This window comes from Physcomitrium patens, chromosome 6, assembly GCF_059467195.1.
Source record: "Physcomitrium patens ecotype Gransden chromosome 6, ASM5946719v1, whole genome shotgun sequence".
Classification (NCBI taxonomy): domain Eukaryota; kingdom Viridiplantae; phylum Streptophyta; class Bryopsida; order Funariales; family Funariaceae; genus Physcomitrium; species Physcomitrium patens.
Window position 1 is genome coordinate 10831864 of NC_143415.1, and position 72089 is coordinate 10903952.

Consider the following 72089-nt stretch of genomic DNA (forward strand, 5'->3'; position numbering starts at 1 on the left):
TGTGTACAAGATTACAGAAAAAATCCTTAGCTTTTGCAAACCAAGATGCAGTGTTGGCTTAAAATAGAGCACAATATTAAGGTTAGTGAGCCAGCAACCTCATCAATCTTGAAGCGCTCAATTGAGATGTTGTGATTGGATGAAGACAATACTTTCAACCACAAACAACAACAAATTTTTAAATATTCAAAGATGGAAAGAGTCCTTGCAAAATGGTTTTAAGAAAACCAAAATTGTGTCACAATTATCAGAGATTTCATTAAGAGAATGCAAGGAAGATCTTGGACCTCCTGTAATTTATTCATCTATTGTTTGAGTTGTTTAATAGAGAATTGGTGTTGTTTGAGCTCCACCATTGTCTTTGTCATGCATTCCTAAAATTATTGCTCAATCGATTTTAATTTTTTAAAAGCTACAACCAATAATCTCTTGAATATAAGTTTTTTAAATTTTAATTAACTTACATCAAAATAATTAATACTAACTTGATTTCATTTGAATTAGCAAATGCATCATCATCATCATCATCAATATTAATTCAACATTAATACTAGATTGAATCTTGGTCACAGTATTTTTAATCTAGCACCGTATTAACACCCCTTTATTTATTATGGGTGGGTGTTACAGAACTCCTACTAAAGCTAAGATAGATGAAATTTTACTACAAATAGAATAAGGCATTCAACAAGCAATTAGACAACTTGTTTAGCTACATAAATGAGAATTGAGAATCCACATTACGATAGAGTTGGAGAACCGTCAGCAGGAACAAAGTGGATGAATGAAAAAATGTCTGACTGACTCTGCATGGGGTACTGAACAGGGTTGTCGTGGAGTGATGGAAGACCGGGCCCGTTCCGCCGAACCTGCGAGGCCTTGTGACCGGGCACTGATGTTCAACCCACGCAAAGGGAGAATCTGACGTGGCATGGATCGGATCGAGAGCCGCATTCCCGACAAGAGCCTCTCTCCCCAGGTGGAAAGGGCCAGGTCAGGCCCACGGGTGGAACCTGTGCACCGCCTTCGCCCGGCTCGCGACCTGGCCCGCGACCTGGCCTGGACCTCCATTGCCGTCCTACATTGCTTTGTCTACCTGGCTGGCTTTACTAGCGAACATTCCATATTCTTAATTATATTTCTTGAGAATAATACCTTGATTTGGATGCAGATTTTTTCATATAATTCTTTTGAATTATTTATGATAATATCTTAAAAAATAATATATTTTATAATTGATAATTACATGGTAAAAATGAGTTTTTAGAGCAGAAATTGATATCTTAATCACTAAAATTATTCATGCACAAAAAAATTTGAAGTTGCAACAAACACAGTTTTTTTAAAAGCAGAACACTGAACCAAATAATCATGTTAATAGAAGTAGAATTGCTATCCAAACTAAAAGAAGGATTAAAGAAAAAGTGTAATAAGGCCAAATATAATTTTAAGCTTGTAGATATTTATATACGAGTGTGTTCATACGTACATACATACACACGTACTTACATCTGTATATCTACATGTTACTTAAACTTATAAAGATTTTTTTTATAAGTTTCTAATAACTTCTTATTTAAGCTAATGAATAATATTTTTTTGAAAACATGAATAAATTAGTTTGGCAATCCATTAATAGAATTAATTCTGAAATTTGTAATAAGCACTTTGAATTAAATTGATTTATTTGAAAATTTAAAAAATATTCATATTAAAATTTATTTTTAAAGTGATGTATTTAATTTTAAAGAAAAATAAATAATTATTTAAGGTTCTAAATCAATTTATATATTAGTGTTAATACATATATCTATATCTATATGCACATATACATATTTTATTTTTTAAGTATTTCTTAAATATTTAATGCCAAAAAAATTGTCTAATATCAAAATGTAATTATATTAAAGTAAGTACAATTTTTCCTTGTTTTCTTGTGTTCAAGAAATAATATAGGCTGTAATATTATAAGCTTATAATTCATATCTAATTTATTATCTATTACAAAAAGTTACTTCTTGATAATTCTTTATATATTTAAATATTTATAAATATATTATAGTTATATTATGACTTTAAAACTACATTGTATATAGAATTAATAACTTCTTTTTATTTCTACTTTGATTTTAAATATTAAATGATATACTTGATATTAGACTAGTGAACACACATTCTAAAATATTTTTGGATTAATTTGTACAATTGATCGGTTTCTTACATAATTGACTTAGTACATAAAAAATAAAAATCTAAACATTCAATAATTTTGATCTATTTGAATATTATATCATAAGAATTCTCAAAGATTCAATAGTATTCATTGCATCAAACTTCTATTAGTCAAGGAATATTTCTTTTTAGATAAATATTTTAAAATACAAAATTTTAATGTATGATTTTATTCTTCATATATAAATATATTTAATCAAAAAATAATTAGATAGATTTTATATAAATATGTATTTATATTTAATTCTAATTTTTCTTATAAAATATCATAGAATATTTAAAATAAATCTAAATTTGGGTTAGAATATCTTAATTTAATTTTAGAAAAAAACTTGATAGACAATAGGTTGTGAGGGATTTTGACTCTCTTTTAACTCTCTTATGGATTGATATATAAACCTCACATCCTAAGATCTTTGGCCATATTTTAATTAATTAGAAGGATTTTGATTTTGATTTTGGCTCAGATTAGGATTAAGTAGGATATATCAAAAATTCATTTGAAGTTTACTAGATACAATCTAATTCTATCTAATATTTTCATAGTCATAATATAAATTTGGGAGCTTCAAGTTAATATCTCTTGAAGGTTCTTTTGCTTCACTATGATTGTCTTAAGATTGTTGAATATAATTATTAAGTGGAGGTTGTAAAGGAATTATTCTATCATATTTTCTATAGAACTATGCAAAATAGTTATTACCATAATTTCCATACTTTACTTGATTTTCAATCCAACATTAGCCAAGTGGGAGGTTTTTCTTGTAAAATGCTTGAAAATCCACTTATTCTCTTACTTGATTCCTAAAATCACAGTTTTTAGAATTAAATCTTTATTGCCCTAAATTATGCCTTAAGAAAAGTTGATTTTTATGTAGAGGCATATATGGTTGAAAATTTCGTTTTTTCTGTGAGCATAGGATTTCAAAATTAGGCCAAGTATCTTGGTTGTGTATAATGAGTGCACTATATGCCTGTGATATGTTTTCTTGATTCAATGGAAGGTAAAAGAGAATTAAGATTAGTATAACATGGCCTTAGCTAATCCTATTTAAAAGTTTTTAGAATTGGGGCTAGGGTCTATGTAGGATCCACCATAGAATATTCTAAAAAATATTTAAGATAGTTATCTAACTAGAGTCTATAATTATAAACATTCTAAAAAGTTACAAGATGGTTAAAAAAAGTATAAATATGACTAGCTAAGGCCATTTGAGTATCCAATTAGGTATGGCTTTGGTTCCTTTCTTTTAGTAAAGTTTGATTTTATACTTTTTTGTTCAATTTTATTTTGCTCTATTTTATCTTTTATACTCCATTTTATTTAGTTCTATTTAGTTTTATTTTTGTGTACATTATTCTACATTGTGATGGTATTTATATTACTATAGATTGAAAGGGTTTTAGATCTTAGAGATAATTCAATCTTATTTCATTGGTATCAAAGCAAGTATTAATATATTCTTTGGTAGTGTATTGATATTCACCATTTAGTTAAAGATCACTTATTGAAATCACATTAGGTACTATTTTGGAGCTATCATGAGCTACTTTTAAGAAATTAGCTAGAAAGAGAGAAGGTATTATAGAAAAAAAGTTTAGTAAGAAAATTACAGCATGAAAGATATAACAAAGCAATCCAAGATAGAGATTCAAATACAACACCTCCTAGGCCAGATAGCTACTCTGCAAGGATAAATAGAAGCCTCTAGGATAAGAGAATCAACATCTTCTACGCTATAATTAAGTAAGACTGATACATACTTAGAAACTTCAAGACAAGAAGATATATTCCAATAGCTCTTTAACATACAACAATACTTCCAACTATTTGGAGCAAAGACCGCTAAAGAAATTATATATGCCGCTAGCTATTTGATAGATATGGCAACCATTTGAAGGCGACATAGAAAGCAAAGCTATGGAGCTGAAGGTGGATATTGTGATTGAGAGGAATTTAAGACCAAGTTTAGGAGTCAATTTTGGCCCATCAATGTAAAGAAGATAGTAGATAATCAGTTGGCTAACTTTACACAATCTAGGTCAATACATGATTATGTTTATTAATTCAAGTCCCTATATCACCAAATTGATAATATTTTAAAAACAAAGATGATGGATTAGTTTATATAAGACTTGAAACTTGTGGTCCAACAAGAGGTAGAATTAAGAGATCCACAAATATTTAAGGAGGTAATTAAGATAGCATAGAGGGTCGATACTATAGATTTTAAAAATCATGGAGCACAACCTATAATACAAAGTTTTATGCTCCTATCTAATATTATGGCATAACAACAACTATTGATAAAGATTGATGTCATGCAAGGATTATTGAAATTACAAAGATAACAAATATTGGTACATAAAGGATTTTGTTTCTATTGACAAGAGCTAGGCCACGAAATTAGAGGTTGTTGAAAACATCAAAATTTAGGTATCAATAAATCAACATAGATTTATAATTTTGAGACTCACTAAGTCAATAATAAAATGAAACAAAAAATGGGGCTTTTCAATAAAGACATTGAGGGTTGGTATTCAAAATACTTGTTGTTTTTTAAAGACAAACAACATGGCCTTAGGCAACTATTAAAAAGATTAACTAATATGTTTAACATGTCGACTAAAAGGACAACTATGTTGAGTGCTTATGGATTACATCTTGACTGGGATTATCAACCAACTTGGAATTAAAATGAAGGTGATCAAAGGATGAAATATATACCTACTAGATGACCAAAAGAATGTATTGAATGAGACATGTAAAAAAAAAATCTTGAGGTTGAATAACACGTATGCCTTAAGAAAGAAGTTGATGATAAAAAAGCTTAGATATGATATTATTCTTGATATGTCATAGCTAGAGGTTGAAAATAAGCAAGTTGATTGACTAATAAAGACAATCTCTTTCAAAGATGGTAGAGGTAAGATGATTTTTTGTATTTCCGCATTGAATGAGATTAGAAAACAATCTACAATAAAGACTTACTTGTAGAAATGACTTTTATGAAGAAGCAAATATAATATAAGTAATCAATATAAATGGTGGTTCCAAATCTTGCCTTAGTGGTAGGAACGACAATCAAATGAGTAGAATAAGCAGAGCAACTCATATATGAATATTGGGATGTCTTTCCAACCGACTAACCTAATGGCATGCCACTTGATCAAGATGCTTTCTTCCAAATAAAACTATTTTTTGGGGCCAAATCAACAAGTTAACTAATTTATTACCTAACACCAAATGAACTTGAAGAGCTACAGAAGATGTCAGAAAAATTCTTAAAATACAGACTTATTTGAGAAAGTATATTACCATAAAAAATACATGTACTCCTTATATCCAAAAATGATAGTGGATTTTTGCTTTGCATCGACTATCAAGGATTCAATAAGTAGACTCTGAAAAAAATCATATCCACTTCCATGTATGAATAATCTTTTTGACCAACTTCAAGGTGGAATCATCTTTAGTAAATTAGACTTTAAAGTGGCTATTAACAAGCACCTATTATAAAAGAGGATATAAAAAAGATGACTTTTGTATGTACTATGGACATTTTAAATAACTTGTTTTATGTTTTGGCCTTATTAATGCTACAATCTCTTTCATAGATTACATGAACAGATTATTTTGGAACCTTTCAGATAAGTATGTAATTATCTTCATTGATGATATCCTAGTCTATAATAAAACCTCTAAGAAGTATGAGTAGTATCTATGAAAAGTATTATTTTGGCCATTAGATATTTGCTTCTATTGCAAGCAATCAAAGTGTGAACTTTAGAAGTTAGAGGTTACCTTTTTGCAACATGTTGTGCCCCCCGAGGACCTGCGCATGAAGTAAGATAAGATAAAAGCAATTGATGATTGATCAACTTCCAAGGATGTTTCTGAAGTCTACTCATTTTTAGGCCTTGCTAGATATTATTGTTATTTTGTTTCATAATTTGCATACATTTTTGCCTTATTAACAAGCCTAATAGAGAAAGGTATCCCATTTGAGTAGAAACTGGAATAAAAAAGGGCCTTTGATAAGTTGAAAGAGGCACTCATTACTATTCTAATATTCCAATTATATGATCTCAACCTTCTCTACATATTTGGCATTGATGCTTCCAACTTTACTATTGGTAAAGTCTTTCAATAAGACTTTGGTAGGAGCCTTCAATTTATGGCATATAAATCACACAAGCTTAGAAGGGCATAGCATAATTACTTTGTACATAAATGAGAGCAACTAGCAATTATAAATACTACAAAGAAGTGGTGACACTATCTATTAGAGAAACTAGTGACTATACAGAATGACTATTGGTATTTACTATACAATTGACATCTAAAAAATATGAAATCATGAAATCATTATTAAAAAGAAAAATTATAGCTCTTCAACAATCAAAACTTAAATATAAGCAAATGTCACAATATATTGTGCCAGACATCTTATTGCACAGACCAAACTTAAAGTCCAAATTAGAAGACTATGCAAAAGTCACTACTATTAGTAGTATCATTTGAAATCTAACTAGAAAAATAAAAATAGAAAGAAGTTATGCATTAAGATTCTTATTTTAAAATAATTACTAATTAGTTAAAGGTGGGAAATATGCAATATCAAGATTACCATCTTAATAATGGCTTACTCTATTTCAAAAAGAAGATTTATGTACGTGATGATACTATACTTCAGATACACATTCTTCAAGAATGACGTGACATTCGAATATTTAGACATCTACAATGTGAAAAGATTGTAGAATGGATCTTAAGGACATGATTTTAGGCAAGTCTAGATTATGATGTAGTTATTATTTTACTTATTCTACAAATTTCTTTCAAAATAAACCTGTAGAAGGAGATTCGAATACAAGAAAAAACTATTACATGAGCTTACATGTTAGGATTATATAATTAACTGTAATTTGAACCACTAAAATACCAAGAAATACTACAATGCTTTCTCCCAGTAATAATACTCCTTCATAAACTGATAACAATAATATGCAATCCTGCATTGTCAAAAGATTGCTTAAAATACAAAAATTCCATTCAATACCAGAAATAATAGACTTCACTTCAACTAATCTAAATTCTTATAATTTCTGTAATCACAAACTTTTTCTATCAAAATACACACAACTCTCAATAAACAACAATTATAATCTTTCATCCATTATCAATCTTCCAATAACTTCTCATATAATTCAATCACACAATACTCCAATTACATAATCAATAATTCATAAATCAATCTTTGATTTATTCCACAAATTTACTTTTCAATATTTAGAAACTATCTATTATTCTTTAACAACAAAGAAATAAAAGAAGTAGCACCAAGCTTACTTCGACTCATGACTATCACAATCTGGCCCTTACAATATCTTCTTCAACTTACTTATGCTTTACTTTTGAAATTCTAGCTTTTAACCGTCATTTCCTACTTAACTATTTTTTATAGCTAAATCAATCACCCATCTTATTAAATTGACTATCTTAGGAATGATTAATCTATTTTATCAATATCTTACAAAAATAAATTTCTATCCCTTCTACATAGCTCCAATCCTAACTGTGTAGCGACCTTGCAAATACAAAATTGATACATATCTAAAAAAAACTAAAAAAAACTCTATCAAATTGCTTTCTCTCTGGTCCATCCAGTTGATCAACTACCGCATTATTTGTTGTTGGTTCTACCAATTTTGATTCCATATGTAAACTTTCATCCTCTTCTAATCCTTCCATCGGCTCCTTCCTTAACTAGACTGAAAGGTCTTTATTGTATACATAGACTTGAGCCTCTAATTTTAGGATTTTGACATCTTTCAATTCTAATTGGTACTGATGCTGAATCATTCATTTTGAAACTTCAAAAACTGGCATCATCGATACTTATGACTGACCAATATTGACTAATTCATTTGCCAATTTTGTCACCTTAGTGTTCAATGCCTCCATTCCACATCTGTATTGGTCCCTTAATATTGCTTTCTTTTGTGCCAAGAACTCTACCTTTTTTTATTTTGCTTGCAACTGATACTTAACTTTCTTCCATTCCAAATTCTATGTATGGTGATTCTAAAGCAATTCGTCTTATTGATCTTCCACAATCTTTAAGATGTATTTTTTTTCTTTTGTCTAAGCTTCCTATTTCTCTAAAAACCTCATTTCTAATATCAACTTGGACTCTACATTCACTTGGATGATCCGTTCTTTCTCTGCAATTCTTTCGTTCTACTCTGATATCACTTTTTTGCTTGCTTCCAATTCCTATTTAATACTGTCGTCTACATCCAATACTCATATCATATAATATATTTGTGAAATATACTTCGATAAAGCATTCTTAAGATGTATACCTTCCAGTACTCGGCTCTATGGAAATGCCAATCGATTGATATCTAACAAAATTGGGACTTCATTTTCTTCTTCCACTATCAAACTAATTGGAATTAGTTCTGGTGTAACTTTTGGAAGTGCCTCTTGTACCAATGTACAACTGGATTCTTCAATTTTGTATACTACATCCCCTGAATTGGCAATCAGTGCCAATAAATTTTGTTCACCTTATTGAGGCACTACCAAGGGTACATTTCTCTCTGCTATTAGCATTGCTTGACTCAATGTAAATGCAATCATGGCATACGCATTGTTGGAATAGAGCAATGTTGTAAATTTCTCTATTTTTTACTTAGATCCCATTTTTGCATGAATACGGGTTGCTACATAAGCTGCTCAATTAAATACCATCTCGTCAAGCATTCCTACTATTGCAAACATTAACTGTCTTCACATATACATGTCGTATTGATACAATCCTAAATGCCTCAGCACGAAGTGCATCTATTCCATGAGCTCTGGTGTAATTGCTTCAGTTGTTCGCCAACCTTGATTCTTCTCAAATGATGACATTCCACCTTTGAAAAATGCTCTTGGGCTGAAATCGCTTGAGTCCATTGCCTCCACCGCAAGCTCTCCAATTGGAAGATACAACACCTTTTCTAGGATCTTCTCATCAATATTGATAATGTGTCCTTGTACGATACTCGATCCATGCTTTGGGTCATAGTTTGCAATGTATTCTTCTACTAATGCCATATTAATTAATGGTAAGCTATCTGACCTTCACAAAAATTGAAACATTTTTGCATTTCAAAAATCTCATATTCTTCTTAGTGTCTAGCAAATCTCTAATTTCATAGGCTCCATATTGGTAACGATTGCTATGGATGGTGGTCCCAAATTACGTTTAGCTTTCACATTTTGGCTACTTTTCTCTTTATTCATAGCTCTCTTTGCACTCTCAATCGCCATGACACACACTCTTTCAAGCTCTAACCGTCAATGCTACTCTCCAATACTTCCAAAACATAAGAAATTGTAACACAGAAAAATAACAATAGAATGCGATACCACAGAATCACCTTGAATGGGTGCCCCACTTCTATTCTTTTACCTAGTAGTGATAACAACAATATGTTATCTATATTGTCCATTTCTTCCGGAGATCCATCTGACCTACGACTAATTACATCTCTAACTATCCTTTCAACCACCTCTATATCCTAGTCTACCTATATCAATAAGTATAGCCCTTAAAAAAAAAATTGAAACTCGTCTCGGATTTTAAGTATAATACACCCATAATCGGTGCTTGTTAATATATGTACTAAATTGATGGTCCATAAAATCTTCTAATTGGACTGACCTATTAGAAAATCCTTCAACCGCATGATACGGACCATGCTATCGAACTTAAAATCATCATAAAAAAGTATTAAAATGACTATCATAAAGCAAGACCAAATCATTGGGCATAAAATTCTTAAGTCGTAGTTTACTATCGTAGTGACTCTTCTATTTTTTTTCAGTAGCTTCCATCATTAAAAGAGCAATAGCCCAAATTTCATCCAATTCTTTCAATTTTGCCAACTCGTAGTGCACGGGCTCTTTATCACTCAATCATTCATGCAATGCGATCCATGAACTCTGTACTTCCAGTTTGATAGGTAAGAGTACTTCTTGTCCATAAACCAATTTGAACGAAGTGGAATTGGTTGTCACTTTATATGTTGTACGATATATCCATAAGGCTACAAATAATTTGGTATCCCAATATGTGCTTGCTTCCAAAATAGTCTTAGTTAATATCTTGCATAAAATATTGTTGGTCTTTTCTATTTTTCCATTGGCTATAGGATGAGATAGAGTTATTTTCCTCTACTTGATTTTGTAAATATCCATTAAAGCTATAATTGTAGAATTAATGAAATAGAATTCTAGATCACTAACCAATTCTTTAGGACATCCAAACTGAGTGATAATATTCTTGTATAGAAAAGGGGCCATAGTATTTGCATTATCATGTCATGTTGCAACAACCTCTGTCCATTTGGTTATATAGTCAGTGGCAACTAAAATATACCACTTTTGTCCATATCATGACGCTGGTATAATTAGTCCAACAAAATCAATTTCTCATTATTTAAACAATGCTTGGACCAAAATTGATACTAACGGCATGGCAAAAATGCTAGCTGATCGACCAATTCTTTGTTATAGATCACAGTGGCGAGCATATTGGTGTGCATCTGAAAACATTGTTGACTACCAATATCTAGCTATTAAACCTTTTCGAGCAATACTATCACCTATAAAATGTCCACCACAACTATTTAAGTGGCAACCATCCAATATCTACTATACTTCACTTTGAAAGGCACAACATCGTAAAATGCCATCTTTTCCTTGTTTATATAAAGCATCACCAATCATTGTATATGGTGCACTTTTCAAAATTAAGTATTTCTAAAGCTTCTCCCTAAATGTAAGTAGAAATATTTGGAATGTCAAAAATTGAATTATTTTACTATATTCCGATGAAATCACATCCAGAGCAAATAAATTAGTATCAAAAAGTATATCAAGAATATGTTCATTGCCCAGGATATTGGACAACCAGGATAAATGGTCATCATTCACATGGTTCTTCCCAAGTCTTATGATAATAGTAAAATTAAATTCTTGTAGTAGTAATACTCATTTGGTAATACGTCCACTCAATTGAGGCTTATTTATCATGTATTTTAGGGCATCATGATCTATATAAAATATGAATGGATAATCCAATAAATAATGTCAAAATTTTTGAACCGAATATATCATGCCCAAAGCTTCCCATGCAATAATAGTGTAATTTCGTTCGGTAGCCACCAATTATCAATTGACATAATATATTGGACGATTTATTCTATTTTTATCCTTCTAATTTAACTCAGATCTAATAGTAACATTGGATGCATCAACATACATATGAAATGGCTTTGTTCAACAAAGAACAACTAATAATAGTACAAATACCAATTTTTGCTTCAACTCTTCAAATGCCATTGTACACTCTTTGATCCAAATTGGACAGGTCCCATCTGACATGGGTTTTTTGAAAAGATTAGTCGGAGGTTGACAGAGGAGTACAAATGAATGAATAAATTTTCAATAATAACTAACATGGCCAACAAAACAACGAACATCCGATATTGTCTTTGATCTTGGTAGGTTTATTATGTACTAAACTTTATCTAGATCAGTGGCAATACTACGTCAGGAGACTATGTGTTCCAAGAGTTTTCCTAATAAAACACCAAATTAGCATTCATCAAAGTTCAATGATATCCCGTATATAGCACATTGATCCAAACATTTACTTAGGCATTTCAAATGATCTTGTTTAGTATTGAAAGTACAAAAGTCATTATAAGTCATTAAATTGTCTCACTAGTTGTTTTAGGTCAAAAGAGTGTAAAAATTACAATTTTTAAGTGAAGATGTGCTTAAAAGATGTTGAAGGAAGCAGAATACTATTAGTGAAAAAAAAAATGGAGTCTTAGTAAGTCATGGAGGTAATTATTTTAGTAGGTTTCATATTATTATTTATTATTAAGTAATAAATTATCATAGACATATTCATGTAAGCCAATAATTACATATATAAATAGATAGAAGTAAATAAAAATAAATAAAAATAAGTTAATTCTATAGTATTTAATATGGAAGTTTCTTAGAAGCTTCATAGATGTTGCTTTGACTTCATAGATGTCTTTAATTGACTTTTTGGATTAGAAATGTGGTCAACAAGTTGGCCATGTGCCACACATGTTGTTAGCTTGAAGACCAAGCTAACTATATGGCCCACACGTAGAAAAACTTGCCTTGTAAGTCAAGGCATGTGTCCTACAAAGTCAACACATATTAGAGGTCCTATAGAACATTACCATGTAGTCCCTAGTTAGATAGTATATATAGAGACAAGAGTGAAGCCTTCTTCACTCTTGTCAATTCTTTTCTTGCTTCTAGTCTAATTTTAGGAGTCTTCATGTTTTCTAGTCTTTGGCATTAGCCATTCCAGTTTCTCTTTCAATATACATATTTGTTTATTTATATTTTGTTACCTTTCTTTGAGTAAAGATTCACTTGTCTGAATTACTTTTCATCGAGTTCTTGTCCTTGACAAATTGACAAGAGTACACTTACAATATCAGAGCTTTGTCTTATCTTGATTAAGAATGGATTATCCCTTTTTTTGATAAGATACAAGCATATTAGAAGTTGTGGATTACCTTCTTCTAAATTGATATTGTCTTTAGTATTTTCTTTATTCTCAAGCCATCTCTTCTATTTGTCTTGAGTGATATTAGACATCTTCTCTTTTCTAAGTGTTATCATGGCTAAACTTGCAGAAATGAAGAGCGCAATGGCACAAATACAAGAGCAATTGAGGGAGTTAATGCTTGCGATGCATCAACTCAATTTACCACCACAAGAAGCAATAAGATTGGCAAGAAGTGAAGATATAGAAATGATTGGAGCTGCTTCAACATCTGTACCAAATCATGTCTCTTCTCCAATGGTATAAGACCCTTCCAATGTTAAAGAACCAAGAATTATCCTATCCAAGAAGTTTGATGGTACAAGATCCAAGTTTTGAGGATTTATCAATCAAGTGCAACTTGTGATTGAACTTCAACCCCAAAGCTATCAAACTCCAGGATTGCAAGTTAGATTCATTAAAATGCTTCTTTCAAGTTCAACACTATCGTGGTTTTCATCTTTTCTTGAATGATGAGAACTAATATTGGATAATCTAGAGGCTTTTCTGGTGGAGTTTTGATTGATATATGGAGAACATGATGCACTTTGTGTTACAACCAATAAGATCCATATTTTATAACAAGGCAATCATTCAGTAATGTTATATGCTTCACAATTTTGACAACTTATAACTGATATCAAGTGGGATGATGTTGCACTTATTAGCCAATTTTTCTACGGATTACAATATGAGGTAAAAAAAATTAATACTCAACTTACATGATCCTCAAACATTGAGTCAAGCAATTAACTTTGCTATGAAGTGCGACAATCGTCTTTTTGAATTTTGATCTGAGAACCATACAAGTGGACCTCAACGTTACTATAATTCAATTTTAATATCAATATCTCTTCAACACATACCTTCGGAAGTAGAGGATATGCAAATTGATGCAGTACATTTCAAACCTCTTATTGAACAAGAAAAGACTCGTCATCGTCAAGAAGGATTATATTTATAATATAGAGAATCAAAACACACTGCTCAACATTGTCCAAAGAAATGACGCAATCACAAAATGAAGAGTATGGCTATCAAAGAAGATAATATGTTGAAAAATGAGTTTGTCCAGCTACAAAAGGGACCGTGTGGCTAGAACCTTGCACGACATCTAGTAAAGGTCATATTCTCTCCTCAGAACCCTCTTCTTATTTTACATTAAATGTTACTTCAGAACCGAAATATTACAAAGCTTGTGCCTTGCTAGATTCAGGAGCCTCAGCGTGTTTCTTAGATGAAGAATTTACTAAAAAACATAGCATATCTTTAGTAAAGAAAACTAAACTTGTTCATGTAGAAGTCATAGATGGTCGTCCATTATCTTTTGGAGATATTATTCACAAAACCCTTCCTATAGAAGTAATAATTAATGGTCATAATAGCTTTTTAGTAATTAATATTATTAAATCTCCCTCTAATCCAGTCATTTTAGGTTTATCGTGGTTAAAAAAATACAACCCTCAAATAGATTGGATTTCTCGAACTCTTACTTTGTCTAAAAGTATAATTAATAAAGTAGTTAATCAAGTAGAGATTCATAAGTCCAATTCACTTAAACCCATGTTTATTGGTGTAAAAGCTTTTTTGTTGCTACTATGACAGAATCACCATATATTATTTATACCACACCTGTTTCTACTGGTGGAAAGACTTCAAGTGCCATTCCAAGCAAATATCAAGAATTTTAAGATATATTCAAAAAAAAAAATGTGTATACACTACTGGAACATTGTCTCTCTAATTGCTCAATTGACCTTCAAGAAAGAGCACAACCGCTACTCGAACCAATCTACAGTTTATCACAAAAATGAGTTGACTGAACTCAAAGAGTATATTGAAGAAAATCTAGCTAAGAATTTCATAGGTCATTCTAAATCTCCGGTAGGAGCTCCAATTCTATTTGTGAAGAAAAAAGATGGATCATTACATATGTGTCTTTATTATCGAGGACTCAACAAGATTACCATCAAGAACAAGTATCTACTACCTTTAATATTTAGACTTCTTGATCAATTGAATCAAGCTAAGATCTATACAAAAATAGATCTCCGGAAAGTATACAATCTAGTACGCATCAAAGAAGGAGATGAATGGAAGACTACGTATCAAACTAGATATGAACATTTTGAATACAATGTCATACCTTTTGGACTTACAAATGCACCAACAGCTTTTCAACATCTAATGAATGATATTTTTTGAGAGTTTTTGGACGATTTTGTGGTCTGTTATGTAGATGACATCTTGATCTATTCTAAGAATCCATGAGAACATGAACTTCATCTTCGTTATGTGTTACAAAAATTAAGAGATGTAGGACTCTATGCCAAGATAGAAAAGTGTGTATTCCACACTATTCAAGTTGATTTCTTAGGTTACATCATTTCAAATGATGGACTTATGATGGATTCTAGGAAAGCTCAAACTATTATAGATTGAAAGATCTCAAAAACAGTAAGAAATGTCCAATGCTTTTTGGAATTTGCCAACTACTATCGGATCTTCATCAAAGACTTCTCTCTAGTTGTAACTCCACTTACACATTTGACTTGTAAAGACAAACTCCAATAGAATCAAGAAGCGGAAGTTGCTTTTGAATCTTTGAAGACAACGTTTATTTCTGCATCAATCTTATATCGTGTTGATTTTTCCAAAGCATTCTTTATAAAAACAGATGCATCAGACTTTGTTTTGGGTGCAGTTTTGTCACAAATGGGAACAAATGACAAACTTCATCTAGTAGCCTTTCATTCAAAAAAATTCTCAACAGCAGAAATCAATTATGAGATCTATGGTAAAGAACTTCTTGCAATTGTAGATTCTTTTCAAGAATAGCGTCATTATCTAGAAGACGCTTCCAATCTAGTCACCGTGTATACGGATCACAAGAATCTCGAGTATTTCATGTCAGCACACGTATTAAATTATCGCCAAGCTCGTTGGAGCATGTCTTTATCAAGATTCGAGTTCATCATCACTTATCGACCAAGAAAACAACAAGATTTGTCCAATGCCTTGTTTAGACGTTCTTATCTTACACCAAAAGAAGGAGATGCAACTTTTGAGCAACAAAGAATGGTTCTCTTGAAGTTAGAGCAATTTCATCTTCGAGTAATAAAATCAACATTGACTATTGATTTAACTATTTTTAAGCAAGTTCAGTTAAGTATGTCTTCAGACCCTCTTACTCATGATATCAAGAATGATTCTTTTAGATCTCATGATCCCTTTAAATTCGAGTTCAAGAATAATCTACTCTATTTCGAAGGATGCCTATATGTTCCACAAGGAGAAGCATGTTTACGTGTTCTTCAAGCTTGTCACAACTTTCCAGCAATAGGACATTTTGGATACAATAAGACTTTGGAACTAATATCTAAGGATTTTTGGTGGCCTCAAATGTGGAAGGCAGTCAAAGAATTTGTACAATCATGTGATGTTTGTTCAAGATCAAAAACTCCTCCTCATCGACCTTTTGGACTTCTTCAGCCATTATCCATTCCAGAATAACCATGGTCTTCTGTTTCTATGGACTTCATCATGGATCTTTGAATCACAGGTTCTTATGACTCTATATTCATTATAGTAGATAATTTTACCAAGATGGCACATTTTGTACCAAATACAAAATCTATCATAAGTGAAGAAACAACTAAGCTCTTGCTTGACAATATCTATCGCTATCATGGATTATCCAAGGGTATTATATCAGATAGACGAACTCAATTTGTATCGAGTTTTTAGCAGACTCTTTTCAAGATTCTAAAAGTGGATATAAAATTATCTTCAACATTCCATCTTCAAATCGATGGACAAACGGTGCATGTTAATCAAGTTTTGGAGCAATATTTAAGATGTATCATTAATTACCAACAAGATGATTGGACAACTCTTTTGCCATTGGTAGAGTTTGCTTGTAATAATACAATACATTTTTCTACAAAACAAATACCTTTCTTTACTAATTATGGTTATCATCCACAACTTAGTACTTTTGACTTTTCAAAAGTTGATAATCCTGCTGCAAAAGATTTGACAATTCATTTGTCAGAGCTACATGCAACATTGAAGGCATAGTTAAAAGAAGCTCAAGAACAACAAAAGGTCAATGCAGATGTCTATCGAAAGAAACAACTACCATTCTACTTGAGTGATAAGGTATGGCTACTTCATTGTAATATCAAGACCACTTGTCCTTGTGACAAGTTGGACTATCGAAGGCTTAGACTATTTTCTATTTCTGCACAAATCAATCGAGTTGCATATTGTTTACATCTATTGGAGTCAATAAAAATCCATCTAGTATTCTACATGTCTCTTCTTGAATCATACAAGACAATGGATATACCAAGAAGACGACAAGCTCCACCTCCTCCTATAGAAGTAGACAATAATAAAGACTTTGAAGTAGAAGAAGTCTTAGATTCAAGGCAGCATCAAAATAAATTAGAATATCTTGTCCATTGGCACAGATATGATATTAATGAATGCACATGTGAGCCAGTAAAGAATCTTACAAATGCAGCAAATGCGATGAAGGCTTTTCATTGACGACATCCATCAAAATCAAGATGAAAATCTTTTTTATAAAAGAAACAACATCTAGGAAAAATAATATTGTACTTTCAATCCTTGTTTGTAGCTTCTTTGTTGTTGTGATGCTCAAGAGATGGAGAACCAACAACCAGCGGATTCAACTCAAGAGCCTTCATTTGCTGACGTGCTGGATGAGACATTACGATTATCACAACCTTCAAGATGATGCAATCAAGATGAAGATCTTCAAAAATGACATGTTCTTTTTCGAATAGATGGCGAGATACAACGCGTTTGGTATCACGACTTGGGAAGGGACTCCCAATGTTTGGTGATTTTAATAGAGATAGGAACAACTACTGATGGTGTTCTAAATGTTCTATTCGAAGGAAGTTATGAAGGCCTCAATAATGATCAAATAATTGGGTGGTCTTCCTGTCCTGGTATGAGACACTACCGATGATTGAGAGGCCCTATCAATCATCTTCAAAGAGAACAAAGATAAGAGTATGTGGTGAATATAATTTGTCACATCATAGATTTCCTCAACATATGATGACCGCTCCTTGTGAAACTCATTCCTAGAAGGGAGGGTAATGTCACGGACATACTCATGTAAGCCAGTAATTACATATATAAAGAGGTAGAAGTAAGTAAAAGTAAGTAAAAGTAAGTTAATTCTATAGTATTTGATATGAAAGCTTCCTAGAAGCTTCATAGATACTGGTTTAATTTCATAGGTGTCTTTAATTGACTTTTTGGATTAGAAACGTCGTCAACAAGTTTGCCATGTGCCACACATGTTGTTAGCTTGAAGACCAAGCGAACTATGTGGCCCACACGTAGAAAAATTTATCTTATAACTCAAGGCATGTATCCTACAATGTCAACACATATTAGAGGTCCTATAGAACGTCGCCACTAGTTAGATAGTATATAGAGACAAGAGTGAAGCCTTCTTCACTCTTGTCAACTCCTTTCTTGCTTCCAATCTAGTTTTAAGAGTCTTCATATTTTCTAATCTTTGGCAATAGCCATTCCAGTTTCTCTTTCAATATAAATATTTATTTATTTATATTTTGTTACCTTTTTTGAGTGAAGACTCACTTATTGAATTACTTTCATCGAATTCTTATCCTTGAGATAAGGATTAGTTAATAAGATCAATATAAAATATCTTCCATCTATATGTATTACTTAAAAAAAAACTATGAATATTAATTATTATTTAGAAAATAAAAAAAAAATGAAAAAAAACCTCATGTCCTTTTAGTTATTTATACAAAAAGTAAGATTTTTAATAGATTTAAATTGATTTTTTTACTATGAAATATCATCAAGATAGGAAATTTTAGCCTTAAATGGATATTAGCATTATAGAAATATTATAAGATTTTTTAGAATTTATTTAGAATTTATTTAAATTTTTAAGGAATTTTGAGAGTAATTTTGAAGACCTTGGTAAAAATAACTTTTACCACTTGGGAAGCCATTATGAAGAAGTGGAGTAAGATTTGAAGGCCATTCAAGGTCTTCAGGCTAATTGGGTGTTTTTAAACATCATGGTGTAGTCAAAATTGTCAAAATGTTGTTTCTTCTAGTAGAAAATAGAAGGACCAGCAGTTAGTATAGTTCTTGTAGGAAGGAAGAAGCATAAGTCCCATATGGTTTGTAGCACCTTGAAGGTAGTTGGAAGATAAGACTAAGGCCTCGTAGCCTCTCTTGGACAACCCATATACACTACATGTGAGCCTTGGTGAGGCTCGAACCCTTGATTTGTAAGCAAATTATCCTTGAGATAAAATATTTTCACTTATTTATTTATTTATTTACTTGTTTCAAACCTTCATAACTTACTAATAGTAATTCGGATTTATATGTTTTTTACACCATTGGAAATATAAGAATTTTACCTATCTAAGAATGTAATTTTTACTTTTTACTTTTTATTGAACAAAAATATAGTGAATAGACTGTGACTAAGTTATAGAGTGTATTTGCATGTAAACATTTCTTTCACTTGTTTGTATTTTTTTCTTCTTTTTTCTTATTCATTGCATCTTTTACTTCACACTACCTATTACAAGCAATTCTTAATTGAGGCCATCTTGTAATTTGGATAGAGGGGTGAAATTTACAATTACATTTTGGTGTGTTTGCCGGAAGATGGTACTTCTAATAGTGTGTATAAATGTGAAGTTTGTTTCTTATGATTGATTTTGCTTGGTTTTGTTGAAGTAAGAAATTCCAATAGGTTTTCATCTTTGGTAAGTATTCTATATCTCTTTTTATTGGTGTAAATAAAGCAATTCATATTCTCACTTTATAGATAGTCAAAAGTTTATTTTTAAGTTGAATGTTGAAACACATAAGGTAGTATCGAGAAGTCATACAAGATTATGCTACACTTTCCATGCCCATAACTCGACTAATACAAAAAGAAGTGAAGTATGAATGGGGTGAAAAATGCCAAGAGATATTTAATATCCTTAAAGATAAACTTAGTACCTTTCCCATCTTAAGACCCCTCAATTGGTCATTGTCCTTCGATGTGCTTTGTGATACTTCATCTGTAGTCATAAGAAGCATGTTGTGTCAAGCAAGTAGAGAAAAAGGCAAGGACTCTCCTATAGCCTTTATTAGTAGGCAATTGAATCATATGGTAAGGAATTATACTACCACAAAACGGGAATGCCTTGCCATAGTTTTTTCTACTAAGAAGTTCAAACATTACCTTCTCTTAAATCCAGTGGTGTTTTTTGTGGATCACATCGCAATCAAGTACCTTGTGAATAAGGGTGATTTAAGTGGTAGACTTACAACGTGGGTACTTCTATTAGAAGAATTTGATTATACAGTGGAATATAAGCCAAAAAGAATGTATAAGCAAACAGATCATTTATCTAGGCTGTCAGATCAAATTGGTGAAGCTCTAATTGATGACACATTGATAGATGAAACCTTATTTATTGTTTCAACCACACCTACTTGGTATGAATTAATTACCAAGTTCTTGAAAATTCAAGCCTTGCCTCCTTATCTTTCTAAAATAAAACGTAAGAAGATAAGAATTAATAGTAGATACTTTGTCATAATTGGTAGCAAATTATATAGACGTAGAGTTGGCGAGATGTTAAGAGGGTGTATAATAGAAGAAGAAATTTCTATCATTCTATCAGCATGTTATAATAGTACATACGCGGGTCACTTTTCAAGAACCTTAACATGCCAAAAAATACTTAGAGCACGTTATTATTGGCCTATATTATTCCAAGATATACATAGATATACTAAGATATGCAACACATGCCAACAATATACTAGGAATGATCTAAAGATGAATTTGCCTCTCTATGTGTCCCTACCTTTAGTTCCCTTTGAAAAATGAAAAATTCATTATATTAAAGAGATTCATCCTAATTCCACTAGTGGTATGAAACACATAGTGGTAGCAACCAAATACTTGACCAAGTAAGCTAAGGCAAAGGTAGTTAAGGCCAATGATGCCAAATAAGCTGCCAAATTTTTCTATGAACAAATCATCATTAGGTTTAGATGTCCAAAAATCTTAATTAGTGATAGAAGTAAATATTTCTTAAATGAAGTCATAGAAGATTTGACCTTTTGATTTAAAATTGACTATAGAAAAACTACTCCTTATCACCCTCAAACAAATAGACATACAAAAAGAGTAAATCAAATGTAATCAATATCCTTAGGAAAAATGCCACAACATCTAAAAGAGATTGAGATACAAAGCTCCTTGCAGCCTTGTGGGCTTATAGAACAACGTTTAAAGTGACAACCAAAGAGACTCCATTTTCCTTGGTTTATAGCATAGAATCTATTTTACCAATTGAGTTTAAAATTTCTTCACTTTGTATTGCCTTGATTGAAAGATTGTCGAATAAAAAATCTTTAATTGATAGGCTAGAATGATTAGAAGATCTAAATGAGGCCAGAAGACGAAGTGCTCAACATATAGAGATAATTCAAAGAAGAAGAAAAATTACCTTTGACAAATAACACAAGGTTAGAATCTTTAAGCTTGACATGTCAATCCTCTTATAAGATGCTAGGCAATTAGATTTTTTAGGAAAATTTGATGCCATATAGTTAGGCCCCTACTTAGTTAAAGAAGTCTTTCCAAATAATTCAGTTTGGCTACAAACATTCAATAGGAAAGATTTTTCTACTAGAATATCTGAAAATAGATGTAAAGAATATAGAGTGTGATTTTTATCATATACAAAGTCAAATGGCTCATCTTCAAATTCACCTTTATCTAATTTTTTATGTGGCAAATTATCAAAATTGGAAGGAATTTAAAAAGCAAAAACATTAGAGTTTGAGATAAGCTATAATTATATTTAATTGTCTTATCTTTCTTTCAACTTAATTCCTTCACCTAAAAAATTAGAGATATTCTAAGTGAAAGAGATGGATACTTGATTAGATTCTCAAAAAAAATTAAAAAATTAAAAAATTAAAAATTAAAAAATTATTTATTAAATCTTCTCAAATCATCCTAAGGATATAGAAGGGTTGGTCACATGAGAGGTTGTTAAGTAAGTGTCCCAGGTTCGAATTTGGTTGGAAAAAATGAGCTATCCCTATGAACTAATATTACTATAGGAAAAGACCAACCTTGATACCCAAAAGATATAAAAGACTTAGAAAGTTGATATTAATATCTTCTCATATTTTTTTTTCTATAATCATTAGTTCTTAAGTTAGATATCTTATTTTCTTTTTTCTAAGTTAATTCTATAGAACAAAATCTACTTTAATTCCTTCAAACAAGTAGCAACTTACTCATTCTTAACTTAGATAGTTGTTAAAACTTTTTTAGTTAAATCCCCTTTTTATTCAACTACATTTTGAGAAGTGAATTTTGGGTGCTTTTCTTTTATAAGTCATCCCAGATGGACGTCATGTCTGAGTCATTAAATTGACTCGTTAGTTATTTTAGGTCAAAAGAATGCATGTAGAATGCAAAAAATACAATTATTAGATAAAGATGTGCTTAGAAGATATTAAAGGAAGCAAATTACTATCAGTGGAAAAGAAATGGAGTCTTAGTAAGTCCTGGACGTAATTATTTTAGTTGGTTTAGTATTTTTATTTATTATTAAGTAATAAAGATTAGTTACTAAGATCAACATATATATATATATATATATATATATATATATTTTGATCTTACATCTATATGTATTACTTAAAAAAACACTATAAATTTTAGTTAGTAGTTAGAAAAAAAAAAGAGAAAAATATGAGAAAAAACCTCATGTCTTTTTAGTTATTTATACAAAAAGTAGGATTTTTAGTAAATTTAAATTGACTTTTTTACCATAAAAAATCATCAAGATAGGAAATTATAGCCTTAAATATATATTAGTATTATAAAATCATTATAAGATTTTTTAGATTTTTTTAAATTTTTTTTAAATATTTTTAGGAATTTTGAGAGGAATTTTCAAAACCTTGGTAAAAATGACTTTTATCACTTGGAAAGCCATTATGAAGAAATGGAGTAAGATTTGAAGGCCATACAAGGTCCTTAAGCTAATTGGGTATCTTTAAACACCATGGTGTAGTCAAAATTGTAAAAATATTGGTTCTTCTAGTAGAAAATAGAAGGACCAACAGCTAGTGTAGTTCTTGTAAGAAGGGAGGTGTTGTCAAGGACATGAATCTTGAATAAAGAGAATCCTCAATACACTCTTCTATTACTGAAGAGAACTAGAAATTCACTCAAAAGGTGATGTAATATTAACTAGAATGGCTATTGCTAAAAACAAGAAAACTAGAAAGTCTTGAAACAAGACTAAGACTAGAAGGCGTTTACAAGAATGAAGAAGGCTTCACTCTTTCCTCCATATATACTATCTAAATAAGAGCTACGTGGTGATGTCCTATAGGACCTCCAACATGTATTGACTTTGCTAGCTACATGTTTTATCTTGCAAGGCAAGTTATCTATGTATGCACCACGTAGTTGGCTTGTTCCACAAGCTACTACATGGAGATAACTTATTCCACAAGCTACCAATACATGGTTAGTTTTTTGGCCAAGTTTCTAACCTACAAACACATCTAAAATCAAAACCGCATCTATGAAGCTTCTAGGAAGCTTTTCTAGAAGACATTATGAAATTATTCTATATTAACATATTTCAACTTAATCATATAAGTAACTATTGAGGTAAATATGTATGTCCATGATATTACTGCTCCTTCTAGGGACGAGTTCCACGAGGAGTGGTCTTCATATGTCAAAGAAGTCCAAGATGCGACAAATCGTATTTGCTATATACTCCAATCTTTGCTCTCTTTGAAGATGGTTGATAGGTCTTCTTAACCATCTATAGTGTCCCATACCATGGCAAGAAGACCACCCTGTTATTTGGTCATTGTTGAGGCCTTCATAACTTCCTTCAAATAAACATTTGGAACATTGTCAGGGGTCGTTCCTACTTCTAATAAAATCACTAAACATTGGAATTCTCTTCCAAGGTCATGATACCAAACACATTCTATCTCGCCATCTATTCGAAGAAGGACATGTCATTCTTGAAGATCTTCATCTCAATTCCGTTGTCTTGAAGGTTGTGACAATCACAATGTCTCATCCATTAAGTCCACAAATGAAAGCTCTTGAGTTGAACCTGTTGGTCATTGGTGCTCCATCTTATCACAAATACATAGAAGCTACAATGAAAGATAGAAAGTAGAATGTTATTTTTCTTTGATCTTATTTTTTTTATAGCAAAGATTTGCTATTCTTCATCTTGGTTTTGATGGATGTCATTGATTAAAGACTTCAACTTTCTTTGTTGCATTTGTAAGATTCTTTGATGTCTCCTATGTGCGTTCACTAATATCATATCCGCACCAATGAATAAGATATTTCAACCTATTTTGGTACCAACTTGAGTCTAAGACTTCTTCCACCTCAAATCATAGATGAACATTGAATCATTTTTCAACAAAGGTACAAATCAAAAGAGAGCACTTCTAGATAAAAGTGCACCTAAAAATCCAACTTGATTTTAAACTTCATTATTGACTTCTTTTATAAGCTTAGGAATATTGTCTCTATAATTAACATTAGAAATATGAGAAGTTTCTATCATAAGAATATTGAAAAATTTTTGAAAATCCACAATAGTTACAAATTTATTTTTATTTTTACAAAAAATAATATCTATAATTTTTTCTTTTATAAAAAACTCAAATAAAGTCACAAATCAAATTAGAGAAGGATAATCTATATCTTCTAATATAAAATGAAGTTTTCATAAAAAGAAATTAGTCTACTCTCTTTAAAGAAAAAAAATCAATGTTAAAAAATTAGACTGTTAGTTCAAAAGTAGGTAGTCGACAACCTTTAAAACCCAATTATAGATGTGGCATAATTCACTTACTTATAAACAAAACAAGAACAATAAGTTATCATTCTTGTCGAACTATCAAAGACATAAATTTTAAAGAACCAAAAGATTAATAAACTCTTGTATGACTTGAAAAAACTAGATAATTATTCAAAGATGGTATAATATTATATTAAAATTTCTATTGCCAAAAAAAAAAAAAAAAGATTTAAAAGTCTTGAAGCAAGACTAAAAATAAGAAAGGCATTGATGAGAGTAAAGAAGACTTTACTCTTGCCTCTCCAAATACTATCTAATTAAGAGCTATGTGGCAACATTCTATAAGACTTCCAACATGTGTCTAACTTACAAGACGTGTGTTTCAACTTGCAAGGCAAGTTTTCTATATATGTGCCATATGATTAGCTTGTACTATAAACTACCAATATGTATAATATGTGGCTAATTTTTTGACCATGTTTATTATCTATCAATCAACAAAAAATACATATAAAGTCAAAGCTGCGACTATGAAGCTTCTAAGAAGTTTTTTTAAAAGATATTAAAAAATTCATCTACTTAAAATATGTGATTTTTATTAATAGATACTTAATTAATTGATTGATATTTAGTCTTTTATTTTAATTAAATATACATGAGCATATTCATGAATTTTTGTAAAATTGTTTCATTAATAACTTCTTATACAGCTTTTATAGCAATTCATATATGAGTAAAATAGATTGATGTTGTTTTCAATCCTATCAATATTTGTCTTATATTTTAACCATGTTTTAAGTCTTTCAAATCTTCTCAAATTGAAGAAAATTTCTTTTGATTATTTTTTATTTTAAAAATATATTACTAGTTTGATATCCTTATTATCATTTTTTATAGTATACATGAGTTAATTTTTTTTTTTATTAGATTTATATTTAGATAATTTTAATAAAAATAAAATATGATATTTTAAAAGAAGAAGTAGATTATAATCTTTGTATTATAAAACAATTTATAGTTGGAAATATATTTAATTAATTTATTTTAAAATTTTTACTATTTTTACTATTTTTGATTTTAAGTTTCATACTTTAAATATTCAAATAAAAATAAATAGATTAACATTTTATAATTACACTATTAGTATAATAAAATTAACAAAAATAAATAATAATACAAGTAATTTTTTATTTCATTAAGTTTTTATTTCATTAATTTTTCTTATTAGTACAATCAAAATATATTGATAGTAAAATAATGAATAAAAAAGGAATTTTTTTAAATAATTATTAACAAAAAATTTTGTTTATTTATTTAAAAATAGAAAATATATTTATATATTTATATATTTATATCGAAAATTTAATTATTCTAAATCTAGGTTTTGAAGATTTATTAACCGAGAAGATTTTTTTGATTTCTAATTACAAAATTAACAAATTTCAATACTTGAATTTAAGATTGTATAAATTTTTTTTATTTATTTGAAAACTATCTAGATTTTTATTATAATTATGAAAATAGAAAATAATACTAAATATCATAAATAAAATCCTAAAAATAATAAAATCTTTTAAAGAAATTAAATTTGATGGTCTTCCATGTAAATTATTAAAATAAAAAAATAAAAAAAAGATAAAAATTGAAAAAAATATATTAAATGGATGTCATTTGTATAGCATTAATTACTATCCAATTAAGTAGTTGAATTTCTTTTATCAATTAAATTTATTTAAAATAGGATATCACATTCTTCTTCTTAAAAATACTATATTATATTGATTATAATTTTATCTATTATTAATTATTCTTGATATTTTAAAAATTAAAAATTATAGAAATAAATATTTAATAATTTTATTTATTAATTTTTATAGAAAATATATATATATATATATATATATATATATATATATATATTTTAAAAGCTAAATATATATCATACAAATAGTTAAAATATTCACATGTTTTTTAAAGATAAAATAAAATAAATAAATTAAAAGATTAATAGTTTGGAAAGAGATGAAAATTGATTTATTATTTCATTTAGTCCATTGAACTTAATGAAAAATTACACTATCAAATATTTTAATTTTTTTTAATCTATAATAATAGTAGTTTAGTTATTTAATAATTGCAATCACTTATCTTCTTAGAAATAAATCTTATCTTCTATGTCTTTTACTTCAAAACTTAAAAATTCATCATATCTTGATTATTTTGTTTACATACAAATTATCTATTAGATATCTTTTAAATTTTTAATCAACTTAAAATATTAATATTCTTTATAGAATTTATTTTTCAAAAAATGAAATGTCAAAGAAGAGATAAAATTATGAAATTATAAAATCATAAAATTATGAGATATCTTATTTTAATTAGTAAAAATAAAAAATAATAATAAGAAAAAATATTAAAGTTTACAACTTTTTTTGTGAATTATTGTAGAAGTTTCTTAAGCAAAGATTAGTTCTATAAGTACTACTAGGTTTGCCATGTGGTCATATAAACTTCTTTTAGAAGTTTGTTGGATATGACCATCTATCATAAAAACACTTTAGTAGTTGAATATTTGTTTTATAAGTCTTGTTGCCTTTAAAAAGTTTCTCTATGATCTTATTAAGCAATTTATATGAAAAAAGCAAGGTCATAGCCATCTTTAATCTTATCAATACCTTTGTTGTACTTCAATCTTACTTCAAGTTTTTCCAACCTTCTTGTACTTGACATCATTTCTAATTAATTTTTTATCATGAAAATATGTCCATATTTAAATTTTATTTCTTTTCCTTTTTCCGTTCATAGTCATACATGTATTAATTTGCTTTTGCCAAAATAATTTAATAATGGATTTAACAAATTGCAGCATACTTTTCAGATTTGTTTATGAATGTTAAATAAGAAAAGAAATTGTACAATTTAGTGCATTGCCCAACTAGTTGGTAACGTCGAAATGATGGATACTCGCTAGATTCTACTAAAAGTTAAGCTAGTCCTAATTATCATCGAGAATACTGCGTGAAGATGAAAACTCAGTCAACCAAGTCAGCCATCTGACAAAATTGCCTGATTCTTAGCTAGAACAAGATGCTGTCCGCTAAAAACTAGGTTAGCATCATTACGCGAAAAAGGAAGCGGTACCCTGATGCTAAAGCATCAAAGGTGCTGATGGATGGTGCAATCTACGCGAAATTGGAAACACTGGTGCCCAGTCATCTTACCCACTGCTCAAGCATGCAGGGGAAAAGCAGACAAAGGTACCCTATGCAATGACAAAGCGATACAAAGAAAGTCCAACCACACATCCACTTGTGGCCATTACAAGATTATTCTTTTACCAGATAAATCACCAGAATCATCACGGTCACAATAACTAGGTCCGGTCCTCAATCCTCCATCACCGGCAGAGCTGCGAGAATTTAAGCTTGAAGGGTGCAGAATGAGCATTGGTAAGTTGTTTGTAAAAAGATATGCTACACCATGAATTTTACAGCAGTATCTTGAGGTCGACAAAGCACAGACAGTTTAACTAACGTAACTTCCCAGCTCAGTTGCAGTTATCAATGCAATGGAGTTCCTATGATCATACAAAAAAAGGCTGCTCTATGCAGTGAGACAGTCTGCCAACGGTAGAACTAAAACCAAGAGATGACAGAACACCCAAGTTAATTAATATGGTACATCGAGCCTACAGACGGCGGGCCATCCGGCGACACAACCAACGACTCCAAACATGTTCAACAGTCCACAGAAACACCCAATCGGCAGCCCACCCTAACCAGTGACTGAGCCCGTGCGCAGGTCCATGTCAGCAAGGGCCTTGCTCAAGGACATGAACTTCAAGATGCAACTTTTATGTCAAGAACTAGACTTGCCTGCCATGTGCTAAACCTGCTACAGCTATGTGCAGAACATCAGACACTAATGTACCTTCAGTATCACACAAGCTAGTGAAACAGCATGCTCCGGGTACATTTTTCCATTTTCAAGGGCCCAAAGAGATGCAGACCTCTCAAAAATGGTTGTTGCTGTTCATTCGTATCGGAAGGGTGATCAACCTAAAAGCTCCGTGTAGTGGCTAAAGGATCGTAATCATAGGCTTGTCCTGCCTTCACAAACCGACCCTTCACCCTCTTGCGGATGTCTGCACGGGCTTTGCGAGACTCGTACCGAACCCTTTTGTCAAACCTGCAGTATTAGACGAGATATCAGAAAGATATCTGAACATAAAACTGAAGCCTATCTCGTACGTAATTGCAACAAAGAGCCAAACAAACTCGCACGTTTTAATTCAAAAGGGAAGGAAGTCGGAACAAGCCTGCGATTCTTTCTCTTCTCTTTGTAACGAAGCATTGCAGAGTCACGTGCTTGGGTAATGGAAATACTGTCTGGACTCCTCGAGCCCAAAGAAGCCTCTCCGGAGCTGAAAAACAGAGGTGATGCATTACAGTCCTGGTAGTCGCCGCTGTCACCGCTCCGTCCAGAAAATGTCAGGGAGCGACTAATTAAAGCTGGCCTTGCCGAAAACTGCGACCCCATGTTACAGGAAGTTCCATCCATGTCGTTCATTGCCATTAAAACTTCCATGTCATGAAGTTCAGGTGGCCCTGGGCCAGGACCTGCTGGCCTAACCATGTCCTCCCTGAACTTGATATCATTGGCTGTGCTTGCAGTACCCTACAGATATTAGCAAACAATTTCGAGGATCAGTGATGTGGCACTGAACTTCATGCTATAATCGTAATTAATGAGCTCTCTGATCCTGGAAGGTTATTATCTGGCTCGTAAGCTACCTAAAACCTCAAGATATAACCCTGGACATGTCATGGTAAATTGAGCAAGAGAGCATACTTGATTGATGGGTTTGAAGAGTTCTGCTTCAGGAATGCTCTGCATACGCGCATGTTCGTTGCTACCATTTGCGGCGTCTTGACCTAAGGAAGAGCGTCGTGGGCTCATTTCTTCAAACGTAGACCCAGAAGGGGCTGTGCCGCTGGAAAACATTTCTTCGTAATTGTCAAAAAATAGATCCACATCAGCCATACTAAAATCGTCACATGGATCGGCCACGTCTCCACACACTCCCAAGTCCTGCATGTTCTGTCCCCACATCTACACAGCCAGCCATAAGGAACAGTTACGCGATTTGCAAAATGGGCATAGGCCAGTCACAATTGCGACGGAAAAATTTGACAATCATGAAGTACCAACGAAAAGAGTATTAGAACTCAGGATATTATACCTGAGTGGCTTGAGTTAAAGCATTGCTCCGCCAGAAGGAGTCCGTTCCACCTTGGTTTACGATATCATTTGGTCCAATCTCCAGCTTCATCGACTGGCCATCACCAACTACAGTACTAGATTCACCTTGAGAATTTTGTGCAGACTGCTGGTCCGAGTGTACACGAACGGGAATCGGTGAACACTGCTCAGACTCTTGCTGTTTCTGGATGCTAGTCTGAGTTTCCATGCATTGTCGTTTTGCCTGTTGATCCGACAATGACGCCGGGGAAGGTCGCGACAGGTCCTGGACCTGGAGAACTTGAAGCTGCTGAGAAATTCCTTTTTCAGCACTAACCTGTTCTTGTTGCCCCACTTCTGGATTACTCGTGAGAACTGAACTCTGGTACATAGGAGATGTGGTGTTAAGAAATACAAAAAAGCAAGTGCTATCGTCCATGTACAAACAAATAAACTCATATTATAACGAACTTCTCTACATCTCTAGCTCCTTCGTATCCCATATCTAAACAATGCATACAGGAAGCTAGTGGAAAAGAAGAATCACATGTACACGAGGGAAAATATTGACAAAAACTTTCCAGGATGAATCTACAGAAAAACTAGAGCCTTTGAATATCAAACTAACCCTTAGAAATATTAGGGCTATGTAATGAAGTTTAGAAGCGACTTCAGACCAGAGACTGTTGATTTCATCCCTCACATATCGAAGAGCTCAACAAGCAAGGAAAGAAGGAAATAAAGCACATTGGTATCTACCTTGGCAAGCGGAGGAGGCACGACGCTAGACATGTTAATAACGCCAGCAATTCCTGAACTGGATTCCACCCTTAGTGCCCTACTCATCTGGTTCTCTCTTACTGCAGTCGACCTGGTGGGGGTAGAACCAGAAATTCCTCCCCACTGACTGTTCAACCCCCGAGGGGAGTCTGATGCAATGGTCGCACCAACATCACTGCGGTCATCGCAAGCCCACAGAGCTGCAAGCTCAGTTGCAGAAGGGCACCCAGTAAAGCACTCCAAAACGTGCCGCTGGTGTTGAGCGGAAATTACAGAAGAGTTATGTGTGTCGTCGTCGCAGGTTTGACAAAAACAACTTTGACAGGTTGTGCAGCGAACCACAGCAGGGCGTATGTTGCAGCCATGACATAGCAAAGTGCGAGAGTGACGCTGCGACAGTGCATTTGCACTGTGTACGTGCCGGTCACACGAAAGGCAGAGCAGAGCTGAGTCCGCTCGGCAGTACACTGTTGCCTGGCCTTCCCCGCAAAAATCACACATAGTCTCCATCGCCAAAAAATATCAAGCACTTCCTACAGTCTGGCTCGAGCTCCACCACTTACTTACTAACTTCAAGTCCAGATTTTCACAAGTGCATGTGCGACAAGATGCACCCTCGCGCTAATTCCGCACAATGCTCGGGCCGAGAAAATAAAACGCAGAGTATTCACAAATCCAAAGTTGAGTTCGTAGTAGTTCAGAATCCTTCCTGTTAAAACCAGTATTCAAATTGTAGCTCCTAGTCCCACTTCAGTGATACCCCTTTTCGCCTATCCCTGCTCGTTGATACAGTGGATATTACCTTGATAACATCACCAAATTTCTAAAGTCCCTATCCAAGAGTCTTAGCAATGCCTTTTGACCACTCCATGGCTTCGCAACTATGTTTCAATCTTCCGCTTCTCCTTACATGCTGGTACACTGACTGCGCTCCTCGTCACGTACATCTCAAAGAAAAGGAAACGAAAAACTAAAGTCAATGGTTGCGCTAGCAGTATCTGAGAAAAGAAATATACTGACCTGTTCAAATGTAAAGCCAGACTGAAACTCACAGTGTGCATGATGCAATATTTACACAAAATATCAAAAGCACGATGTCCATGATCATGTGCACGTGCCCTCAATCGGTTGCTGGCATCAAGACCAGCAGCTAACCATTCAGAAATGTTGAATTGACCGAGATAACCCGGACTGACTTCCATAACATGCTCCTCTATTTCGGCGGAACCAACAACACTACTAATTCACAAAGTAGATTAAGAACGTTCGAAGCTCCTCATATCAATATGTGAACCCTCTAGTGTAAACTTCATGTGAGCGTCACACAAGGATGACTGCAATGTTACTGATGCCACTGGATTCAACTAGTACGAATCTTCTGGAGGAACTTCGAGGATTGGATATGAAAGAAGAGAGGAAGAGACTGTGCTTCACAGCGATGTAGATCAATGCTAACACTTCAATCTACAATCAAAACAAGTAATGCAATGCTAACTTCATAAACTTACTGTGCAATTAGCACTGTGTGATATCACAGAGTCATCGCACTAAAAACATGCAGATAATGGAGAGTCGTAGAGCTCTCTGCAATTTCACTCATATCCTGATACATATGATCCAGCCAAAAGGGCAAGAAACCAAAGGGGGAAACCCAAAGAGAGGAGGGAGCTATGACAAAGTAGAACACTGACCTCGCATCAATTCCGGTTCAAACGGCAACATCTTCGCAGAAAGAGCTCCTAAATCTGCCACTACGAGAATCCGCACACTAAATCGTCAAAACATGTACCAAAGTCAACTTCACCAGAGCGCACACGACTGATTTACTACATGTACGCGCTACCACACACGCACTCCACCAAAACGGCCACAGCCACTTAATTCCTTCTAAAACCCCTCCATTATCTACGCACAGTATCTCCGTCACTCTCTGAAACGGTCCTCGTACACCCACCCCGCCCCTTTTATCATGCTCAGAGGTAACACCTCCGAGCGCCTGTTTCTAATGACATTCTCTACGATCTCACTTTCTGCTCCACTTCCCTCCAATTACTACCCGTCGCAGGCCACCTCGTCTCCAAATGTTGCGCAATCCAACTAGCGAGCCTCTACTTCACATGTCCACTGACCCAATTCAACCAAAAAAAAAAAAAAAAAAAAAAAAAAAAAAACGCCAACTTCATACGACTTGGCGCAACTGACATGGACAGATCCTAGTCGCATTCCCGTTCTGCGAAATCCCCCCGATCGCCTCATAAAAAACAACGCCCCAATACCTTCACACAGTGACACCTCTTGTGCTACATGAAACACACGACAGAGAGAGAGCGAGAGAGGAAGAGGAAGAAAACGAGCAGACGTGATGTACCTAGAGGTTCAAGTACGGAAGATGGACGAGACGTGCTAGAGCCCACACAAGCACTTGCAGGAAGAGAGCGAGGAGGGGGGGGGGAGGAGAGATGCTAAGAAAAGGGTGTAGATGAGAAACAAGAGATGAGAGGGGAGGGTGAGGGAGGAGAGGAAGGCAGAGGGCGATGCAAAGGGGAAAGAGGGAAAAGAAAGCAGAGCTTGAATGTGAAGGAAGGAAGGAAGGAAGGAAGGAGGGAAGGAAATAGAAGAGAAGAGTAGAGTCGAGTAGAGTAGGGAAGAAAGAGGGGGAAGTGAGGAAAGCGACGAAGGGGAAGAAGAGGAAAGGATAGATGGGAGAGGTTGGGGGGCAATGATGGCAGGCAGGCAGGCAGACAGGCAGGCGGGGAAGATGGGTTGGGAGTAGGGCTGCTGGGCTGGCACTGACGGGTGTCTTTTTCGTTTGCCTGGGGCCCCAAAAGCAACAACCCCAAAAGAGGCTCAAAAGCGCACGAAAGAGCCACAAAAGCGCCGAGGCTTTTCCCACGCATGACGAGAAACCACAAACAGGGTGGGGTCTATCTCCTCGGGCCATCCCCACAAGCTCACGGTTCCACAACGCCAATAAATCCCCCTCCCTTCTTCCCCCTTCCCCCTTCTCCCTTCTTCCCCGACTATCACTGCTGCGTCTGCGCTTTTGCAACTCCGCCTGCTGGCTCGCTGGCGCAACTCATCGTCCTCATGCTCTGGAAGATACCATTTCATCCCCATCGCCGCGCCGCGCCGCGCCGCTACCTCTTCCTCCTCTGCCGATGAAGGCCCTTCTCACCCAGGTATGGTGTTAGCTTCGGTACCGAGGCTAGGACCCAATGGGAGGTCTGGGAATGGGTTCAGTCCATCCCTTTACCCGATTGCTACTATTGTGGTCAGGGTCAGGTTAGTAGACAGATAAAAAGATAAACTAATTGGGGACATGAAAAAGAAAAAGAAAAAGACAGTGTTGATAAATTCGCGTTTGAATTCGGAGGTGCTTGCCTAATTGGCCTGCTGCCACCTCAGCATGATCCACCTTCCATAAACGTCCATTTGTTCTGTGTGCCATGAGAATCCTTGAACGGAGTAATATATATTAATGATAATGACTACCAAAATACAAATCTAACTGATGCGTTCATGGACTTACTGCTGCTCAGCTTGTTAATAAAAACCAATTGAGCAAGTAATGTGTGATTTGTGAACTTGACGGGGTTTCATAGAAGACTAAGTTCTGTAGAGAAAATGGTGCTAGAATATGGTGAATTTAAGCATATGATTATGCTTTTAAAAGTCTGTGAGTGAACAGAAAAACCACTCCAATAATACCCTACGAATAAGAATGGATCAAATATATCCATCCTCTGACTTGGCTCGTGAAAAACAATACATCTCCATAGGAAATATGTTCTAAATTAAAATTTTCATCTTTTTTTCCATGAGGAAGTGGATTTGCAACGGTGTAGATTTTGAAATGACTCCAAAGCCATAAAAACTAACCTGACCCAGGAGAGTGACACGTGACCATTCAAACCCATCAGAGCTTTGTGGGGAAATATAATAGAAAACAGACAAAAGAAAAAGTTGACGAAGAAAGAAGAAGGAACCAAGAAACAACTAACTGCAGAAGCGGCTGCTTTTCACACTAAAATACAATATTGTAGTGATTATCCTCTTGCTTTATTCGTTTTTCTACTTATAAATAAAATATTGGAGAATAGTTGCAGGAATAAATTAGTTACGTCGAGACGTAGAGTTTTTGTAATGGGAAATTGAACCCCTCTGCAGATGATTTTGGAATGTTTTTTTATTATTAATACTAGTGTTTAGTGTTATTATTTAAAAATAAGATCTGATATTATAGGTTGTCAGAACACAGTGTTAAAATCAACCATGTACAATACAGATATTTAAAGACCTCCCCACAATGCAATGAATGTGTTGCAAAATGCTAATGATGTAACTATAACAAGTAACCAACTGCACCAACCAAAGTGCATATATACAATTTCATACACACATGTACATGCATGTGAAGTTGATGATTAATATCGTATGGAAACATGCCATTGTTTCCATCAATCTAATTGAAAAATGTAGAAAGCATTTGATACATAAAAAAGCATCAAACTTTACAAAGATAGTGATTAGACCTTGCATAATTATTCTAATTTTCTACCATTTTTTGTTTGTCTGTTTTCTGGTACTATTACAGTTGTTATATTCTTACTAAATTATACCTGAAACATCTGCCTAAATATTTTTACTGTAAACTGAACAATAAAAACAATATTGCTTAATCAAGAGTATGAAACCAATCAACAGAGCTTATACTGTCAAAAGCACTATCCTCATTCCCTATATATATGTATATATATATATATATATATATATATAAAACAAAAAAAAAAAACAATATTCAACAAACAACAACGAGTTGTTAAAAAAGGGATTAAACCAAGTAAATGAAGTAACTTCAAGTTGTGATCAATAGATGAGGGTTTCTAAAAATGCTAGTTATTTATGAATTTATTAAAATTTATTAATGTAATTCCTTTAGGAATTGAGCATGTCTCGATGGCCTGCATGCAAAGCGACGTCCAAGAGGCTTGGGGCTGACTGCAGGGGGAGGATCCAGTTTCTGTCGGAAGAAGCGACGGATGAGGATGATAAAGCGTAGCCACGTCGGCTAATTCCATCCGTAAGATAAATTGGGGGGGGGGCACACTCTGTTACATATAATTGACTGAGGATGGTGATGACGATGACGATGATGCTGTGGTTGCTTGGCTTTTGTGCAGTGAGCCGAGGCTCGCAGTGGCTTTCGCACGCAACGGAAGATCCGCTCCTCTGGAACCCCCCCCCTCCCCACGCACGATGATCACCATGTCTCCTACGCCGCACACGGAAGGACGGAACCCTACCCAGCACGACGAAATCATTGAACGGGGTAAATGAATTCGTTTCCGACGATTGGCTTTGTTCGTTGGTTGCATGATGCCGGTCCCGCATCCTAGGCGGGCTTATCCGATCATCTCTGCTCCAATCTCGAAATGGCGCCTCCATTGGTTGGTCCCTGGATATGCGCAGCTACGAAGTGAGCACACCCTAACTGAACCCCCCCCCTCCCCAAGTATCTCTGCTGGATCTGAATGTCGTGCGAGAGAGAGCGGGGGGAGGGTGTGGATGCGCCGCTCTCGGCCTCGCACTGGGTCTCGAGCATTCCTGTCGTCGATTCTCGTGCGAACAGATTCTCGCCACGTTGGGCATCGCAGCCCGGCGCACCCAACGAATGGGAACTTGTTGCTGATTCTCTCCCTTGTCGATGTCCTTTTGAAGCTGGGAAGAGCAGTAGAGCCCAAGGTCGGAGCTAGGTCGCAGGACATGGATGTCCCGCATTGGGTGCATCCCCCCCGCTTTCAACATCCCCTGCTTCTTCTTCGTCATCTGCTACTTTCTTCTTCTTTGTTGTTGGTGTTGCTGTGCTATTGGACATCCGTTGTAATGAAGAATGAGTAGCCTTCGTTTGTTGTACAGTTGTAAAGTTTGTCTCGACCGTGTTCCCATTATATGATTTCAGCATTCATTGCTGACTGTGCTTATTTTTTTATTTTTTTATTTTTTTAAAATTTAATTTTTTACTGTCCATGACTTGTATAACCATGTCCTATTCATATATACTTGTGTACAGGTAATATTGCTATCCCATTGAGTTTCAGTTCTTTAGATTGGACGTTTACATTAAACTTGATGTTGGTTCTTTACATTTAATTTCGGGTGTTGGATCTAATTTCTCATGTACAACAATGATATCAGTGGACAAATACATGAATAATCCCATAACTTTTGTAGCATGGTCCAAAGCAAATTATGTGATATTAAATATGTAAACACATGCAATAATGTACAATAAAATAATGATATAAAACACAAATGAAAAGTACATAGACTTTTATTCTTATAAAATGGTAGTTGATTTAAATAATATTTTAAAAGCTTTATTTTTTATGTATTTTATACATATTTTTTGAAGATGGTGATTAGAGTACTTAACTTTGTTGTTAAATGGTCAAAATATATTGTATCATAATTTCCATACACATTTATTCTGATGGCAAATAAGAATACAGTTTAATTGGGTCTTTGAAAATAAAACAAAATTAACTGAATCATACTGTCAAGTGCTCAGTTTATTCAAAGATGTATACCATTAAGTGTAAATTTAAAAAACTGTAAAAATGACAGAAATAATAGTTCATTAATAGTTTTTCTGTTTTGCATGCATGTACAAAAAATAAACCAATAAATGCATTTTTTTCATTGTGAAACAGTGAAACATTTCTTTTCTACATAACATACCAACAGCATGTTAATTTTTTTTAAATGCATTCAATCAACCCCATCAATGATAGAATTCTTTTCAGGGAATTGACTAATCACAATTAGATCCAACATTGCAATTGCACTGTACGCTGCTTATGAAACTTGTGTGCTGTTTTCTCCCTCAGACAGCAAGACTCCACACACAAACACTCTCTCACTCACACCCACTCACACACACACACTTCGAGTGGGGTTACAGCTGTGAGGGTTACCCTTCATGAGATTACTGTGTTTTTGGAATCACCTTCACATTAATACGGTTGTATATATATATATATATATATATATATATATATAAACAAGTGTATGTGTGTGTGAGAGAAAGTGAGAGAGAGAAAGAGATATGCATCGATGTAGCTTTTAATTATATTCTGAAGTTTCAAAGAAGCCCACAAAACGACACAGTTGTATCACTCCATTCAAGAAGGAAATGCGTCGAACATGATGTTGGGAGAAATGAAGGTGAAAAGAAATCAACGAGAATTAGTTGGATACAGTGAAAGGGAAACCAGTCCTGCACTGAAAGGCCTCAGAAGCCAGCTTTGCTCTGCTGTGAGCACGCTAGAATCTTGCAGCTCGAGCACATGGATTTGCCTTGTTAGAGCTCCTATTTCACGCACACCTCTTTACAGTCGCACCCAAGCTCTCACAATGCATGCCGCTCCCAGAGCTCTTCTCACCAGCTGGGTCCTTTTGGGTTGAACGTAACAGCAGATTACATTTCTCATGGTGCATGGCCCACTTATGTGTGTTGAATTGTGCCAGCTGTTGATGGGTTGACGAATGCAGGCCACGGAATGAGCACCACGGTTGCCTTGCGACGTTGTCAGCAGTATAGGTTTCTCGCACACGGGCATACAATCAGAAACGCTCTGCCTTCGGAGTTCAGTGCTACTGCTTAGCTCTACGGTTACTTAGTAATATTACAACTGTATGATTTTAATAAAATGATGGTCCATGACATAATCTGGGTAGTTTGCGGAAAGCCTATATTGTATCAGTATTCAGTAGGTCTGTTACACCACTACAAAGCACAACATCCATATCTATGCTATGTGAATTATGACTTCTAAACGGAACTCTGGTTATCGTGTTGCACGTGAACCCTTCTATTTCCAAGTCCGATTATCGGCAGGACAGCAGGAATCTGTGAGGAATTGTCAAATTTGACACCCCTTCGTGTACATTGTGAGTAATGAAGTCGTGAATTTCAAAGAGGGAGTCAAGCTGCAGCTGTGGATAAATTTCACTTGAAACTATAGCTTACAAATTTTTAATTGTATCCGATTGCGCCAGTGCATCATGTCACGAGGGCAAAATATAGTTGTGGGAGACATAGAATTTGTGGAAGTTCAAAATTGTTCCAAGACGAGAATGATTAAGTCTGACAGCAGCCTCACTGATGTGCAACCCATAAATAGGAACAGTAGGGTAGTACCTTTAACAAGATCTTGAACGTCTTATCCAGAATCGGAAATGAGGTCACGCACGACGGCCTTTTGCAACAGAGATGAACGTGGTCTAGATGGGTGAGCTCCTCCGACTGCCAATATCGTATATGATGACTTTATTAGAGCAGACAAGTCAAGAGTTTTCCACACTGTCATGGCGCGGAATTCAATCAGGGCAGAGCGATGCGAAGCGAGTGAGGGAAGCCTGGTGACGAACAAATAGGCTTCGTCGAGAAAGAAACCGGTTGGTGGGTTGTACCGTTGCTGTTCACATTGTGGATTTTGGGTTTAGAACATTCCAATCTTGCTTGTGGATTTGGGTCTCATGATTCACACTGCTTCGATCTCTCGACTCTCCCTGGATCTTCTGATCATGGGCGATCGCTGATAACGAGTTCCGACCATGCCCTAACACCTAGTTAAATAGCAACCCAAAATTCTCAAGCTCCACCATGGCAGGGATCAAAGAGCAAAACTATGATGAAACCGGAAGTATGGAGGGGGCATGAATCCTCATCTCAGTTGAACAATGGTAGAAATGTTAGCAACAGACAGTTAGGGGAAGTAGTGTTTGAGGAGATGGATTATAACTTCTGCTGAAGAGGTATGTCATTTGGAATAAATGAATGCACCTGAATGCATGACCTTGTAAAGTTGATTTGAATGGTTGCATGTGGAATGAGTGCCCTAAATGCTATATTAGACCATTGCATTCCTCTATGTTGGACAACCTCATACTAGCACCACACAAATAGAGACAAAGGTTATGGATGATGGTTTAGCTCATACAAGGATAAAAAGTCAAGTTAAAAAGAAAGCAATTTAATTTTTAATTGTTTGTGCAAATTACAAAAAAGATTGTAATAAATTGAAAGAAAAATCAATATATGATAAAGGTTTTGAAGACCTTGAGAGTTTTTATGGCATACCATTGTAAAGCAAGATTACAATGGTTTAAATAAAAAAAATCTCTTGTTTACTTTAAAAGAGAAGATATTATGTAATATACTTATTAGATTAATATAAGATTGTTTATTATTATTTAAAAATATTGACAAGATAAAAAGAGTGGACAAACATTATATTAAGAATATTGAGTAAAACTTGAAAGAGAGTAGAACATTGATTAAAAATAAATTTATTTTAAAAGCATTTGAAGAAGTGGAATTTATAGATATCATAAAAGAATTAATATGAATCATTGAATTGACTCACTTAGATATTTAGATGGAGTTTATATATGGATTATTTAAATGTGATGGTGCTATGGTAGAGGTCATGGTTGTAGATAGTTCATGTTGTTGAGAAATAGTGTGTGCAACAAAAGAAATCTATACTAGATAGATATCTATTTTTATATTGTGTGTACATTATGTATATGTTGTGTGTATAGTGGTTGTGGTTGATATCATATTTTTCCTTGCTATATATATATATATTTTTTCTTTGAATGGAATGGATATAAGATTATTGATATGGCATCAATAAAGACTCTCTGTTCTATTAACTGATCAATTAGGTAGAAAAAAGATGTTGGTAGTTGGTTAGAGTCAAGTGTATTTGTATAGTTCATCTTCTCCTTTATACAACAACCACATTTGGTCACTAGAGCTCGGCGTGTTGTTATATTTTAGTCTATTGTCATTTTGGTGAATATCAAGTCGACCTTCCAAATTAATAATATTGTTGCTAGTGGAGGTTGACATTTTTAGATTATATTCATTCATCAATTCTTGAGCCCAGTGTTGTGCTAGAAAGTAGAAAAATATGTAAAAATAATATGAAATGTTATGAAAGTTTGGATTGTAATTAAATATTAAAAAAATAAAAAAATACTTGCTTAATTTGTTTAAGTTTATAGTTTAAGTTTTGTAATTAAAGATAGAAATTATAAGATTTATTAATAAGGAGTTTAGATGGATTTTGGTATCAAAAGTATAATATTTTGACTTTTAGGCCATCCTATGTGGATCAATAAGGCAAGTTGATAGAGGACTCAATTTCCATTGCTTGAAGGTCATGCTCAATGGACTTCAAGATGTTGTCCAAGACCATATTAGGATTTGAATCCACTTCAGAGTGGTCATTTGAAGTTTAAAGGTTAGGATTTGCTAGCTTGTATTGAAGGCTATAATTTTTGTGCAAAAATTAATATATATTTTTTTTTATGAGGGAAAAATAAGCATTTAAAGTTAGGATCTTAAAATTATACTTATTTCAATTTTTTTCTATAAATACAAAGAATTATACAAGAGCTTTTAGAAAACAAAAATAGAGGTTTAAAAGATGATTTAAAAAATTACATTTTATGTGAAGGAATCAATAAAATTTGATTTTGAATGAAGGAGAAAGAGCTATTAGAAGTCAATGCTTCAAAATCGGAGTTTGTAAGTGAATTTGTTTTATAGAGGTTTTGGTTTAGGAAAGTTTGAATCTAATAAGATAGTTAGATTGGAAGTTATTGGATGATATAAATTTAGAAGGAATCTTCATAAGAATAGAAGTAATTTTAGAATATCTAGAGATATTTTGGAGATTTTTGTGCATTGAACACTTTTATACTTAATGTAATTACATTCATAAGGAGAAGCTATGTATAAGATTTGTATTTTATAAATTTGAAAATTTTTTGAGCAATTTGTGGAAATTAGAGACCTAATGCTTTTTTGAAGCAAACTCTCTCTACTATGATACTAGATGCTCAGGTTGAAATTATGATAAGTTGTTCAAATTCATTTGTATTTAGCTAATTTTGTTATTATTTATTTATTTATTTATATCTTTGCAAGCAATGGTTATGCTTGCATTAGTATTTGCAATAGTGTTCTTTCTTATGTTAAAAAGTTCTTATATTTTTGATTTGGATTGGTGGACTTTTGTGATGTTGTGTAAAGTGACATTATGTTGCAACTCGAATGAGCAATAAATTCCAAGAGGATCTTAGAGTTATTAGTGGTTTTTTTTTTTTTTTTTTTTTTTTTTTTTTTCCATTGATATATATAGTGCAACATTTGTAGTGTTGTTGGAGTGTCAAAGTTCCAATTTTTCTTTCTTTATCATAAAAAATATTGTGATGGTTTTGAATTGCAGTGCAAAAGATTAATGTTGGTACCCTTCTACTAGTCTACTTCAATAAGGCATTTTTCTTTGATTATTCCATCTTTGTTGATACTGATTTGTGGAAGTCTTTGTATGTACGATAGTTATCAAAGTGGTCGTGACAAGGAAGAAGTACGGAGGTTAGGCTAGAGTTCATGGTACAAAAAAAAAAAAAGATATAGGAATACAAAGGCACTAGTCGTGACAAGTTTCTAGGATACAATCAAATATGGATAAAATCATAGGTGCATTAATTGCAATAATTAAAGCCAAGTCAAAGTGCATTAGATGTGATACAATCAATTCTAAGCCAAAAAACTAACAATAACAATACCATGTTGGTAGAGCTTAAGTAATTAGTAACAATGTCATTCAACTAAATCCATCATGTTTGTCATATATTTACTATTGAAAGATGTTGTACAACTAGCATTTGTAGCTTAAGAATCTTTTGTAGCAACTATTTCTATAAACTCAATTAAGAAGCTAAAGGTGATGTTTCTTGTCAAAGTCTTATGGTTGAATCCATTGATGGAGGAAAAAAATTTGAAGATTATAGCAATTTTTGCTATGAAACAAGAAAGCTCATCATAGGCCATTTCACTCCTTGTTCAATAAGAATTTCAAGGAAACTTAGAAAAGAAGATGAACTAGAATTAGTTTTGAATGAATAGTTGAATGAAAAAATTTAAATTAAATAAAAATGATTTAGATGAATTTTTATACTTGGATGAATTATTTTATTCAGATAAATAGTGATTAAATAATAAATTCTTATTGATAAATGAATTTTAATTCAAATAAAAAAATAAAAAAATTGAGAGTTAAAATTTTTTTTTAGGCATGCTTATTATGATTAATTTATTAATATAGATGTGATTTAATGGTAGAAGTTGATTGTCTAATTGAATGATTTAAGAAGAATAAAGAGTTATTAAATTAGGAATTAAATAAAAATTATAATTTATAAAAATTATATAATTAATTTACATGTTATGAATTAGGAGAAGTGTTGAAGTAGTGGAGGTTATTTAGCTCAGACTTAGATGAATTAAGGGGATTAAAGATGAATTAATCAAAATTTAAATAAAAACTAGAAAATTTTGGATTTTTGTAATTAATTCATTGGTAGTGAATTAAAATAAACTTTAAACTAATGGAGGTTTATTTTAGCTCATAGAAGTCATGGCAAGCTTAAAGAATACAAATTTATACTCCATCTTTTAGAATATATAAGCATCTTTTGAAATAAAATAGATTATTCTTGAATCAAATTTTTAAGGATTATGAGATTTAGATAGATTATTCTTGTTATCATAAATAAAAGGATTTGAAGATATATTTGACTTAATTTTCTTAAAAAGAATCAATATTCAATGATGATTTTATTGACTAAAAATGAATGACTTTGGCTTCAAAAAATTTATTTGTTGTTTATCAAAAGTAGCATCTTTTTCTTTTGTTATAAGATAAAAACGTCTTAAAAGGGCTTTTGATATTTTTTTTGTTTTTTTATCAATAAATTATATTAAATTCAAATCTTAAAAAAAACATGCTATAATGAGTTTTTTTAATAATTTCAAATACATACTAACATAAAATATTTAAGCTTCTAGTAATCATTTTACATGATAATTGGATTGGAAGCACCTTCTAAATAATAGTACCATTTATTAAATGAATCTATAATTACAAGAAGTTATTTTTTGTAGATTTCATAATTAATTTTGATTATTAAATTTTTTCAAATGAAATGCTATTGGATGAATTTTGTTATTTGAATAAAAATAAAAGCTATCTTCATAGCTTCAAATGCTGCTTCAATTTCTTTATTTTATTTTAGTTTGTCATTACAAATCAAACATATAATAAGTACTATAACTTAAGAATTTTTTTTAATAAATATTTGATATTAATTAATAAATCTCATAAAAAATTACACATCTCTTACTATTTTTGAAGTCTTTCAATCCATAATAGTTTAAATTTTTTTAAAAATCTATCATAAGATCATCATTTGAAATAATGTATCTTAATAAATCAATCTAAAGTATATAAAATATACACTTTTCTATCTTTGCATCTAATCTTGCATCTCTAAATTTTTGTAATACATAATAAATATAAAGTTCATATTCTTTTGTATTTTTAGAATAGATTAAAATATTATCTAGATAACAAATAATAAATTCATCTAAAAAATTTCAAAATATATCATTCATAAGATGTTGAAAAGCACCTAATACATTTATAAGTTCAAAAGAAATGACATTATATTCAAAATTTTCATACTTGATTTGAGATATTGTCTTCTATTTATTTCTTTTTTTCATGCATACTAGTTTTTATACCCTTTTTAGATCTATTTTGATATGGATCTTTCCTTAATTCTATTATTCAAAAAGTTCTAAAATCAAAGATAGAAAATTCATATTTTTAATGATTATTTTTATTATTTTCAACAATCTATACATATCCGCAATAGTCCATTTTTTTTCTTTATAAATAAGATAGGAGCTCTTGCCATAAATTAAGAATGAGATATAAAATTCTTAGTTTAGTTCTTATTAATATATTCTTTAAGTATATCTAGATTCTTCTATAATATATTATAAATTGATCCAATTAGTAATTGAATTCTTTCTTAAAGATCAATTCAATAATTATAGAAAAAAAATCTTTGAAAGAATATTCACATTTTTTTTCTAAAAAATATTTTTATAATCTTAGTATTGGCTTGGAATTCTACTTAAAGTCTTTTCACCATCACATATGGATGTGGCATAAATTACAAAAGTTAATCCTTCATTTGCAACATGCATGAAAGCTCTTATATCTATCAATAAAGATTTGGTTATATTGGACTTATTCCTTTTTATTTTAATAACAAAGTTCTAAGTTAAACTATGAAAAAAATCAAGTTTGTAAGGGATTCAATCTAATTAAGGATTAAAAAATATTTAATCTACATGACTAACTTATACTACAAGCTACCAACATGTGTAATACATGGCTAACTTATTGACTAAGTTTTTAACTTACCAATTAACTTCAAATATGTCTAAGGTCAAATCCTTGTTTATAAAGCTTTTAAGTAGCTTCACTATAAGATACTATCAAATCTATTTATATTTATCTTCTACTTAATACTTTTTACTTAAGTAAAATATATGTCCATCATACATTATTGCTTCTAATAGTTAGAGATTCAACTTTATTTGTATTAATTAAGATTTAAAAATAATATTAAATATTAATTTATGCTACATCTTTTTCATTTTTTTAAGCTACTTTGTAAATAAACTTTGTTTCCTTGGAATTATAGAGTAGGACTTTTTAGTGGCTATAATTTATTTTTTAATATTTTAGATTAAAAAATCTAATTTATAAAACTAGTTGTTTATTAAATCAATGAAGCAATTTAACATATTTTATAATCCTAATGCAATCATTAAGTAATTTATATGTATATTGTCATACTGTAACTGCTTATAGTATGTAAAAATTAATTAGAATATATAATATGTTCATAAGTCTTGATGTGTTAGAATGGTTAATAGATTAATTAAAAGAGATTAGATATAACAAACTTTATTTTGAATTTTATCTATTTTGATTATGAAATTTAAAAAATTATAAAACCTAAATATTTAGTATGAAACCTTGAGAGGAGATTAGAGTCTAAAGGTAAAAATCTAAATTAGTAGGAGGCTTATTGGAAGGTATGAAAGTAAGGCATGGTTTGATAAAAGCAAAGAATGGAGATCTTCATCCCTATTGGCGAAGGCCATGCCCAATGGGCTTAAAGGAGGCTATCCGAGGTCATATTAGGGATTAGGGTTTCTCTTTCGAGGTCATTCGAGCTTTGGAGGCTAGAATCAGCAAGTTTAGGTTTTTGGATATGGATTGGATACAAATTTTATATGATTTGGAGTCTTTATAAAGGAATTATTGCCGCTCAAAGTTAAGGTGTCAATTTTATATCTACTATCACTCTTTGGAGCATAACATATGTTTACAAAGAGAAAAAAAAAATTATTAATAATTAGGATTAGAAAGAACACTTTCTTGGCTATACTTTTTATATATTATTTGTTCAATTTGAAGCTTAGATAAAGAAGTTATAGAGAGTTGAAATCAGTACATCCAAATCAAAAGAAATAAGTAAGTGGTTTTATTCATAGTAATGGTTGGAGCCATATCTTGAGTTTCTGAATGAATTTTTAGCTAAAACCTTTGAAGATGGTAGATTAATATGTTAAAAAGCTATATATATATATAAGATTTGTGGCATTTAAGTGCTTAGTTTTTGAGATATGAAGAAAATTGCATGCACATGTATAAAAACTAGGGTTTGAAGCTACTGTTAGGATTTTGGCAATATCTTGAGATTCGCAACGAATTTTTAGTTGAAATTTGTTGTGGTAGTTGTTAAAAATACATCAATACTTCATGTAAAATTTTAGTATGTTTACATGGTCCGATTGGAAGATATGAGTTTTTGAAGTTTAGAAATAATATCCTACAAGGATATATGTAAAGGACATGAACTAAAAGATGATGCATAAACCAATGAAATCTATGTCAAAAAAAGAATGACAAAATAGAAATAAGAAAGTATGTATATTAAAAAAAATTGGAATGGCTTATTAGCAAAAAACAAGAAAACTTGAAACTCTTGAAACTAGACTAGAAATAAAAAAGGAGTTGACAAGAGTGAAGAAGGCTTCATTATTGTTTCTATATATAATATCTAATTAGAGGCTATGTGATAATATTCTATAGGACTTCTAATATGTATTGACTTTATATGACACATGCCTTCACTTACAATGCAAATTTTTCTATGTTTGGGCCACAAAGTTAGCTTGGTCTTCAAGCTAATAATATATGTGGCACATGGTCAACTTATTGACTACGTTGCTAATCCAAAAAGTCAATTAAAGATACCTATAAAGTCAAAGTAGTATCTGTGAAGCTTCTAAGAAGCTTTTATAGAAGTTATTATAGAATTAACTTACTTTTATTTACTTCTACTTACTTCTACCTATTTATACATGTAATTATTAGCTTATATGTATATGTCCATGATATTACCCCTCTTTCTAGAGATGAGTTCCATGAGGAGCAGTCATCATATGTTCAAAAAATCTATGATATGACAAATTATATTTACCACATACTCAGATCTTTGTTCTATTCAAAGATGGTTGATAGGGCCTCTCAACCATTAATAGTGTTCCATACTACGATGGGAAGACTACCCTGTTATCTGATTGTTGTTGAGGCCTTCATAACTTCCTTCAAATAAAATACTTGAAATACCATTAGGAGTTGTTCCTACTTCTAATAAAATTATCAAACATCGAGAGTTTCTTCGAAGGTCGTGATATCAAATGCGTTGTATCTCGCCATGTATTCAAGAAAAGATATGTCATTCTTGAGGATCTTCATCTCGATTGTGTCGTCTTGAAGGTTGTAACAATTACAATGTCTTGTCCAACAAGTAAGCAAATGAGGGTTCTTCAGTTAAATCTACTTGTTGTTGGTTCTCTATCTTCTTAGCGACACAACTACGATGAAGCTATAAACAAGGATTGAAAGTAGAATGTTATCTTGCTTAGATCTTGTTTCTTTTATAAGTAAGATTTTTATGTTGATTTTGATGAATGTCGTTGATGAAAAGCCTCCACCATCTTAGGTGCATTTGCAAGATTCTTTAGTGGCTCCCATGTGCATTCAGTAATATCATATCCACTCTAATCGACAAGATATTTCAATTTATTTTGGCATCGCCTTGAATCTAGGACTTCTTCCACTTTGAATTCTTCATTATTGTCTACTTCTATAGGAGGAGGTAGAGCTCGTCTTCTTCTTGGCATGTCTACTATCTTGTATGGTTCAAGAAGAGATATATAGAATATTGGATGGAATTTTATTAACTCCGATAAGTGTAAATGATATGCAATTGGATTGATTTGTACAAAAATAAGAAATTAGCCAAGTCTACAATAGTCCAACTTGTCATAAGGATGAGTGGTCTTGATATTGCAACAAAGTAAGCATATCTTGTCACCCATGTGGAATGGTAGTTGTTCCTTTCAATAGACATCCACATTGATCTTTTGTTGTTCTTGAGCTTCTTTTAATTGTGCCTTTATTATTACATGTAGCTCTCATAAATGATTTATCAAATCGTTTGCCATAGGATTATCAACTTTTGAAAAGTTAAAAGTATTAAGTTGTAGATGATAAACATAATTGGCAAAGAAATGTGTTTGTTTTGTAGAAGAATGTATTGTGTTGTTATAAGCAAACTCTGCCAATGGCAAAAGAGTTGTCCAATCATCTTGTTGATAGTTGATAGTACATCTAAAATATTGCTGCAAAACTTGATTAATAAGCTTAGTTTATCCATCAATTTGAGGATGGAATGTCGAAGATAGTTTAATAATTATCTTTTAGAATCTTGAAAAGAATCTGTCAAAATCTTAATATAAACTAAGTTTCCCTATCTGATACAATATCCTTGGATAATCCATGATAGCAATAGATGTTGTTAAGAAAGAGTTTAACTGTTTCTTCACCTATGATAGATTTTGTATATAGTACAAAATGTACCATCTTTATGAAACTATCTACTATCATGAATATAGAGTCATAAGAACTTGAGATTGGAAGATTTGTGATGAAACCCATAGAAATAAAAGACCATAGTTGTTCTAAAATAGGTAATTATTGAAGAAGTCTGTAAGATTGATGACGAGGAGTTTTTGATCTTGAACAAATGTTATATAATTGAACAAAGTCTTTCACACCCTTCTACATTTGTGGCCACCAAAAATCTCTAGATATAAGCTCCAAAGTCTTGTTGTATCCAAAATGTCATGTTGCTGGAAAGTCGTGACGTGGTTATAGAATATGTAATCATGCTTCTCCTTTTGGAACATATAATTGATGTTCAAAATAGAGTAGGTTGTATTTGAATTCAAACTTAAAAGTATCTTAAGACTTAAAAGAAAGATGCTTGATATTGTGAAGAAGAGGATTAGAAGACATACTTGATTGGATTTGTTTCACAAGGGTCAAATCAACAGTCAACGTTGATTTCATTACTCAAAGATAAAAATACTTTAGCTTCAAGAGAATTATTTTTTGTGAATCAAAAGATGTATTTCCTTCTTTTGATATAAGATAAGAATGTCTAGAAAGAATATTTGACAAAACTTGTTGTTGTCACGGACATACATATAATTACCTATATGAATAGATAAAAGTATGTAAAAGTAGATAAAAGTAGGTTAATTATGTAATATCTTCTAGAGAAACTTCTTAGAAGCTTCATAGACGCTGCTTTGACTTTATAGGAGTCTATAGTTGACTTTTAGGTTAGAAACTTGGTCAACAAGTTAGCCATGTGCCACACATGTTGGAAGCTTAAAGAACAAGCTAACTACGTGGTCCATCCATAGAAAACTTGCCTTGCAAGCAAAGGCATGTGGCCTAGAAAGTCAACATATATTGGAGGTCTTATAGAACATCGCCACGTGGCTTCTAGTTAGATAGTATATATAGAGGCAAGAGTGAAGCCCTCTTCACTCTTGTCAACTTCTTTCTTGCTTCTAGTCTAGTTTCAAGGGTCTCTAGTTTTTTTGTATTTTGGCAATAGCCATTCCAGTTTCTTTCTTAATATACATATTTCTATTTTGTCCTATTTCTTTTTGAGAAAAGTCTCACTTACTCTTTAGCTTTCATCGAGTTCTTGTCCTTGACAGATTGACAAGAGTACACTTACAATATCAGAGCTTTTTCTTTTCTTGATTAAGAGTGGATTACCCCTTTTTCTTGATAAGACATAAGCGCATTAGAAGTTGCGTATTACCCTCTTTTAAACTGATATTTTTCTTAGTATTTTCTTTGTTATCAATTCCTCTCTTCTATTTGTTTTGAGCGTTATTAGACATCTTCTCTTTTCTAAGTGCTACTATGGCAGAGCTTGTTGAAATGAAGAGTGCAATGGCACAGATGCAAGAACAATTGAGGGAATTAATGCTTGCAATGCATCAACTCAATTTACCACCACAAGGAGCAACAAGAATGGTAGGAAGTGAAGATATAGAGATGATTGGGGCTGCTTCAACATCTGCACCAAACCATGTCCCTTCTCCCAGAATGGAACACCCTTCGAGTGTTAGAGAACCGAGAGTTGCCTTGCTAGAGAAGTTTGATGGTACCAGATCCAAGTTTCAAGGATTCATCAATCAGGTCCAACTAGTGATTGAACTTCAACCCCAAAGCTATCCAACTCCAGGGTCACAAGTTAGATTCATTGGTACACTTCTTTCAGGTTCAGCATTGTCATGGTTTTCATCTTTTCTTGAACGACGAGATCCAATATTGGATAATCTGGAGGCTTTTTTGGCGGAGTTTTGATCCATGTTTGGAGAACATGATGCAATTCGTGTTGCAACCAAAAAGATCCGTATTTTGCGACAAGGCAATTGATCAGTAACATTATATGCTTCGCAATTTCGACAACTTGCAACTGATATCAAGTGGGATGATGCCGCACTTGTGAGTCAATTTCTCTACGGATTACAATATGAGGTAAAGAAATTGATGCTTAATTTACCTGATCCTCAAACATTGAGTCAAGCAATTGACTTTGCTGTGAAGTGCGACAATCGACTTTTTGAATTTCGATCCGAAAGTCGCACAAGTGGGCCTCAACGTTACTACAATTCAATGGCAACACCGACGTCTCCTCAACACATACCTTCAGAAGTAGAGGATATGCAAATTGATGCGGTACGTTTCAAACCTCTTACTGAGCAAGAAAAGTCTCGTCGTCGACAAGAAGGATTGTGCTTATATTGTGGAGAACCTAAGCACACTGCTCAACATTGTCCAAAGAAGCGACGTAACTACAAAATGAGGAGTACGGCTGTCAAAGAAGACAGTATGTCGGAAAACGAGTACGTCCAGCTACAATAGGGACCGTGCGGCTGGAATCTTGTACAACTTCTAATAAAGGTCCTATCCTCTCCTCAGAACCATCTCCTTGTTTTATAATAGATGTGCGTTTAGGACCTAATAATTACAAAGCCTCTGCCTTGGTAGATTCAGGAGCCTCATCTTGTTTTTTAGATGAAGAATTTGCTAGATGTCATAGAATATCATTAATACAAAAAACTAAACCTGTACACGTAGAAGTCATAGATGGTCGTCCGTTGTCTTCTGGAGATGTAACTCACGAAACACTTCCTGTAGATGTAGTAATAAATGGTCATAGTAGTTGCGTAATTTTTAATATAATTAGATCTCCCTCTAATCCACTAATTTTAGGCTTATCATGGTTAGAAAAGTATAATCCTCAAATAGATTGGATTTCTCGTAAACTTGATTTTCCTCAGAGCATTAGTAACAGTTCTATTAATCAAGTAAAAAACCATGAGTCTAGTATAGTAAAACTCGCACTTATAGGTGCAAAAGCATTTATACACACAACAAAAGAAGGATCAACTTTTGCTATTTATGCTGCACCTATTTCTGAAAGCATAAAGACTTCAAGTGGCATTCCAAGTCAATATCAGGATTATCAAGACGTTTTTGAGAAAAAGAATGCAGATATTCTTCCTGAGCATCACCCATACGATTGTTCAATCGATCTCAAGGAAGGAACTCTGCCACCATTTGGACCAATTTACAGTTTATCGCAAGATGAGTTGGCTGAACTCAAGACATATATTGACGAGAATTTAGCGAAGAATTTCATACGCCATTCAAAATCTCCAACAGGAGCTCCAATTTTATTCGTAAAGAAAAAAGATGGATCTTTACGAATGTGTGTTGACTATCGAGGACTCAACAAGATCACAATCAAGAACAAGTATCCATTACCTTTGATATCAGGACTCCTTGACCAGTTAAATCAAGCTAAAATCTATACAAAAATAGATCTAAGAGGAGCATATAATCTAGTACGGATCAAAAAAGGAGATGAATGGAAGACTGCGTTTCGAACCAGGTATGGGCATTTTGAATATAATGTCATGCCTTTTCGACTCACGAATGCACCAGCTGCTTTTCAACATCTCATGAATGATATATTTCGTGAATTCTTAGACAATTTTGTCGTCTGCTACCTAGACGATATCCTGATTTATTCTAAGAATGTTGAAGAACATGAAATACATGTTCGTCAAGTATTACAAAAACTCAGAGATGCAGGATTGTACGCCAAGATGGAAAAGTGTGTATTTCACACTACTCAAGTTGACTTTTTAGGATACATCATTTCAAATGATGGTTTTATGATGGATTCTAAGAAAGTCCAAACAATCATGGATTGGAAGATTCCAAAGACTGTAAGAGATGTCCAATGTTTCTTGAGATTTGCCAATTACTATCGGATCTTCATCAAAGACTTCTCACGAGTTGCAGCTCCACTTACATGCTTGACTAGTAAAGATAAATTCGAATGGAATCAAGAAGCGGAAGCAGCATTTGAAGCCTTGAAGACATCGTTTGTCTCTGCACCAGTCTTATATCGTGTTGACTTTTCGAAGGTATTTTTTATGGAAACAAACGCATCGGATTTTGCCTTGGGTGCAGTTTTATCACAAAGGGGAACAGATGACAAACTTCATCCGATAGCTTTTCATTCAAGAAAATTCTCAGCAGCCGAGATCAATTATGAGATCCACGATAAAGAACTTCTTGCAATCGTGGATTCCTTTCAAGAATGGCATCATTATCTAGAAGGTGCTTCTAGTCGAGTCACTATGTATACAGATCACAAGAACCTCGAGTATTTCATGTCAGCACGCGTGTTGAATCGTCGTCAAGCTCGTTGGAGTATGTCTTTGTCAAGATTCGACTTCATTATCACTTATCGGCCAGGAAAACAACAAGGTTTGTCCGATGCCCTATCTAGACATTCTTATTTTGCACCAAAAGAAAGAGATGCAGCTTTTGAGCAACAAAGAACGGTCCTCTTGAAACCGGAGCAATTTCATCTCCGAGCAGTGAAATCAACATTGACTGTTGATTCAACTTTTCTCAAGCAAATCCAGTCCAGTATGTCCTCAAACCCTCTTGTTCATGATATCGAGAATAATTCTTCCAAGTCTCATGATTCTTCTAAGTTCGAGTTCAAGAATAATCTGTTATATTTTGAAGGACGCCTATATGTTCCAGAAGGAAAAGCACGTTTGCGTGTTCTTCAAGCACGTCATGACTTTCCAACAGCAGGGCACTTTGGATATAATAAGACTCTGGAAATCATATCAAGAGATTTTTGGTGGCCACAAATGTGGAAGTCAGTCAAAGACTTTGTACAATCATGTGATATTTGTTCAAGATCAAAAATTCCTCGACATCGACCTTACGGACTTCTTCAGCCATTACCTATACCAGAACAACCATGGTCTTCTGTTTCTATGGATTTCATCACAGATCTTCCAAACTCAAGATCTTATGATTCTATATTTGTGATAGTAGATCGTTTCACCAAGATGGCACATTTTATGCCATGTACAAAATCTATCACAGGTGAAGAAACAGCTAAGCTTTTCATTGATAATATCTATCGCTATCATGGATTACCTAAAGATATCATATCGGATAAAGGAACTCAATTTGTGTCGAGATTCTGGAGGACTCTTTTCAAGATTTTAAAAGTGGACATAAAGCTATCTTCAGCTTTCCATCCTCAAACTGATGGACAAACAGAGCGCGTAAACCAAGTCTTGGAACAGTATTTAAGGTGTACCATCAACTACCAACAAGATGATTGGACAAACCTTCTGCCATTGGCAGAGTTTGCTTATAATAATACGGTACATTCCTCCACGCAACAAACACCTTTCTTTGCCAATTATGGCTATCATCCATGACTTGATACTTTTGATTTTTCAAAAGTTGATAATCCTGCAGCAGAAGATATGGCAAATCGGTTGTCAGAGTTACATGCAATAATGAAGGCGCAGTTGAAGAAAGCTCAAGAACGATAAAAGATAAATGCAGATGTATATCGTAAAGAGCAACCACAACTCAACGTGGGTGATAAGGTATGGCTACTTCGTCGCAATATCAAGACCACTCGACCTTGTGACAAATTGGACTATCGTAGGCTTGGCCCCTTTTCTGTTTCTGAATAGATCAACCCAGTTGCATATCGGTTACATCTACCGGAGTCAATGAAGATCCATCCTGTATTCCACGTGTCTCTTCTTGAACCATATAAGACAGTGGATATACAAGGAAGAAGACAAATGCCACCGCCTCCTATAGAAGTAGATAATAATGAAGAATTTGAGGTGGAAGAGATATTAGACTCAAGGCGGCGCCGAAATAAGCTGGAATATCTTGTTCATTGGTGCGGATATGATATGAGTGAGCGCACATGGGAGCCATCCAGGAATCTAGCAAATGCATCAGCTAAAGTCAAAGTTTTTCATCAACGACATCCATCAAAACCAAGATGAAAACCTCTCTTATAAAAGAGACAAGATTGAGGTAAGATAACATTCAATTTCCTATCCTTGTTTGTAACTTCTTTGCATTTTGTGACGCTAATTAGATGGAGAGCCAACAACCAGCGGATTCAACTCAAGAACCTTCGTTTGCTGACTTACTGGATGAGACATTGCGATTGTCACAACCTTCAAGACGACGCAACCGAGATGAAGACCCTCAAGAACGACATGTTCTTCCTCGAATAGATGGTGAGATACAACGCGTTTGGTATCACGACCTTGGAAGAGATTCTCGATGTTTGGTGATATTATTTGAGATAGGAACGACTCCTGATGGTGTTTCAAATGTATTATTTGAAGGAAGTTATGAAGGCCTCAACAGTGATCAAATAAGAGGGTGGTCTTCTCGCCCTGAAATGAGACACTATCGATAGCTAAGAGGACCCATCAACTATCTTCGAAGAAAACAAAGATCAGAGTATGTAGCAAATACAATTCGCCGCATATTAGATTTTCTCAATATATAATCACCGCTCCTCGTGGAACTCGTCCCTAGAAAGGGGGGTAATGTCACGGAGATACATATAATTACCTATATGAATAGATAAAAGTATGTAAAAGTAGATAAAAGTAGATTAATTGTGTAATATCTTCTAGAAAAGCTTCTTAGAAGCTTCATAGACGCTGCTTTGACTTTATAGGAGTCTATAGTTGACTTTTAGGTTAGAAACTTGGTCAACAAGTTAGCCATGTGCCACACATGTTGGAAGCTTAAAGAACAAGCTAACTACGTGGTCCATCCATAGAAAACTTGCCTTGCAAGCAAAGGCATGTGGCCTAGAAAGTCAACATATATTGGAGGTCTTATAGAACATCGCCACATGGCTTCTAGTTAGATAGTATATATAGAGGCAAGAGTGAAGCCCTCTTCACTCTTGTCAACTCCTTTCTTGCTTCTAGTCTAGTTTCAAGGGTCTCTAGTTTTCTTGTATTTTGGCAATAGCCATTCCAGTTTCTTTCTTAATATAAATATTTCTATTTTTTCCTATTTCTTTTTGAGAAAAGTCTCACTTACTCTTTAGCTTTCATCGAGTTCTTGTCCTTGACAGTTGTTCTTTGAGTTGATATGTGATCTTGAAATCAAATCTTCATAAGGACATGCTCCAACGGGCTTGGTGATAATTTAAAGTACATGTTGACATGAAGTACTCGAGATTCTTATAATCTATATATATATGGTAATTGGATTAGAAGCACCTTTTGGATGATGATGCCATTCTTGAAATGAATCCACGATTGTAAGAAGTTCTTGGTTGTCGATTTCATAGTTAATCTCGATTGCTGAATTTTTTTTTGGAATGAAAAGCTTCTAGGTGACGCTTACCATCTGCTCTCATTTGTCATAATAAAACATCCAAAGCAAAGTCTGATGTATCTATTTCTATAAAAAAATACTTTAAAAAAGTTGATGTGATACAAGGTTGATGCAGAAATAAAAGCTAACTTCAAAGTTTTATAAGATGCTTCAGCTTCTTTACTCCACTCAAGTTTTTCTTTGCAAGTCAAACGTGTAAGTGGAGTTGCAACTCGAGAGAAGTCTTTGATGAAGATTTGATAATAGTTAACAAAGTCCAAAAAGCATTGGATATTTCTTACTATTTTTGGAATCTTTCAATCCATAATTATTTAAACTTTCTTAGGATCCATCATAAGTCCATCATTTAAAATGATGTATCCTAAGATGTCGACTTGAATAGTGTGGAATATATACTTTTTTTTATCTTAGCATAGAGCCCGACATCTCTTAATTTTTGTAACACATGATGAACATGAAGTTCATATTTATTTACATATTTGAATAGATCAGGATGTCATTTAGATAACAAATAACAAAATCATCTAAAAACTCTCGAAACGCATCATTCATTAGATGTTGAAAAGCTGCCGGTGCATTTGTAAGTCTAAAAGCCATGATGTATTCAAAATATCCATACTTAGTTTGAAACACAGTCTTCCATTCATCTCTTTCTTTAATACATACTAGATTGTATGTTCCATAAAGATCTATTTTTGTATAGATCTTAGCTTGATTCAATTGATTGAGAAGTTCAGATATCAAAGGTAAAAGGTACCTATTCTTGATGGTAATCTTGTTGAGTCCTCGACAATCAACTTACATCTACAATGACCCATCTTTCTTCTTTATAGATAAGAGTAAAGCTCATGTTGGTGATTTAATGGCATATGAAATTTCTGGCCAGATTCTCTTTAATATATTTCTTGAATTCAATTAATTTATTTTATAATAAACTGTAGATTGGTCCAAATGGCAATTGTGCTTTTTCTTGAAGGCCAATTGAGTAGTTATAGGAACAATGTTCTAAAAAGTATCCACATTCTTCTTCTCAAATACATCTTGAAATTCTCGATATTAGCTGAAAATGCCACTTAAAGTCATTGCATGATTAGAAAAAGGTATGGCATAAATGACACAAGGTGATCTTTCTTTTGCAATATGCAAGAAAGCTCTTGTACCTACAAACTTAGGTTTAATTGCATTAGACTTATGACTTTCTAATATATTAATTTTACTCTTAATTATGCTTTTAGAGAAGTCAAGGATACAAGAAATCCAATCTATGCAAGGATTATAATTTTTTAACCATGATAAACCTAAAATAACTGGATTAGAGGGAGATCTAATTATATTAAAGATTATGTAACTATTATAATTATTTATTGCTAAATTTATAGGAAATATTTTATGAGTAACATCTCCAAAAGACAACGGATGACTATCTATGATTTCTATATGAATAAATTTGATTTTTTTTACTAACGATATTTTATGACTTTTAATAATTTCTATGTCTAAGAAACAAGCTAAGGCTTCTGAATCTATCAAGGTGGTGGCTTTATAATTATTAGGTCTTAAATACACATCTACTATAAAACAAAAAGAGTATTTTGAGGAGAGGATAGGATCTTCATTAGAAATTGTATAAGATTCTAGTTACATGATTCCAATTGTAATTGATTAAATTCATTTTTTGACACATTGTCTTCTTTGACAGATGTGCTCCTCATTTTGTGATTTTGACGCTTCTTTAGACAATATTTAGCACTGTGTTTAGATTTTCTATAATATAAGCACAATCCTTCTTAACGACGATGAGTCTTTTCTTGCTCGATAAGAGGTTTAAAACAAATCATATCAATTTGCATAACCTCTGCTTTTGAATGTATGTGTTGAAGAGATGTTGGTGTTGCCATTTAATTGTAGTAATGTTGAAGCCCATTTGTACGACTCTCAGATCAAAATTTAAAAAGTTAATTATTGCATTTCACAACATAGTCAATTGCTTGACTCAATGTTTGAATATCAAGTAAGTTGAGTATCAATTTCTTTACTTCATATTATAATCCATAGATGAATTTGTTAATAAGTGCAGCATCATCCCACTAGATATCAGTTCCAAGTTGTTAAAATTGTGAAGCATATAACTTTACACATCAATTGCCTTATTGCAAAATATGGATCTTGTTGGTTGTAACACAAGTTGTATCATGTTTTCTATACATGGACCAAAATTCCACCAAAAATGCCTCTAGATTATCCAATATTAGATCTTATCATTCAAGAAAAGATGAAAATTACAATAGTACTGAACCTGAAAGAAGTATATCAATGAATCTAACTTGTGATCATGGAGTTGGATAGCTTTGAGATTGAAGTTCAATCACAAGTTGTACTTGATTGATAAATCCTCAAAATTTGGATCTTGTACCATCAAACTTCTTGTGTAAGGCAACTTTTGGTTCTCTAATACTTGAAAGATGTTCTACCATGGATAGAGGGACATGATTTGGTACAGATGTTGAAGCAGTTCTAATCATTTCTATATCATCACTTCCTACCATTCTTGTTGATCCTTGTAGTAATAAGCTAAGTTGATGCATCACAAGCATCAACTCCTTTAATTGCTCTTGTATTTATACCATTGTACTCTTCATTTTAACAAGCTCTGCCATAATAACATTCAAAAAAATATCTAATACCACTCAAGATAAGAAGAAGAAACAACTTGAGGATAAAGAAAAAAGAAAAATAATAACAATTTAGAAGAGGGTAATCCTTAACTTCTAATATGCTTATGTCTTATTATGAAAAAGATGTAATCTATTCTGAATCAAGACTAGATAAAGCTCTGATACTGTAAGTGTACTCTTGTCAATTGGTCAAGGACATGAACTAAAAGATGATGCATAAATCAATGAAATCCATATCAAAGAAAGAGACAAAATAAAAATAAGGAAGTACATATATTAAAAGAAACTGGAATGACTTATTGTCAAGAGACAAGAAAACTTGAGATACTTGAAACTAGACTAGAAGCAAGAACAGAATTGACTAGAGTGAAGAGGGTTTCATTCTTGTCTCTATATATACTAGGTAACTATGGGCTACATAGTGATCTTCTATAGGACCTATAATATGTATTGACTTTGTAGAACACATGCCTTAACTTATAAGGGAAATTTTTTTATGTGTGGACCACATAGTTAATATAGTCTTCAAGCTAACAACATGTGTGGTACATGGCCAACATGTTGACCACGTTTCTAATCCAAAAACTCAATTAAAGTCACATGTAAAGTCAAAGCAGTGTCTATAAAGCTTTTAAGAAGCTTCTATAGAATATATTATAGAATTAACTTGCTTTTAACTACTTCTACTTACTTCTACCTATTTATACAGGTAATTATTTGCTTACATGTATATGTCTGTGATAGTATTTAAAGATTTAGAGTTTTTTTTATCATATTTTGGATGTTTTTGGAAACTGAAGACTTATATATTTGGTGTAATTGCTTTTAAAAGTCACACACACACACATATATATATATATATATATATATATATATATGTATGCTTTCTTGAGGCAAACTCTCTCTACCCTCATAACACCACATAATTAGCTTGTTCTGCAAGCTACCAACACATGGTTAATTTTTTGATCAAGTTTCAAAACTATTAATCAATTACAAACATATGTAAAGTCAAAGCAACATTTATGAACCTTCTCTAGAATATATTATGAAATTAATCTACTTTTATTTACTTTTACTTACTTCTACTTTATCATATAGATGTTTATTAGAATACGCATATATATATATATATATATATATATATATGACATTCTATTACTATAAAAGAGTATTCTATTGGATAGATAATAAAATAAAATCTCTAAAAATAAAGTTTTTATTTTTTTTATTTTTTATTTTATTATATAAAAATTTAATGAGTAAATTATGATTAATTTTAAGACTGTATAATTGATTAAATAAATTCATTTTATTTTTTTGTATTTATTTTTCTATTCTTCTTGTTATTATTTTGTCTCATTTTATACAACTAATTACATAAAACTCTTAATTGAGGCTATCTTGTCATTAAGATTGAAAGAAAAATTTTATCTTCACATATTTCTAATCATATTGTACAATTTCAACTAAAAATATTCCAATAAATACCACAAATTCTAACCCTTTAATAATATCGGTAACTTTAAAAAGATATTATAAAAAATACTTATCATATCTAATGTATATTTTTATAAAAATATTGGTAGTGAATATAAAAACTAGAGGTTATAGACTTTTACTAATACTAATAGAAATTTAATTAATTTTTGTTGTTTCTAATTTTATTGAATAAAAAAAATAAAAAATAAAAAATCATAATTGTATAAATTATCTTTACAAGAATTATTTCTTTATTAATAAGTTAATTATAATAAAACATTGGTACATTAGATTTTGATGTTATGGATTAAATCTTTCATTAGATTTATATTTGCACTTTTAGACAACCATGTAAAAGTTCAACATATAAAAACATGTCTATATTCAAATTGGTAGATAGAAATAAAAATTTAAAGGACAAAAAGTATAGAGGTTGTATTTAGTTTGCTAAATACAATGTCTTTACATGCAATATTTATAGAGGTTCTTTAATAAGATTAAAAAATCTAGCAAATAATATTAGCAATGATAAAAGGAATCATAGCAATATGCATAGAAGTGATAGATTTAACAAATGATAGTTATATTTGTTAAGAAAATAAAATCTATATATATACTTTTACATATAAAGGCTATCAATAATGGAAGGTCATGTCCTATTAATACATATATGATGTCATGCCAATACATCTCAAAACATATATATATATATATATATATATATATTTTAGAATTTGAACTTAAAAATTATTACTTACTAAATATATTTTGAAGCTATACCTTGATTAATTATGTAGCTAAAAGTAAGTACTTAAAGGTTTAGATAAAACTATAGAAGTAATAATTAAAACATGCATTGATTTTTATAAAGAAGTTACTAAATTTTTTAATTTAAATTTAATTAATTAATTAATTAATTTTAAAATTTTAAATTAATTTTTAAAAAATTGGAATTCTGAAAATTTTATTTTTATTCAATTTAATATAATTATCACTAATCTTAAGGCTTGAGTTATAAAAAATAATTATTATCAAATCAAAAATCATATTATATTATATTTTAAGATAAATATATATATATACTTTGATTTTATTTTTTATTTTTTATTTTTTAACATAGGTTTTATTTCAATATTTAGAATTTTAATTTTTTTTTTAGAATCATAATTATAATATACTTAAGTTCTATATTGTTTAAATTTTTTTTTACCTAATTTAATCTCAATTTTAATTTTTTATTAAAATAATTATAATATTTTTCAATAAATATTCAAGAGACACATTTTATATGATATAAATAACAATAAAATAACATGAAATAATTTAGTATTATTAATCTCAACTATAATACATGTATTTTTTATCATATGTATTCATTATGTCATTTGATATTACTAATGTGAATTAATTCTAAACTTGTATTCCTTGATTCTTATTTTAACATAAGTTTAAAAATTAATTTTAGATATGGATATACTTAGTACCAATTATAATAAGGTAGTATTAGCAATGTCAAGACAAGACCTATTACAAATTGGTATTGCTAGTGCCACCACAATGTTTTTTTTTACTACCACCACAACTTACCATCTACCACATGTTATCTATACCCTTTATCAATGCTAAATAAAAAAATTGATTTAAAATATGTATATAGTATTTTTAGTATTTTTTAGCTAAATATTTTAGTAATATTTTGTAAAAAATAAAAATTATTAAAATTTTAAATATTTATATATAAAATAAATTTTACTTTCTATATAATTTGAAAAAATATTATATATTTATATATATAATATTAAAAAAAATAATTAAAATAAAAAAATAAAAAAATATGTTAGGTATGTGGTGGATTGTAATGGTAGTAGGAAAAATTGTGGTGACAATAGCAAAAACTATGGTGATATTAGCAATATCCTTATAAGTTCCATAGCAAGTGTCATCAAATTTAATATGATGTTAAAAAAGCAATAGCTGGTTTAGTTTACTGCCACACATTGAGTTTGTAATTCTCAGACTCAACCACTTATATTTCAAATTAAATTGTATCACTATTTTAATAAATGCATGCATTGCATTAAAAATTAAAATAAAAAACCCAAAATGTAACCTTGGTTAGAAAGTAAAGAACCCATTATTCAAGCTTCTATACACATTTACACATATATTTAAATCCATTCATACATATACAGACATACTGTAAATGCAACCACGGAAGCACGTGGTAGTGTCACGTATGCAAGCCATGCCCAAGCCTGGAATCATCAGTATTCTAGAAAGTATAATTATTGCACCGAGACAGCATTAATATTGTATGACCACGCATCCTCTCACTCACTCACCCCCTAACACACTTATCCACACACATTTGTATGCACGCGGATGCTGCTGGTGCTGGTGCTGGTTTTGTTGATTACAAGGCGGGATCACCCCCACCAAACAGATACAAATAAGGAAAATCTGCAGCACCACGCCTGGTGCACAGATCCTGACAAAGGAAGAGGAAAACCGAGAGCCAGAAGCGATGTGATGGCGTCTCCGTAGCTTGGAACCTCCCAACATAGCATGCCTTCCAGCGGAGCCCGCTCTATCTTTCGTTTTAGATGCCCTCCACGGCCTTTGATTTCCACCCAGGCCTGCCACAATCCCGCATGCGTGCTAGCACTTTCTGTGCAGCGCTCGTGACCTGGTGCGCATCTCACCGCATGGAAATTGAATGGTGCGGTTAACAAGATGACGATCGCAACTGCGACGACGATGATCGCTGGTCACTGGTCTCGGTCTCCGGCACTCTCTTTGTTCCGCTGACGTCCTCCTGTGCAGGGCCTCATGCAGGCACCCTGTCTGTGGAGCTGGGGTAAAACTCTTCGTATTTGTTGGGTTTCTTTCCGACCTTGCGGACCCGGTGCATTGTTTGCGGGTGCTCAGTTGCTGGCGGTTCTATATTTTGCAAGTGGTGGAGACCAGCGGACTTCATCTTGACTTGAATATTTTGTCATGTTCTAATGTCTCCACCTCCCTCGGAATGGGGAGGAGGCGTGCGCGATGCCACCCTTGGTCCCCCCTTCCAAGATAATGTACTAGTTACCTTTCGTTCAGGGTAAATTTCCAGGTTATGGCTGCTAGTGACCTGAGATCCATTAAATTTCATGAAGCTTATTTGAAACATGACCATAGAAATGATCCTCATCGAATGATTATTGAAGTCCGGTGGTTGGTAGGCGTGCTATGACTTTGACCAGAAGGAATATTGCAGTGAATAAGGACAGTCATGTGCTGATTTTTATTTCTAGAAAGAGCTCTGTATCATGTGGGGTGGTTTGTGTACAATTCAAACAGAGATCCATCCAGTTCCAGACCGATTACTAGAGCACCATTTCTAAGAGCCAACAACGAGCCAGAAACTCCTCTGAAGCTATTTTACACACGTTTCCCCAACCATTAAGTTGTAAAGATCCTCACAGCCTGAACTAGGAGCATGAGCTAGAATATGCATGCTTAAACCCATGTTCAGGAAATTAATCACGTATGAGGACTCTCAGATCAAATTAGTTGCGCTGACTTAAAATAATCGAGCATAGCTGCCGAAGTGCTTGTACACCATCTCTGGAATGGTCGGATATGTGGTGATCATGCACTTGCCGCTGATTTTGAAGTAAGCGGATGACGAAACGATGTCGGTTTAGAGACTAAGCATACTCACACAAGCTGCCGTTCGTGCTTTGGTTGAATTCTTTGAATTCGTAACACTCGGAGCAAGTTCATCCACTTCCTGCAACCTCAATATGTATTCCCAGGAGGAATGGCATGTCGCGTTATTCTCTGTACCACCTCTAATTCTTTAAGGAAAATAAGAGACTCCGAGGGATTAAGCAGGTTTTGAAGATGTGTTATATTCGTAATAGCACTGTTATTTCCCCACCAATTCATGGCGAATCGGAGTCCATACTGACCGACTTGTGCCCAGATGATAGACTCGCTTCCATTTCGAATGGCCATATGAGCGGATCCAACCCGTACGCGGATTGGTGGTGACGAGTGCTTTGGTGGAGGTAAGTTTCCATGGGTGCGTCCCCATCGCCCATGACCTGCTCCCGTTCCTCCTCGGATGCCGTAGTCGTTGTTGATGTGTCCATGTTGTTCAGGTAACTGTGATTGTCGCTCTCGTTTTCTCTTCCCCTCTTGCATGAAGCTGCGCCTTGTATTGCCCCTGTGCACCCCCCACCCACTGAATTCAATTCTGTTATAATGCTGCCGTCTTCACAGGGATTCATTTCAGCAGTGGTGCGTTTTTTAAAATCTGGACTTCTGATGCGGCTACCTTGAAATGTAGCTTGTTCGTCATCATTGGCCTCAGCAGACTTGTCCTTTCCCTGGGACGGTCCAGCGTGAGCAGCACTGCCTGCCGGAACCCGAGTGGACCGGTTCCGTCGCTGTGCAGTACTGGAGCAGGTGTGTTTTTCCACGTATGTGACTTCAAATACTGTGGGGTCCGTATCGGTAGGTTGCACCATCTTCTTCGCACGGCACTCCTTCACGCTACACTTGTAGTATCCTCTAATGTTCCCATCCCCCAAGGTTAATCATAAGAGAACTCGGCCGTAACAAGTTATCTTTCAAGCAAAGACTATAAAAGCACAGAACAAAAAAGATCTCTACATAACACGTCAACGTTTCACAATCTAAGCTACGAACACACTCCGGTTAGCCAGAATACCATAAGATGCACAACCTGCGCATGAAGAGCACAATAACCTCTCTCTCTTTCTTTTTCTATCTCAAACTGAAAATGTGCACCAACCTGCAATGGTTAGAATTTTGAATGGACTTGTTGCCATATTTTTTCCAGCCTCTATGGCCATCATCAGGAATCCCCTTCTTGGCGTCGTTCAGTTTTTGTAACACCACCTCCACCTTCGTTTCATTCCCGCTCAATTTTCTGGGAATGTTGCCAACTGTCATCAGTACGAGGACATGACAATTCTCTCATGTTGGATAATTTTTTATAAAAAAAACAACAAGTATGGGAAATGATTGTCACCTGACATCAGATTTCCCACCGTTATTTCTCGCTCGGTTCGCTCGGAGAGGCGCCTTGTTTATGTAGCTTTGTTCCTCTGGAACAGACTGATTCTTGTCGCCACTAAACGTCGAACTCATTCCCCCATTGCTGATTTGAAAAGACGACGAACACTGTCGAGGATCCGACGGCAAAGGAGGGGGTAAGCTCGTAGAATCCATCGCCCACCCTGTCTCCGCCAACATCGGCCATTCTGAATGATCAACCTGCATGCTCACCGGCAAACGGGAAAATTTTTGTCCTTGTTGAGGCTTCTGCCGTTGTTGCGAAGATGAGTCTTCACCTGCATCATACCAGCACAATTGATCTTGCTCCATGACTAACCCCAACAGATTTCCTTCACACGACAGAAAACTGGGATAGCTTCAAGCATACACGACCATCGAACATTGGGCTCGCTCTGGACGTCGTCAGCAAGTCTACTTAGAATTCAAAGACTCGGATTCATTTAGTGGTTGACGATGGCTATTGACACAGCACCTTGCCAAACTCATGGACTCGGGCAGTTTGGCACGACTTGCTCACGCGTTCTACGTGACCTACCCACAATTGACAAGTAGCCCGAGTCGCCTAAATTTGTAGACTGTTTTCCTTAAACCCAAGCTTCCAGGCTAACCAGCGCATTTAATCATCTGCATGCCAGCTTGCTCATGAAATCTGAGTTGCAATCAACATCTATTCACCCAACGGGTCGGGCAGTTAGGACATAACAGAAGTTCGATCAGTACCTGGTGGAGCCGGGGGAGGCTGGAGCTGGGGATCGGAGTGGTCGTGAAAGAGAAGATTGTTTGGATTCCATGCGCTGCCGCTGTGGCTTTGGACAGTGAAGGGGTGTGGGGAGAGTTGATCCTTACGCAGCAGGACGCGAAGAGGACTCAAAGGAGTGGGATCATTCAGTCTGGGTAAGGAATGCGAATTTTTCACTTGAAGCTTTGCCGCTACGGCTGCTGCTGCTGCTGCTGCAGATGTGGCATCGCTGCCTTTCGGGTAAGAGGACAATATTGCTGCACTCGATGAACTTGCCATGGATTGCTGCGCGGAAGGGGAGGGAGAAGAGGAAGCGGACGAAGTGTGCAGCACGATCTCCCGGAGGCGACAGAGCGCGAGGTGGCACCAGTCCATGGAGTTTTCTATCTTCGATTTAAGTACGCGCAGGACAGGAGGAGAGATAGTGTTCAGGGAAGTGGCCTCGACGAACCCCGCCGCACCATCTGGGAAATTCACTGAGAGCAGTTTCAGCAGTTCTTCCTGATGCACGATGGCTCTGCTCAGCATTTCCTCCACCTTCTGGACACAATGCTCCGACGCCCACTGGCCCCCTCGCCAACGCGGCACGTTACTCTGCCGCATTGAAATCGCCATCTTCTCAACCTCCACAATCTTTGTAACAATCTTACCTCTTTCTGTTCACCGCATGTCGAGCTATCCACCGCAATAGCTGCCAACGGGTCCCGCACCTGGGTCGTCCGCAACGCAGACGCAAGACTGGCTACCTCCTTACTAAATCCTAGCGATTCCTCGTAGACAGCAGCAGCAACAATATTTGCGAAATTATCGTCTACGCGCATTTCACCCACGCTGAGCTGATCGCTTCGAGAGGCTCAAGTCCGGGACCATCACATTCACGGCTCACAATCTACTGGCATGGCTGATTCTTTCTACGCTCGTGCACGATGCGGGGTGAGAATTATTGTGGCAATTCGCAGCTTGTGGAAACTGTTCTGACTTATTTGAGCTCGTCCAGGGCAATTACCGGGTCGATGCGAGGATTTCTCCGCCAAGTGGATTCCCACGTCGGTACGCACCTTCTGCCAACTAGGATTTTCATTTCGTGGGAGCTGGCACTCCCCTTGTCAACTGACTCCAATGCCCCATCACCATCTCGTGGCTCCGATCCTTTTCACTCCTGCTGTTTGGTAACCAGCACTAAATAAATTTAAATGTTAAATGATTCAACCGATAAATACAGGAAAAAACATCCGTAAGCCATTTGACGGCTTCATAGACTGATTTATTATTCTTTGCAAATCTAGAGAAGGTGACGCTTATCTTGGTCTCCTGTCTAGTTCTAGGCTCTTCTCAGGTCATCATTGTCACGAAACTATAAAAGTATTATGTATAATATAAAAATAAGCAAATACTCTAGGAAAAAAAATGGGGAGCTTACCCATTAATGGTTTTTTTTGAAAAAAATTGTAAAGTTCTGGGTCTTCACGAGAATGAAATTTCAAAGGTTGGAGCCAAAAGCTTTACCATTTCTTTCCCCAATGTCTTTTAAACAGTATATGATCTTCAATACATACACTGCATGCACTCCATTTCACTAGGAGATCGCACCTCAGGGGGAGACTCTATGTTTGGATGAATAAAATCCCCACATTTTCATCATAAAAATAGCATATCATCCTTCAAATTTAGCCAACATTCTCTAACTTAAGTGCATTCTATGTGAGTGGAGATGGTTTAGCTGCAAAGCCAACCAAGGCAAAAGGAAATCTCAACTTCTACACCATATTTTGGAAGGGCTAAACCACATAAACAGATAGTCTTAGTTGCTTTCTAAAGTTAGTGAACCCTCTCTACTTACTTGCTTCCTTATGTAAGGGATGCTCCACAAGTGCCAATGTCCTTGTTGAGAAAGATGCATTCATATCAAATCTTCTAGACAACCATAAATTTTAAAAATAGTGTGATTTGATGCAAATAGAGGTATTTTCAAAGTGCAATGTGATAATGGTGGACATTTTTTTGAGGAGGATAGTTTAAGAAAAATATCTACTTTTTATGAATTTTTTGAGGTTTTTTTTTAATTTTTTTTTGAAAAAATAACCAATAGTTGAATCTTGATTTATAATTCTTGAAATTAAAAGGATTAGATAATTGAGAAAGTACACAACTTTATATCCATAAACTTAGATTATAGGTTGATTGGTGTTATGAACATCATTTAATCACTTACTGAAGCTATTCCTGAAAATAAAATAACCTAATCAATTAATAGATATACAATTGTGAAATAATTATTTAAAATATCTATTTTTAACCACTATTTGTTGATATTGTGATTTCAAGCAATCTAAACACCAAATTTCTTCTGTATTTGTTTTCATTGTTACACCACTATCACTTTATTTTTATATTTCATGCAAAATGTTTGTAAATAATCATGTGGTGAGTTTCAAAACTCCCCCGAGGACTTGCGGGGTGCGGTGGCCCACTGTGGACTTGGACCTGGTGGTGAGGGAGGACTCACTGGACACGGTTTCTCGCTGTAGTGCTTGCTCGTCGCAAAGGTGGTCTTTTCACCTGGCGTTGAATCCTTCTTTGCGTCGCTTTCAGGTCCTTCTCTCATCCTGGGATGGTGCATGAGCTGCATTGCAGTTTGTCTTTTATATTTACTGCAAGTGGACTGGGGTTTAGTACCCCCCTGCCTACTATGCTCGCAATAGCGATGCGGCGTGTGCAGATTGCAGCCAAACCTGTCGGGCACCCGTTGACTCTTTCTGAGAGCTTTGTAGTTTCGTTTACTAGATGGTCGGCTGCAGCGTTGAGGTTGCTTCATTGTGCAATGTAGTGTTTGAGTTAATGCTTACACAAGGTTTAAGGAAGGTTTGGCAATACTTTCTTCTCTTGGGTCGTAACGAGTAAGGATACGAATATCGGCTGTCAGGCATTTGTTGATCAGGTGTTGCTTGATCAACATGTGACCGGGTTGCTCCACATCCTGAGTCCCAACTCACAACGAGGTAAATCATTGATTGAAAGGACCCACTTCGTTCGAAGTAATCCCTCACCTGAAACCTCTAGTTCCTGTGCCATATTGACAGGATATTACCGCAAAGATCGAACCAAAAGTTGGGATTAAGTGGCGACTTGTGCCATCCTGGAATCAAAATTCAACTGCAGCAAAAGTCTAGACAATTCAACGTTTTACAGAGCATTCGTGGCATTTGTAGAAGAAGCATTTTATTTAAACCTCGGGTCTAAACAAAATTGGGAACATGGAAATGCAAAGTTCCGTAAGCCCACCTGACCATGCCAATCAATCAACCATACCAATCTATTACCTCATCAAATACATCATATGTACATTTCTTTATCTCTTTTTTTCGAAATTGTTCCAGTCTATCTCGCCAGCATGCAATATCTTTGGTTTTTCGTCACACAAAATCATTCGCGAAGGCCCTTCGAAATCCGTGACACCACGTCAAAGTGCATCAAGCCCTCGAAAGCTTCATGAACAAGCCCTTTATGAGCAAAAAAAGTACAGTACAATATGATGTACTTGTGTAGGAAAAATAAAATAAAATACGGGACATGAAAAAATATATATATATATATATATATATGGCAGAGAAATGACTGGCCTGAGGTTATTCTATGGAACCGTGAAATTTATTGGGTACACGAGTAGATCATGTTCTGCATTATACAGTGTTAGCTGTATGTAGGGGGTGAGGAATAGACTATATTCTTTGCATACAATTGCAAACAAATCAAAATGTGCTTCCTGGTTACAATGTGGGGGCTCAATTACCTACTTGAATTGAACAGGAATTGGCATAGCTCACCCCTGTCCAGAGGTTCAGGTCAAGCACACATGATATGCTGTGTATGAATTCCTGCAAATTCAAAGTATCTTTTGCCCTGAGTTGAAAAATGCTGCTATTTCTTGCATGCATTTTGTAAAAAAAAGTAACATAAAAATAAAAAATTGAATCTCACAGAATACTCTATTAATCCATAAGCTAATAATGTATATACTGTCAAGTGTATGATATATATATATATATATACTAAAGATTGAATGCTTCTGTATTTTTTTGTTAATAGTAATATGTTTAGGTAAAATCAATGTTTTCTATAAATAGAAAATTTAACCACTAGGTACTGTTTGATTCGGTGGAGGATAGTGAATCTTTGTGGAGACAAACTGTATTTTGATATTTTGATAATCCACGCTAACTTTTTTAAAAATACAGTTTGAAAGTTCAAAATAAAATGGATTTCTAGCTCTAAATGCAGAAACATGTGCGTAATAAAATCTTAGGACAAGATCGTACAGTCTTGTATTGTGGTACATGAATGTATTTTTATGTTTACCATTTATGATTTCTGGTTTAAAAAATTGCATCAAATCGAACTTTGCACAGACACAGAAAGATAAGTCTGCGAAAATAGTGTTAAAAGGAAATGCCCATATTTTTATTGGAAGTGGTACCATATAATTAAATTCTTCCTGTACTCCCAGATACTCGTGTACATGTTGAGTCATCATCAATCGGAGATTGTTTGTATTAACTACGTCCAAATGCATGGACATGAGGAATCAGAACTCTTCACTTGCTGCGGGATCTCTTTCTATCAACGGAATGAAGAGTGGGAATGGATTGTTATAAGACTGGTTCAGAATGTCGCCAAGTTATACAATGACATCCTTTTGTGATAGAGGGTGTGGACTATCTATATGTACATATATAAATATATTTACATATTCACGAATTAGCTACATCAGGGGTCAATGCACTATCTGCTAATTGTGAAGACATCTCAATGTTCTGTCTTACTGACCACTACCACAACAGTAGTCGTCATTGCCAGTTCTAGAACAAAGAAATGGGTCTTCATACAACTCCGAATTAGCCCCGAAAACGGGCTTCAGGACCCTGGTCAATTATCCTTAGGCATAGCTACAGAAACAGAATCTGCACCAGCATGAAAAAGTAGGATCCTTTGGCATACAGGAGGAATGTGGAGATTTCCATCTTCCGCACTTCTCGCGATTCATTCACATCAAACACATACCAGGTTGATTGTCTTTTGGCTTCCGACACATGGGTTGCATTAGGAGATGGAGTGCAACAACCTGAAGCTTAACAGCCTACATCTGTTTTCTCTAACCTTGACGATGTGAATGACGATCATGAATCATCTACAACTCAGGCATGCAAGCAAGCACCTCCTCATCACACAGTAGTTCAAAGAATAGTGCATTCACGTTGTCTCGAAGCACAGAGACTCAGTTTCACAATCCTTCACAAACTGCTTGACAACTGCTGATGGGCTGGCACAAAACCTTACTATGGCTCTTGCTTCAACTAGTTTATTGAAAGCGTTACCCAGCGGCTGGTGCCGGCTTCGATTCCAGCACACTAACTTTGATACATCACGGCGATTGTTATATACCTGGAAGTGGGTGGCTATCAGTATTGATGCCCTATAACCTGGTCTTCTTGTGAATTCGAAGGAGAACTCTAGGGGTAGACAGCTTCATAAGACGCGGTGATCGTCCTTATAGGGATCTTACAGGGTGATGGGCTGACAGTAGCTTTCGATGGACGCTTTTACAGCATTTAGCAAAATCTGAGTGTTCCTCGCAATGGTGGACCACAGAGGCTCAGGCTTGCCAGTTCCATCAAGGATACCACCCACAAGCCTTGCAAATTCCTGCACCATGAGGGCCTCCTGTGGCAGCGAGGTCATGACTTGGTGGACTTCCTCACGAGCTCCCCAACCGATCGACCTATCCTGCCACGTCGCGGCTTCCTTAACTCGATATGAGCAAACGTCTTCCTGTCTGGGGATAACGAAGTCGTCGATTTCTAAAGTTCCTTTAGAACCCACACAGATTGCTTTCATTACCATATCTCCCAAGAAGGAACACCGAAAAGTGCCCATCCTGCCGTCTGGCCATTCAAAGCTTGCTCCACACGAGGTTAGGACACCTGTGTCGCTTAATTTTGAGCCTGGATGTGCTGTGACTGTCTTGGGCATTTGGAAATCGTAAGCCCAGAGGACAAATCGGGTGCAATACCAACCTATGTCGCCGAGGCACCCTAAACCATCCAAATGGGGTTGGC

The 72089-nt window shown here is 33.9% G+C and overlaps 4 protein-coding genes and 1 long non-coding RNA gene across 18 annotated transcripts in view; 1 reads left to right on the plus strand and 4 right to left on the minus strand.

Moving 5' to 3' along the window:
- Nucleotides 1-28437: 28437 nt before the first annotated feature.
- LOC112283434 (zinc finger protein CONSTANS-LIKE 9) lies at nucleotides 28438-33566 on the minus strand. Of its 5 annotated transcripts, none has more exons than XM_090251221.1 (7): nucleotides 33195-33566; nucleotides 32518-32577; nucleotides 30806-31773; nucleotides 30048-30428; nucleotides 29657-29917; nucleotides 29124-29482; nucleotides 28438-28993 (listed from the first exon to the last, which is right to left on the minus strand). In XM_090251221.1, the coding sequence occupies exons 3-7, from the start codon at nucleotides 31334-31336 to the stop codon at nucleotides 28864-28866; spliced, it is 1662 nt and encodes a 553-aa protein (XP_090107347.1). In that variant the 5' UTR covers nucleotides 31337-31773; nucleotides 32518-32577; nucleotides 33195-33566; the 3' UTR covers nucleotides 28438-28863. The 5 variants fall into 5 exon arrangements, with proteins under 5 accessions (XP_090107347.1, XP_090107348.1, XP_090107346.1 ...); XM_090251222.1 differs by having other exon boundaries at nucleotides 32518-32571; nucleotides 33195-33314; XM_090251220.1 differs by having other exon boundaries at nucleotides 30806-32577; nucleotides 33195-33504.
- Nucleotides 33567-35685: 2119 nt separating this feature from the next.
- Nucleotides 35686-40467, minus strand: LOC149989150 (uncharacterized). Of its 8 annotated transcripts, none has more exons than XM_090251232.1 (4): nucleotides 39299-40467; nucleotides 39027-39131; nucleotides 37565-38460; nucleotides 35686-37313 (listed from the first exon to the last, which is right to left on the minus strand). In XM_090251232.1, exon 4 carries the CDS (start codon nucleotides 36269-36271, stop codon nucleotides 35762-35764), a length of 510 nt encoding a protein of 169 aa, XP_090107358.1. In that variant the 5' UTR covers nucleotides 36272-37313; nucleotides 37565-38460; nucleotides 39027-39131; nucleotides 39299-40467; the 3' UTR covers nucleotides 35686-35761. The 8 variants fall into 8 exon arrangements, with proteins under 8 accessions (XP_090107358.1, XP_090107357.1, XP_090107354.1 ...); XM_090251231.1 differs by having other exon boundaries at nucleotides 37565-38402; nucleotides 39299-40466; XM_090251228.1 differs by having other exon boundaries at nucleotides 39027-40464.
- An 11920-nt stretch (nucleotides 40468-52387) lies between these two features.
- On the plus strand, nucleotides 52388-55499 carry LOC149989151 (uncharacterized). The gene is made up of 2 exons (XR_016503500.1): nucleotides 52388-53217; nucleotides 53341-55499. It is a non-coding gene; the product is annotated as an uncharacterized LOC149989151 (long non-coding RNA).
- A 7900-nt stretch (nucleotides 55500-63399) lies between these two features.
- On the minus strand, nucleotides 63400-65691 carry LOC112283423 (uncharacterized). Of its 3 annotated transcripts, none has more exons than XM_024522061.3 (4): nucleotides 65191-65690; nucleotides 64951-65088; nucleotides 64471-64706; nucleotides 63400-64359 (listed from the first exon to the last, which is right to left on the minus strand). In XM_024522061.3, the coding sequence occupies exons 1-4, from the start codon at nucleotides 65544-65546 to the stop codon at nucleotides 64076-64078; spliced, it is 1014 nt and encodes a 337-aa protein (XP_024377829.1). In that variant the 5' UTR covers nucleotides 65547-65690; the 3' UTR covers nucleotides 63400-64075. The 3 variants fall into 3 exon arrangements, with proteins under 3 accessions (XP_024377829.1, XP_024377828.1, XP_090107360.1); XM_024522060.3 differs by having other exon boundaries at nucleotides 63400-64377; XM_090251234.1 differs by having other exon boundaries at nucleotides 63400-64706; nucleotides 65191-65691.
- A 5512-nt stretch (nucleotides 65692-71203) lies between these two features.
- LOC112284113 (putative oxidoreductase At4g09670) overlaps nucleotides 71204-72089 on the minus strand; it is a 1753-nt gene continuing 867 nt past the window's right edge. Inside the window, exon 2 of the mRNA XM_024523689.3 lies at nucleotides 71204-72089. This exon is cut by the window's right edge and continues 61 nt beyond it. Within this exon, the coding sequence (XP_024379457.1) occupies nucleotides 71533-72089 (557 nt within the window). The 3' untranslated portion in view covers nucleotides 71204-71532.

What these genes read in the sequence shown, in the direction of transcription:
- LOC112283434 (XM_090251221.1), bottom strand. Translation starts at nt 31,336, where the DNA reads ATGGAGACTATGTGTGATTTTTGCGGGGAAGGCCAGGCAACAGTGTAC. An exon ending in TGCCTCCTCCGCTTGCCAAG is followed by an intron (nt 30,429 to 30,805) that starts GTAGATACCAAT and finishes CCTATGTACCAG; the next exon opens with AGTTCAGTTCTCACGAGTAA. An exon ending in GAGAAGAGAAAGAATCGCAG is followed by an intron (nt 28,994 to 29,123) that starts GCTTGTTCCGAC and finishes CTAATACTGCAG; the next exon opens with GTTTGACAAAAGGGTTCGGT.
- LOC149989150 (XM_090251232.1), bottom strand. Translation starts at nt 36,271, where the DNA reads ATGGAGGCGCCATTTCGAGATTGGAGCAGAGATGATCGGATAAGCCCG.
- LOC112283423 (XM_090251234.1), bottom strand. Translation starts at nt 65,546, where the DNA reads ATGGAGCAAGATCAATTGTGCTGGTATGATGCAGGTGAAGACTCATCT. An exon ending in GGTGGGAAATCTGATGTCAG is followed by an intron (nt 65,089 to 65,190) that starts GTGACAATCATT and finishes CAACATTCCCAG; the next exon opens with AAAATTGAGCGGGAATGAAA. An exon ending in CAAAATTCTAACCATTGCAG is followed by an intron (nt 64,707 to 64,950) that starts GTTGGTGCACAT and finishes TGGGAACATTAG; the next exon opens with AGGATACTACAAGTGTAGCG.